Source organism: Sceloporus occidentalis, unplaced genomic scaffold (genome assembly GCF_023333645.1).
Source record: "Sceloporus occidentalis isolate IW3139 unplaced genomic scaffold, rSceOcc1.0.p SCAF_5, whole genome shotgun sequence".
In the NCBI taxonomy this organism is placed as follows: Eukaryota; Metazoa; Chordata; class Lepidosauria; order Squamata; family Phrynosomatidae; genus Sceloporus; species Sceloporus occidentalis.
In genome coordinates this window covers 173,325,937-173,398,025 of record NW_028316985.1, presented here as the reverse complement: position 1 = coordinate 173,398,025, position 72,089 = coordinate 173,325,937, and the positions used below count along the sequence as shown (strand labels likewise).

Genomic DNA, 72,089 nt, shown 5'->3' with positions numbered 1-72,089 from the left:
GAATCCAGTAGCTCCAGTGAATCCATTGACTCAAATGATTCTACTGACTCAAAGGATTCATCTGAATCCAGTAGCTCCACTGAATCAAGTGACTCAAATGACTCTAGTGACTCAAAGGATTTGTCTGAATCCAGCAACTCAAGTGATTTGGGTGACTTGAGTGAGTCTAGTGATTCTTCAACCTCCAACAGTTCCAGTGAGTCCAGCAATTCAAGTGTTTCTAACAATTCTTCTAAATCAAGTGATTCCAGTGACTCTAGCATATCTTCAAATTCTAGCAGCTCCAATTGTTCCAGTGATTCCCTCATTAATTCCAGCCATCAGAGTGATTCTAATGTCTCCAGCGATTCTAGTAATCATTCTAATAACTCTTACAGCTCTAATAATTCTAGCAGTTCCAAATAAACAGTCTGCAAAGTAATTGAAACAGTACTTGAAACAGTTGCCTGAGTGCAGAGGGGCGGGATATAAATAAATTTCTTATTATTATTATTATGATTATTATTATTATTACTGAGAATGTCAATAGAGATAGGCATGAAGCAAAAAAACTAACAGCCTGTGACCATAGTTGGTAAAAAATTAAAGAATGGTGGACCAAATTGTGATAGTGAATCAGAGAGACAAAGACAGATGCATATGTAATTGCAGTATTCAGGTGACATTTGTGTAGTGTTCCAAAATACATTTAATGTTTGCTTCCTTGGAGTCTTTAATTTTAATTGTGCTATTGACTTAACTGCATCCCAATTAAAAAAAAAAAGGATAGGAGTCTCTAAGAACTTTATCATAAAAGGTTAAAAAGCATGATTTTAACACGATAAAAGTGTATTTGGCTGATACTTAACACATGATGTCATGTCCGTCCTGCTGCCTTGCATTCCATTTGTTACTGTAGTGCATCTTTTCACTGATGGGCAAAACCCATCAATAGGCTCTCACTCTCACTGCTATTCCATTACTGCCTTCCTGCGATAAATCCCTTCCACTGAAGTTACACTTCTCAGGCATTCTCCTGGGGTGAGAGGACATGATTCTGCTCCTCTCCCCCACTCCTTGCCTCTTACAGCAATCGTGGCAGCAGCATCTTCCTGAACTTGGCTGTACATTCACACAACAGCCAGCTTCAGGAAGGAGGAAGCATCTGTGATCGCTCTTGTCCCCCTTCCTTCTGGAAGGTGATGTTGGGTAGTGTGAAAAAGAGGCCACAAAACCATGAAACACCAAAGTGCTATCATGGGGGAAAGTGTGATAAAAATGGTGCCAAACTGGTATGCTCCCAGTCTTAAACTAGTATGATTGTGGCGAGATAGCAAGCTGGTATGATAAAGTCCTAACAAAGAATCTTCAACAACTTTGCAAAACTATATTTCCTAAGATTCTCCTACTGATTCCCAAGACTTTTTGAAAATCCTAGGATAATTACAATTAATCTCAAAACAGTTTACAAATGTAGTATAAATTTACTGAACTTTTATAATAATTTCTAGTTGTCACATCCCTCTGAGAATTGTAGTTCAGGGTGCATCTGTGCATGTGTGTTTGTGTTTTCCCATAATTCTTTGGGGCACACGATGACATTGTACAAGCACAGAGCATTTTAAGCCACCAGAATCTGGTTCTGTCGCAGAGTTCACATAGAATTAAACTTACAATGTAGACATTCTATGGGATTGTCACCTGCAGAGTTGTAAAAAAATATCACCAAGCCTCAGCTACTTGTCTTGTACAGTGGTCCCTCTGCATTCACTGGGGTTCTGACCTTGGCTTCTCGGGCTCCGTTCTCAATTGGTTTAAATCTTACCTGTCAGTTAGATCTTTTGCAGTGGTCTCGGGCAGCCACAAGTCATCCTCTGTTCCCCTATCTGTTGGAGTTCTTCAGGGTTCTGTTTTGGGTCCCCTCTTCTTCTCTCTATACACACTGTCTCTTAGTAAACTTATCAGCTCTTTCGGTTTCTCTTATCATCTGTACGCCGATAACACCCAGCTGTATCTTTCCACCCCTGACCTTTCGCCAGGGCTTGAGCAGCAAGTTTCATCTTGTCTGACAGCTGTCTCTCACTGGATGTGCCATCGGCGTTTGAAGCTCAACATGTCTAAGACGGAGCTTCTTGTCTTCCCTCCTAAACCCACCCTTCAATATCCCTTTTCTATCTCTGTAAACAACATTCAGCCGGTTCAGGAAGCCCGCAGTCTTGGTTTCACTTTCGACTCCTCTCTGTCATTTATCCCTCAGATTCAGGCCACAGTCAAGGTCTGTAGATTTTTCCTCTATAATATCTCCAAAATCCATCCATATCTCTCTGCTTCTACTGCAAAGACTTTGGTCCATGCCCTAGTGGTCTCTCGACTTGACTACTGCAACCTTCTCTTGGCAGGGCTTCCTCTCTCTCACCTTCACCAATGATTTCTGTTCAGCACTCAGCTGCTCGTATTATCTTACTCGCTCACCGGTAAGACCATGTCTCCCCCCTGTTGTCATCCTTTCACTGGCTCCCCTTTCCCTTCCGCATTCAGTACAAGCTTCTCCTGCTCACCTTTAAAGCCCTGCATGGGTTGGCCCCTCCCTATCTCTCCAAACTTCTTTCTCCCTACACCCCCTCTCATTCCCTCCATTCTGGTAGCCAAGGTCTCCTGTCCCAGCCCAGGATTTCCACAGCCCCGTCCCGGATTCGTCCCTTCTCGCTTGCTGCCCCTCACTCCTGGAACCTCCTCCCCTTACAAGCATGACTCAACATGTCTCTAACCAGCTTCAAAGCCAAGTTAAAGACCATATTGTTTAGGGAAGCGTTCCCAGGGAGTCTGTGATTGTGTTCTGGTTGTTCAGATGCTTGACTCAGTAGTGGATTATTGCTGTTTTAACTTGTTTCTTATGATGTTTTAATTTGTTATTTTAACTTTTAGATTGTGTGCCATAGGCAGGTTTTTTATATATTCTTGATTTTACTTGGTTTTGTACAACACCGTGTACATTTATGGTGCTTTATAAATAATAATAATAATAATAATAATAATAGTGGAAAAAAACACACCAAAAACCCCAGTTTTGTAAAACTAGAGAGGATACCTCTCTAGGAATCTCTAGGTACCCCAGTGCAACACTGTGGTCAACTTCTGCTGGAAGCTGAAGATAGAATTGTGCTGGAGGACCACCAGATGCCTAGAGAAGTGTTCTTTCTAGGAGGCTCTAGGTCCTCCAGTGTGACCTCTGGTGAACATTGGCCATAGAGTCATGCTGGAGGACCAAGAAATTCTGAGAGAGAACATATTAATCAAATCTGTAAATAATGAAATTGCAAAAGTCAAAGCCGTAAATGTGAAGGGGCAACTGTATGGTTTACACATACACATGTGCATGCACACACACACAGCCTAGGTCACTACAAACTGTCTGAACAAATCTATTTATTTTCCTGTTGGGGTATTTTTATGTATTGCATAAAGTGGAAGAAAGTAGGAAAAGAGGAGGACGACATTAGAGGCAGGAAGCCACAACCCTGGGTTTGCAGGACCTGACCAGAGTTGTTGGTAACAGGAAAATTTAGAGGTCTCTCATTTGTAGTTTCACCAAAAGATGAAATTGATTTGACATCAAACACCAGTAACACATACTGGGATAATAAATGCCCTATGACATTTCCCAGCAATTCACTGAAGCAGAAATAAGTTCTCTTTATCATTTCTTTCATTACGAGGATACTGAAATTCTCTGGAGTCAAGTAAAATCAAACAATGCAATAAATACCCCACTACACAATTTCTTTAATTGGTTTTATTTTACTGTGTTTTCTGACTCTGGGTGGTTGGGAGGAACACATTTGGTTTGGTGCACACAAACATTCATTTGAACATGGAGCTTTTACATAACCTGCAATGCCATGGAGTTCTTATTGAGGACAAAAAATCCCCTACAGCTCATAGAATGAAAGTTATTTTACCTTAATGAATGAGGGTTAATACATGCTTTGGACGGCCACATGCTAAAGAAAGAAGGAAAGGCATCCACAGTCCTTTTAATGGTAACGATAGACAAATCCTTCTCTCTTGTATTCTCTGTGGGGCTTTTTGGCATTTGTTTTCTTTACTTATTTTGGGAATTGTGGCTTCCTTTTTAAAGCTAGGGTGTGGAAACATGACAACTCAACAAAGCGAGTGTACTGAAGCTGTCAAGAGGACAACCCCCGGCTGTGCTGTAAATATCCTAGCAGAACAAGGCAAACATCACTTTCAATATGCTTAGGAAAATAAATATTTTTTAAAAACCCTATGGTCCAGATTGCAAAAATGTATCATCAACAACGACCTTCTGTAGACTCAGTCAAAACTGCAAGCAATTAGATCAAATAGTATCCTGTCAAATATATGGCCAAGTCCATGGATTCCTAGCATTAACTAGCCCAGTTAACAGCCCTGGTAATAATTTTCAACCATCTTTTTAATCAGGAAGCAGTGAGATTCCAGATAGATGAGATGCCAGTAAATGTAGCATCCAAACATTGCAAATGGGCTGGATTACAACCAATGAATGGAAATTGCAGGGAAACAACATTCAGGTAAGCATTAAAAGAAAAGCTGTAACAGTAAGAGCTGTTCAGCAGTGAACAAAAGCAAAGAAGGTGGTAGTCAAGCCAATTCCTTTACTATTGACCTCCCCGTTTCAAAGAGCACAACATCATTCCTAGCATGGTATACTTTAATATTATTTCTAGTTTCATTTTTTGGCTTGAAAATCCCTTCCTTCCTTCCTTCCCTCCTTCCTTCCTTCCTTCCTTCCTTCCTCTCACTCTGGGAGATTGTTTGGAGACAAAAAGCCAAAGCTCCCACATTTTTATGGTGATGGGGGGCATATTTTGGCAGAAAAATCAGATGAACCTTTTTTTTTAATGGAGCCTAGGGAGTTAGGGGCTCTCTTAAAGGCCACATGCAGCCATTTCTCTACACTTTCACCACTCCTAGACTGTGGAAATGGTGGATTCTCCTTTACTGGAGGTATTTAAAGATAGACTGGTTGGCCATTTCTGAAGGATGGAGGGAGGTTCATCTAAAATTGTAGAACCTGCATTAAGCACTGGATTAGATTAATCCTGTAAAACAATATATAAAAAATCATCTGATGATACATTGTTGTGGGGGCTACAGTCCAAAACATCTAAAGAATTGAGGGTTCTCCAGCCTTGGACTAGATGAACTCCAAGGTCCTTTCCCAGTCCATAATTCTAAGGAAAACTTTGAAGATGGAACTACAAGATGTAAAGAACACAGAGGTGGATTAATGGCCACCATAGAACCATAAGATTAATTTATCCTGGGAATGTAGAGAAGTGGGTCCAGTTTAGGGAGGGGGTGATACAGGTTTATAAATTATGAGGTTAGGCAAAGTTGAGAGAGTTTTCACCCTGTCACAATACTAGAAATTTTGATAATTCAATCAAATGGATTAGAGGTAGATTCAAAACAGAAAAAGAAAGTTGAATTAATTCAACATAGATTCATTGAAAAAGGCATGAGACATAGTCACCGAGGGAAGATGTGCTACTTATGATCAGTCTTGACCAATGTTTGGATGAGTTACTTTTTTTATTTCAAACAACTCACAGAATCTCCCAGCCGGCGTGGCCACAACAACTAAATAAACCTCCCCAGATCCAAAGGCTCTCTACCACTGCATACCACTTGTTGGGTGTAACAGCAGTAGATATCATGTACTGGCTAACTTCAGAAACACAATCTCCATCAGTTCAAAAAACTTTATTCAGCACAACACAAAGCCCATTTTACCTTCTCTCACATCTGCTCATTAGCTGGCTTCAAGAAAGATAAACAATCTTTCTACCCATCATCACCACTTATGCTATTTATGTAGCATAACCCATCATCCAATATTACAATATGGTCCAATATGGCCTTTTTTGGAAGCAGGATATAGAATGAGATTGACCCTGCAGCACTGCAATCCTTATAACTCATAATTCTGCCCTGAGCAACACAGCTCCCTTTTTCATCGTGAAAGCTTGATTTTTGGCAGTCGCAGAATTCCTGATCCTGACATCTCAGGTACAGAAAAAAGTAACTTTTCTATATTCCAGATTTTGGAAAACATTTGATTTCTTCTCAGAGGCAACCCTGAAGCTTCACATGAGAATAAAACCTGTCATCCCTACATTTTTCTTTCCCTCCCTCATTTTCTCACCAAAATGCTTACTGACTTCAGCAAAAAAACTATTTATAGACAAGGATTGGGATAAGGGGAAAGCAGCAGAAAAGTGTAGCTTGGGTTTATAAACTGGTTATTGAAAGAAGTCATATATAATTTAAGGAGTCCTCTCTTTACTTTGCCATAGTTGTAGAAGGTGGTAAAAGCCATCATGGTTACTTGGTAAAGTTTTCCAGAACTATGCTGTGTTGCTTTCACATGAATCATCACCAAAGCGTGCTTTAATATAACCATACCTAGTAAAAATTACTTCTTGGTGTAACGTTTTTGTTATAGTGGCCCAGGTAGCATGGCTGCTATAGCCACATTGTAATTTTTCCATGCTCTGAATGTAACAGTAGTTTAAAGATCAAGAAGTGTTGCTGCTAACAGATGACTCCAATGAGTCTTCACTGTGATGCTCACAGGATAGGACAAACAGGCTCCAAAACACATATGAAGGGAAGATTTGCCCAAGATATTCAATATTGGTTTTGAGCTTATGGAGGACATTGGGCAAAGAATTTCCTGTTAGCCCTCTGCCTCTGTCAGTGGCTGCATTCCAATCAAGACTCGGCAAATGTGCTTTCCCATCTTTTAAATTTTCTACCATGCAAAATTAAAAGGTGTCTAGAGCTTGCTTGCTGACAATGCTGACAATATCGTCAGGGTGTCACTAGAGGTATGTGAGGATACATACTGCCTGGGATGACATCTCAGAGGGAGGTGTCACCCAATGTGCTGGTGAGAAATCACTGACTTCTGGGTGTGATAGCTCTACTAGACCCAGAAAAGTAGGAGCAGTCCAGTCCCAACCACGGTCACTGATGAGACTGGGTTGCCTTCCAGGTCTGGCAGCTCTGCTGGCGAAGTGGCAAAGGAAGTTGCCTCCCTTGCCCATCTGGCTAGCAGCTCCACCAGGCCCAGAAAAGGCTGTCAAAGAGATAAGGGGTATTAAAAAATGACCTGCACCAGATGTTAAATATACTAGGTAGAGTATATACATAATATATACTAGGGGCAGGGGAGAAAATTAAAATGAGTCACTTCAAGGATCAGTGGGCTCTGTCCATATGTTGGGTTCTCAGCGGCTATCAGGAAATTATTGCACAGCTTTTCCTGCCGATCTGGGCAAAGGCTGAAACCATGTATAAATGGACATTATTGCACAGATCTGTGCCCAGATCAGAGGCATCCCATACCCGATTGGGACTTCTCCCATGCTTTGCAATGAATGAAAAAGTACCAGTTTTTGCTAAGTACTGGAGAAGTCCTGATTGGATATGAGAGCTGTGCGACAACATCAATTTATACATGGTCTCAGCCTGTGCCCAGATTGGGGGAAAACAGCTGGTACGATAATCTTCAGAGGACATAGGACAACAGGTTTCAGGACCCCTCCAAAGAACTCTGTCTTTCCTCCAGATACACTGTGCTATCCAAAGAGAAAATTCCATTTCACATTTTGAGAGCAGAGGATCAAGAACAGTGAGGCAATTTTTAGCCATTATTCCTATGTACCTTGAAATCTGCAGTTTCTAGACTTTTGCAGCTGTAATATACATCAGGCTTTGTTCTCTATGAATGGCACTGGAACTTGTTTAGAAAGCAAAACAATGCCTGTCCTTTTATTCCTTTTTGTGTTTCCACTTTCCCGTACCTTGGCATCAAACATTCAGAACAAGCACTCATAAAGTAATCTTATTGTAGATTGCATGTACATTAACAGGAGGGATGAGTGAAAATATATTTTATTTTTCTGGTTTTTTTTTAAAAATATGAAAATTACCAGCGTTTGCAGATTTTACCATAAATGGGATGGACATAATCTGATACTCTTAAAAACTGATTTCAGTCTCTAATCAACACCCAGTTGATTGATCACAACTTTGCACATTTGATGAATTCTACTTCCTCCTCTCCCCATCTCTAAGGCAGAAGGGCAATAATAATATTATTATAACACAATAAAGTGTGTTAGGGAATCTGTCTTCAACAATAGGATTCTTTTTTATCTCCTGAGGAGAAAAACATGGATATTGTGGTATTTCTTACTATTTCCAAACAGTAACAGTATTTGCAGGCAATGAAGGTGAAAAGATGTGTCTGGGTGTTTGTTTATTTTTAAATTAACACAAAGATCTCTTTTAAACCACATTTATAATATGAATATCTTTTTTCAATTTGTGGGGTTTTAAATTCTTTTTTTCTTTTTTTTTAAAAATTATTACACAATCCATAATACAAATTGTACAATCCATATTACATATTACACTTTTCTCCCCTCTCCCCCTGTCAAATCGTTTAAAGGATTTCAGACAATATTGTCCATAATCCTTTGTAAAATGGATTGTATTATCTCTGCTTAACACCAAATGCCAAAGTAATTTTAAGAGAAACATCAAATTAAGCTTAAAAAAAGCCAGCGTTAGCCAAGATCCTGCACTGAGGAGACAAAATATAATTGGTTGTGGTTGAGCAACATGGACTTGTTAGTGGATTGTGACACTGAAATCAGAAGAAGACTAGGAATGGGAAGGGCAGCCATGAAAGAGCTAGAAAAGATGCTAAAGAGTAAAGATATACAACTGAACATGAAAGTTAGAATAATCCAAGCCATTGTGTTCCTCATCACTATGTATGATTGCAAGAGCTGGACAGTGAAGAAAGCAGATAGGGAGAAAATCAATACATTTGAGATGTGGTGCTGGAAAAGAGCGCTGAGAATACCATGGATGACCAAAAAGACAAACAAAATGGGTCCTTGAACAGATCAAGCCTGAAATCTCCATGGAAGCCAAGATGATTAGAGTGAGGCTGTTGTACTTTGGCCACGTCAGGAGAAGTCACAAGCCCTTAGAAAAGACAATAATCCTAGGAAAGTTGGAGGGATGTAGAAAGTGAGGAAGACCACAAGCTAGACTGATGTACTCAATTAGGGAGCTCACAAGAATGAATTTACAGGACTTAAGCAAAGCAGTGGAGGACAGGGTGGCATGGGGAGGTCGGGGTTGACTGAAAGGCACTTAACAAAAACAATCAATCAAATGAGCAACCAAATGTTCTTGTGTAGCTGAATAACAATGCATAGTCATGCACAGTGAGTGGTGCTTATCCATGCACAATGTGCATCTACATATAATGCACTACATCTACAACTCTGCTTCTGCAACCTTCTGAATAGACCCTTTCCTTCCGTAGGAGAAGTTACATATGCCATCAACAAGATACTGGCCAGATTTTCCAAAAGAACAGCACAATTTATCACAGAAGTTCTGCGCATGTTGCAGTTGCTAATTTTGTAGAAAGTGCAACCTTTTGAGGTTCCTACTTGACAGTAACATCCAATACATTTTTAGGAAGACCAAGGTGTTTTTATAGTAAGAGCATCAGAATTTCGTAGAGGGTTTTGCTTCTTCAAATGAGTGCAACTTCCAAATATTTGCATTAACCAGCTGTAATGTGCAGCAGGCATTGTACTCTCAAGAATGGGGCTGTATTTTGTGTAGAAATACCAAAGAATGATCAGTCTGTCCTATAAGCAAAATGTATTGGAGACTGATTAATAAACAGAACCAAAAAATATAAAACGAATAAAACATTTTGGCTTCTTCATTTGCTAAAGATGAAACTGAGCTGCACCCCACATGGCAGTTTAGTGTTTTCAACATTCTTCAGTGGATGATGGTATTATCCTCCAGACCAAGGCCATGCAGTGTTAAGATCTTAAATCTGTGAATCTGGATATTCTGTCTTTTGTCCAACAGTCACAAATAAGATGACACCTCAGTATCAAACAGAGACAAATCAGAAAGTCAGTGATGTCCCAAGTTGAAATGCATAGCTACTGGTTGCTCCACCTTCCTGATCAGGATTGCAGAGTTGTGGTTCCAGAAATGTGTACATAAGTTTGTGAGTGTTTTCTCCACTTACTACAGATGACATCATGTATGCCTACATTCAGTCACATAAATGAGATTTATTACAGGGCTAGCAGGTGATGTGTTATTTAATATTGTAGATCCTACCAATTACTGTGCTCCTAAAAGTGGCAGTCACCTTAAGATGCTTACTGGTAACGCAACCCCTTGAATCACAAGGGTGTTACCCTGGACTGCTGACCAGTGTTTTCAGGACAGCTTTTACCAGCAGTCTCTGTTGCTTTGATGGTTGGCACAAATCTACAACTGGAAACTGGTGGCTCTAGCAAGATGTTCAGAATTTGTTGATTTGTTTCTTTTTATATATAAAATTTATATCCTGCCTTTCTCCCACACAAGAATTAAAATGAAATACAGCTAGAAAACTTTTCATACATTTTTTAAAAATGAAGTATAATTCTATTAAAACACAAGGTCTGGACAGTTTTAAAAACATTTAAAACATACTAAAATGGTTTTAAAAGCACAGCAGAGCCATTGAAAAGTTATTTCAGCCACAAGTTAAGAGTTTAAAGGCCATTTTTTGTCCTCTGTATTCTGTGTCTTTTGTTTTAAATGTTTTATGCCTTTTGATGAGCTCTTTTTGTCATGGCCTTTGACTAGTACAATAAACGTTAACTTGAATACTAAGAACTTTATTGCACCTGTTTTTTTCAGCGTTACGGGTACGGGAAGAGGACTCTCGTGTGCATGCACGACCAGCCAAAAATGGATTTTACCACACAGCAAAGCATCCCCCAAAAGGGCCCCTTCTGTTCCATTCCATTGCGCCAAGCCTTCCTCGTTCAGTGCTGAGGCACTTGAAATGTTCTGGTCAGAAGTCTTCCAACCAAGCAAAATGGCGCCCGTCAGCACTGAACGAGGACGGCTTGGTGCAACGGAGCGGAACGGGGCCTTTTGGGGGATGCTTTGCTGTGCGGTAAAATCCATTTTTGGTCGGTCTCATGCGCACACGAGCGTCCTCTTCCCGTACTCATAACGCTGAAAAAAACAGGTGCAATAAAGTCCTATGAGCTAAAGGCCTGTCTAAATAAAATGGTCTTTGCCTGCCAGTGGATAGAGAACAGAGAGTGGCCCAACCAAATCTCCCACAGGAAGGAATTCCTCAATCTGGGAAGAGCCACCATAGCAGCTAAGAAAAGATTATATCCATGCATCATTCCCATAATGCTGCACATGTCTTTTGCTGTGGTTGATAGTCCTGTTTCTCTCAGTATCTCATAACTGCAATCTTAAAATTGTTCCTTTCCATTTTCACATCAGTATGTGGACCTTTTTAGTCTGCATGAAACTGTACTGTATGCATTTTCATGCACATTTTTCTAAATGTAAGATTTCTAGATTTCCACTAACAGGGCCCATTATCCAATAATACTTTTAAAAAATATATAATATATGTTTGTACATTGGCTGGCAGTTCATAACCTGCAGTTACAACTCCATACCTGCTCTGTATTTGGTTATACTGTGTAGTTAAGATTGATGCCTTATCCTAAATGTCTCCAGGACCCACCTTAATAGCCAGCTTCTGAACTGAGTAAAGGAGGTCTGTTCATTTGGTGAATGAACTGCAAGCAAGAGGATATTTACAGCCCTCTCTTGCCAGCCAGCAAGATGCAGCAATCAGAATAGCACCACATAACAAATCTTCTTTGCAGCCCACTTGCTGGTAGGAGGGGGCCAAAAATGTCATCCATCTTGTACTTCAGTTGCCATATGGACAGACTTGTTTCACTCAGTGTGGCACCTGGTGGTTAAGCTGGGTTTTGAGAAGAGGGTCAGGCCAGGAGATATTACATAGTTACAGATTTCTAACCAGGTAAGTGATGTAGCATATTGGCGATTGTTTTCAGTAATACAGGCAGTTCTCTTCATTCTTTTACCCAATATATATATATTTTATATAGATTAGTTTTAATTTGAGAATTGCTTTGCAAAAAAAGAAAGAAAGAAAGAGAAAAGAAAAAAGAAAAGGAGAAAACTAATGGATAAGTGCCCTTACTTTTTGAGTGACATAGGATATATGCCCTTCAATTTGTGTATTAGTACAGGAAGTGCTAATGAAGTGGAGTTGTATTTATAATGCTAACTAAACAGGTCTCCCTTTGCAATGGAAGTGCTGAATTGGCAGCAGCGGATCCGTCTGACCAGAGGTGCATTTTCCCACATTAGAATGCAGCTACATGCAAGAAGGCTCCTTATCAGCTAAGAATGATCTGACTTCTCAGAATGATGTTTCAGCAATGGCACAGTGGTTTGGCATCTCTTTTTGAGTTAAAGGATATTTTTGTACCATCCCATTTTACAAACACCCTTGCTGAATTTTTGTTAATAGGTCTCTTCCCCAAGTACCTTCTCTGCTCTATACTTCAAAGACAAATATTAGTGTCTTTTAATCTTCCACATTAACCACTTTACTTATGAGTAAACATATTTATTTAAATGGCTTCAAGGCAGTGATGTTTAGGAAAGAAACCTCATGCTGCAGTCATAAGCTTGTTCACATGAAGGTAAAGCCCAGTAAGCTCAGTTAGATTCCTTCTGAGTAACTGTGGCTAGGAACTGGATGGTAGTGCTTATTAAAACAATCAGTTCCCTATTTTCTGCCAGAGTAAAGTAAACTGGTGAGAATTTACATTAAACGTACATGATTGCAATACTAGGGGAGCTAGTAAAATGTCCAGCCTGATCCTATAGTAAGTTAAATTTCCCTGGGACTTATCCTACAACACACAGATACAGGATAGATATATTAGGCCATGAACCACAGTCCTGTCAAATAAAGATACATTTGTTTTCCACATATTTCTAAGATAAGTTTAACAGACCTTCAGAGCAAGCCTGTGCATATAATGGGATTTGCTTTTCAGTAAATGCATTTAAAACTGCAAGTTAGTATTTGCTTAACTGATTTAAGATTAATGCATGGAACTGCAAATCATCCCAAAGTATTTTTGTTTCAGGATCTGTTAATTCTACTGTGCATTTAACTTACTTTAGTTTTATCTTGTAATATAAAAATAAATAAATACATTTAGAGTGGTATTTCATGTTAATGAATAAGATAGCTAACATTTTCTCTTGTGAACAACAAAGATTCAACTACCAGGATTATTATTTACACTGTCTGGCATGATTTCTGAAGCTCATGGGATGTTTCTGCTTGCAGTCAACTGTGCAGTGATGAACGTTACAGACTGGTGGACTACAGGTAAAAAAGTAGAAATGATTCACATTTTTAAGAGCAGCTGTTATGGCGACAATTAAGTGCTGGAGCCCCCCCCCCCAAAAAAAAAAAAAGCAATCCATGCATATACACCTCTCTACCTCTGCACCTTCATTGTGTCAGAAAAAGAAAGAAGGAAGATACCAGCAATGAGAACTTTCTCTCTCAGCAGGCAAGGACTCCCAGAGTTCCTGCCATATTTCTCATTCTCCCTCTTTGTCATTCCATGTCAAGAACTTGAGGGCTAATTTTCAGGCAGATTCTGGACGCCATAACCAGCTGCTGACCCATGGGCCTGGCCCTTCACAGCCACCCTATCTGAGTAGCTGCTTTCATATACTGAAGCTAAATGGGCTTCTTTTTTTTTAACTGAACTAACAAAGTGGTCCAGGCATCCATCAGCTTAATATGTTTGTTCACCGCTCACAAAATGTGGAAGTTTGAGCTTCAGTCTTTTCTTTTCTCCATTCCAAGTGTGCTGAGTTGGCATCAGATGACAGTGTCTACTTTAGATTCTGTGGGATATTTTTGGCCTGGAGCTTCAATCGAAACCCAAACTGAGCTTGAGATGTTCCTTGTAATTAAAGCTCACTGCAATAGCACAATGGACCTCAGCTTGGCTTTGAAGTCCATGCCTCAGTAAACCAAGTGGTTTAACTTTATGTCACTGTCAACACTAGCGTGACACAGTCATTTTGGCAGCAAACTACAACCATGCCTGGGGTTATGAACATTGTAAAAAAGCAATCCTAACCATTGGAATGGTTAAGGATTTTATGTTTTTGATCAAACAATGAAGCATTGAGAGAAGAGCAAAAACTCTGGGGAAGCTCCAAAGCTGATTAATGCAAGGAAATAAAACTACTTCCAAATGGAAGCTTTTGCTGGAATAGAGATATTTATCCTGGGGTGCCTTAGACCAAAATGAAACTAATATCTTCCTGCTACTAACTGGAAACTCCAAAGAGGACAAACATGAATTGCAGAAACTAGCCACTTCCATCCTCTTAAAAAGGCACTTCATTAACAACATAGATTATTTTAGAAGAGCAGCATTTTCTCCTGCGGTAGCAAAAACAGTAAGGAATCGGGTGACCTCTTAAAAGACTAACAAATGTATTGTGGTATGCCTACTTTCCGTCATTTCATAAATAAAAATAGAGGCATGTTTGTCACACCCCAGTTCTCATACCAAATACTACTTGCTCACACAAATCACTGAAACCCCCCTCCCTTTCTGTATAGGTTCGTTCATTTATTTTGCTGTTGCCTGCCTTAAACAACTCATTCAAAAGTAATTTTAAATATTTCTGGATTAAAGAAAGAAATATAATTATTCAGCGCTATGTTCTCAATGTGTTGCCTGTTTGCCTGCCCTTTTCTACCCCCGACCCCCCACACTCTGCAGGTCTTTATTTGTCACATCTTCCTCTGAACCAAAATGCAGTGTGACACAGGCTTCATCTTCCTGTTCTTCCCTTCCTGTCTCCTGTTCTTCTTTCTGTTGTGTTTCACCACAGAGTAAAGACACAAAAAGCATCAAGGGGAAAAGGGCAATGCAGCAAATGAAAATGCTGTGTCCCAGAAAAATAAATAGTGGGCAGGGGGTAATACAAATTGTAGTTTCTTTTTTTTAAAAAAAAATAAATACTTTAAAATAATTTATATCAATGCCTTAGTTGAAATTTCTGATATTAAATAAATCAATAGGTAAAATATCTAATCCTTACAATCTTCATGAAATGCCCTCTTCCAGATGTAGCTGCCAAATTGAACAGACTGCAAGGGGAATACGAAAGAGTAGCTTTTGGTCTTAGCCCCCAACTGTGAAATGCCCTCTCCAAAAAGCTGTGCCTGGTGCCTATGCCTTTTCCGTACCAAGTGAGGGCATTTTTCATCCCAAACATTTTAAGAACTCTTTTTAGTTCTTCAGCACTTTCACAACTGTCAGTTAAAGAACAACTTTACTTTGCTGATATTATGCAATGCTTGGCTTTGTTTTGGTTCTATTATGTGCCGCTTTCATCATCATTTATTGTTGTGTATTTCATGGTTTCAATTTACCTGTATGCTACCTAGAGAATTTCAGTGACTGATCATCATAAACAAATGAACAAACCACCTAATATATCCTCTGTTCACAGATGAAAACTGGGACACAGGTGGCCAAGCAACATCAGTGTGGTCAAGATGGAAAAGAACAGACTTGTTAGGAAAGGATGTAGCAGTTTGCTTTTTCCTGAACCTATTAAGAAAGCTCATTATTCTGCCTCCTCTTCTCCTCTCCTCTTTGCTGGGTTAACTGAATTTGCAGCCATGGGAGTATGTTAAGGACAAAGGGGGAAAGTGGGAGGAAGAGAGGAAAACTGGGACATTTTAAAAGCAGCTGTAAAAGTGAGAGGTCAGAAGATTAATGGGACACTCTCTTTCCCAAATACAGACAGTTGGAGGGTGTGCTCTCATGCTGACATTTTCCTGACCTTACTGCAGATGGTAGACTTGAAAGATATACACATTAGGACATCAGTTCTGCTTCATCTTGTAAAAATGCTATTTGACTACACTGGGAAATCTGCCAAATCATCTTGGCAATACTGTATTTGTTGAATAATTAATCCACTGAAAGACTTTGAAAACAGCTTTCCCTAGCAGTCCTCCTGATTGTGAATATAACAAAGTAGCTGGAAGTTGAAGGTATAGTTAGTAAGTCATCTTAAGTCAACACTAATCAGCCTTTTCTTAACATGGGTAGAAAAGAGCCCCAAAATTACTCGTGTGTGTGTGTGTGTGTGTGTGTTGCTTTTTTCTGTTTCATCAATAAAAGCAACCCTACACTCCTGCAGTCTTATGGGGAAAAATTGGAGTACAGAGGATCACTGATTAGAGGCAAATCGCATTTATGAATGAACCATGCATCACAGAATGCTTTGTATGTTAAGGAGTCATGGTGAGATTGTATCCATATTGCACTTATGATGAGATTTACTTATTAATTTCCATTGTGTTTGCAGCAGTAGATCATATTAAACACTCACAGGGAAGAGATGTGTGGGAAGAGATAGACGTAAATTCAGTTGGTGAGAGAGGTATAGATTTGCTGGTCAGAATGTAATGGAGAGGAAAAGGTTGCAGTCACTAGAATTTATCAGCCTAAACAATGGCTGCAGGCTTCTAGTAATTCTGAATCAATGCAGAGATGGACAACATTGATAGATCTGAGGACCTGTTGACTTCAAAGAACTACTGCAGACCATACCTCCTTCCAATAAGGTGGCTTGAGTTCCAGACTTTCCCAGCTTGGTGTCTTCCATATTGACCAAGTAACAATACTCAGCATTTAGAGAATTAAAAATGTCTTCTAAAGAACAGCAGTGATCTAGTTAAGTAGCTTTTAGTGACTCACAGTCTAACCCTCTCCAATTGTCCTGATTTTGCAGAGGCAGGGCTAATTAATTCATGGTCATCTCATTTTTCCAACTACTTTTAAAATGTCCTGATTTCTCTCTTCTTCCCCACTTCCCCCCTTTGTCCTCAGGTTACTTCAGTTTCTGCAAACTGGGTTTAAAGTGCAAAAATAATTTGCATTCAGTAAACTCAGCAGGGAGAAAGGAGAGAAGGAGGAAAGACTCTTGCCCTTCCCAGTCAGCTCAGGCAAAAGCAAATTGCTGTAGCCTCTCCTAGCTTGTCTATTCTTCTTCATTAATGCCTTTTGTTATCTTGATCAGCCATGTCCCACTTTTTATTTGTGAAATGATGGTAAGTATGAAAGTCTAATCTTTTATCATCCTATCCAAATCTATTGGATATAAACTGATACTCTTAGAGATCTGTCCACCTCTTCCCTTCCGACCCTCTTATTATCTCACTTGTACCAAAAGTGAAACTGGTTTTGTGTTACCTTAGCATCCTCAAGCAGGTCCTCTTTAACAGAGTTCTTACAATAAAGCCTTAGTTCATCTCTTTAGCCATTGATGTCATTACTAATTAATCAAAATTGCTACTTGTTGTGTACATGCAACTGCCCAATATTCCAGAAATTAACATCTTATTTCCTGCAAAGCAGGAGTTAAAATTAAAAGAGGCTTTAAATATTCTCAGTGACATCAATGATTCTTAAGCTGTCCTTGGAAAAGAACTGAAATTACTGTGTTAGCCCCTGAGCTAAAGTTGGTTAGTACATTGCATTAATTCAATCCAGGATCATTCTTCAAGCTAGTACAGGCCACACTAATGAGAGCAGATTACACAAAGTCCCTTTATCAGAAAGTGGAAACAGAAAGTCCTTAGAAAACATTTTAAAAGAATGTGTGGGAAAGAAAAAGATTTATTATGTCTCTGCAAACTTCCAAAAGGTAGATAAATTGCAAATGAAGTTGATTCCCAATTGGGAAGGGGGTGTCAAGTCTTTATTATGTCTTTATTATACTTTTAAAATATTTATCATCAAATAAAATATTATAAATAATACAAATAATTAAAAGGGGGTTTTTTTGTTCTTCAGAATTTCTTTAGACTGCATGTTAAAATGCATCTTTTGAAAAATGAACAGAGATGCATGATATGAAGTTGAAGGATTTCATGGCCGGCATCCATACTCACACAGTATATATAGACCTACTTTTTCCAGGCAAGCATTCTCTGAAGATGCCAGCCACAGATGCTGGCAAAACATCAGGAAGAAAATCTTCTAGAACAAGGCCACATAGCCCAAAAACCCACAAAAAACCAGAGATGTGTGATATTTTGGAGTGGGGTGTAATATTTGCCACCCAAATCAACTGTTTGTGTCACATTTAAGGACGTTTTTTAAACCACTCACCCTAGTTATAGGCCAGTGCTTCCCAAACCTTTTCAGGCTACTGCCCCCCTTTCCTCTTGGGCGACAACCCTAGCACTCCCTGCACACCTATTTCTTGATATTAGTCTACTTCTGTACTCCACATTCAAAACAACGAATCTTGGTCCCTGCTCCCTTTGCACCTGGTCACCTTGTGAGCAACAACAAAGTAGCTGACTGAGCAGCGACTGAGAAGCCTCTCACCTATGCCACCCTTCAGCAAAGGCCAATGCAGACAAGAGGGTTCTTGATCACAGTTCAGCCAGCTGCTCAGTTGCTGCTCCCAAGATGACTGGGTTCAAAGGTAGCAGCAACCAATTAGGTGGCTGAGCAGCAAACAAGAAGCCTCTCATACATAATGGCCTTGTGGCAAAGGCTGGCACGGGTGAGAAGTATCTTGATCACTCTCGACCCACTGCTTGGTCTCTACTCACTTTGCACCTAGTACCTTATTGCACGCATTTTTAAAAAACATTCTAGGTATGGGTAGGGGCCACTCAGGGCCATGCACAACTGAGGAAAAACAGATTTTACTGCACAGCGTCCTCAAAATGGCTCCATTCCATCACCCGGCACCAAGCTGTTCCCATTCAGTGCTGAGGCGTGTCCTTTGCCACATCCTCTACCTCCTCACTCCAGTCTGTCAGTCTGACCCTAAATGGTGCCACCCTTTCATGCAACCCTCATTCCCACCATGGTCCTAAAGACTGCTGGTTCCTTGGTCTTTCTTATCATCATGTATTATTACTACCCTTTATTTATATAGCACCATCCATGTACATGGCACTTTACAAATAGTTGCAGAATAAAATATTTATATATTATTCAGTAATATTAAATACTAAAATGGAATATTAAAATACAATGGAAAAAGCCCAAACCCCCATCCACAGACATAATGCAAAAGAAAACAAAATGAACAGTATTAATGTAGATTGTTTTAATGTAGTTGTAAATTTTAATGTAATCGTAATAATTGCTTTTCTGTTGATGTTTTATAATGTTGTACACCACCCTGATTATATAGAAGGGCGGTATAGAAATAAAATTTTTATTATTATTATTATTATTAGATAATCAAATCTACTAAAGATATAAAACATTAATCCAAAATTCCAAAAGTTTTACAAAACAAATAGGTTTTCATATTGGATTTAAAAACAGCAAGGCAAGGAACAGTCCTCAAGTTTACAGGGAGGTGATTCCAGGAATAAGGGACAGCAAGAGAAAAAAGATGAAGCCAAGCCAAGGAAGAGGAAACCCTTGGCTGGGTGAGGAGCCCAGTATTCCCAGAGTACAGATTTCTAACAACCTGATAGGAAGAGATAAGAGCTGCAAAATAAGGAGGTGATAGGTTATGCAGAGCCTTGAATGTCAGAACAAGCAGCTTATACTGAATCCTAGGAGTTTATCACATGGAGGATGAATTGGTAAAATCCCGTGCAGAAACGGGATTTTAAAATCCAGGTGTTGTTTTTCAGATGAGTTGGCATGAAAGAGAAATAATGCAAAAATAATCTGAATAGAATGCTCCTTTGTACTTTAGTGAAAGTAAAAAGGATCTGGTTTTGATGACTTTGCATTCAGGTTATTGTCGCGTTATTTCTCTTTCACACAAATGTTGTCTGAAAAACATCCAGCAAATGCAGGTTTTTTTCAACTTGATGTAGGTTTTTTCAGTTTAAATTTAGATTCTGCACAGGATTCATCCCATGTGATAAACCCCCTTAAACAGCCAATGAAGGGATGGCAAGAGTCACGTAACAAGGTCAAAGCAATGGGCGAAAAACATAATCTTTCTTGCATGCCAAACTGAAGGCCCCCCTGCTGCTCCCTTTTCCCTCACCACCTCCCTGGGCCTTTACACACACACACACACACACACACACACACACACACACACACACACACAGGCTAGTAGTATCACCCACTTGGGAATCACTGAACTAAAGCAATGTATTCTACTAACACAAGCAAAGCCAATGGCCATGTTCCAAAGTATTCATCTCCATTTTTATATCCAAATGCAGGATTCCTAGCCAGGTGTTTACAAAACATTCCTCTAGAGTTTTTAAAAAATGAAGTGACAGAACCTTGGTTTTCCTGTCCTACTGAGTTTTCCAGTTTGATTTGGACACAGAACAGTCAGTCTCATTCTTCAGTTCTGTAGTTATTTTTTAACTGATAGGTCATCTCAACCCTCCTCCCCTCCTGTTTGCTTTGCTAGTTTTAAGAATTCCACTCATAAAGTCATCACTGTGGGATTCCTCAGTTATTAACATGGTCTATCCTGGAGCGTTTAAAGATTTCCCTTAATTGTCAGCCACATAGATGCAATAACTAAATAAATTCATAGTTATTGACAACTTGTCCATACTTCAGCACCGGCTTTTGCAGAAACCAGATAAAATTCTTGTTTCCACCAGGAAAATGCTAGATTCATTATGATATGACATAACTGTTCTGGAGAACATATAATAAGTATATTCATCTCCCCCTCCCCCACCTCACCTCTGTCTTACAATCTATCCTTTGACTTGGTTGTTTCTTGTGTAGCTTTTTATTCATTTGCTCCATTTCATAGGACAGTAAAGCATTTGGCTCTATTCCCCATCTCCTGTTAAAATGCACACAGATCAGGAATGGATCCAATAAATTTTGCAACCAATTCCACGTGTTTTAAAAGATCTTTGAGTATATGTTTCCCTAACAGCAGCTTCCTCAGACTAAATTGCAAACCATTTTTGTTTATTCATTTGTTTATTAGATTTTTATGTTCCACTCTAATAAGTGAGTTCAGAGTTAGGTTCCTCCTTCTGTCCCCGTTGTTGTTGCACCAGAGTTTATCTTCTGCTCTGCCCTGCCCTGCATCCACCTTCTGGCTAAAAGCAACTGTTGCTGTGTACCTTTAAGTTGTTTCTGACTTATGGCGACCCTAAGGGGGATCTGTCATGGGGTTTCTTGGCAAATTTCATCAGAGGGGGTTTGCCATTGCCATCCTTTGAGGCTGAGAGAGTGTGATATCCCCAAGGTCACCCAGTGTGTTTACATGCCTAAGCTGGGATTCAAACCCTGGTTTCCAGAGTCAGAGTCTAATGCTCAAACCACTACACCACACTGGCTCTCAGAAACAACTAGGCTAGGTTCTGTGGCTCATTACAGATGGGCAAAATGTGGCATGGTGGTGACGGTACTAGAGTTAGGGAGCGCACACCATGCAGACACTCCCTAACCCTAGTACATACTCCATACGTCAAAATGGTGGCGCCCTGTACACACAGGTGCTGCCATTTTTGACGTGATGGACGCTTAGCGTCCACATGCCATAGCGCACTTGTGACATCACAAGTGCATCATTGGCGCACTCGGGCATCAGAAGTGCACCACAAAAAGAACCCGCTTTTTGTGGATTTTGTTTTTGCCGGCGGGAAACCGCATGATTTATCCACTGCGGCTTCCCGCCGGCGAAAAAGGAGGCACCAGCAGGCTGCCCTTTTAGGTCTGCTCCGCGCCAGTGTCTCTTATCCTATCTCCCTGTCAGTAAAAGGAATAAAATAATTTAACATTTATCTAGGGGCAGCATCTTTAGTTAAGATTTCTCTCTTAACTTCCTAACAGTAAAATAGGTGTTCTCTCTCTCTCTCTCTCTCTCTCTCTCTCTCTCTCTCTCTGTGTGTGTGTGTGTGTGTCAGTGACAAACTGTGAACAAATGTGGTTGGTGCTTAATGAATAATGCTGGATGCTATCATCAGGGTTGTTCCTAGGTCTCAGGTTTTGGCCTAGAAATCTCAGGGACTGGGACAATCCAGTGACGCATTGGGGATTGCAGGGGTATGGCTCACACTGGGTGACACTCCAGAAGAGAGTCTGCCCCCCCTCACCTTGGCTCTGTTGCTTTGTTCTCCTCATGAGAAGAATGAAGTAGCAGCACTGAGGGAGCCAAAAGCTGCCGCCACCTTGGTACCAGTGGCGTCGCATGAGGCACTGAGGGAGTGTGCCCAGCCCCCTCCCTGCAATGTGCTGTTCTACTCACAAGTAGAGTGGCATACAGCAACAAAGTGGGTGGTGCCCCTTTGGCCCCACTCCAGACACCCTGACTGGAAATCCTACCCACCCCCAGCATCAGATGACACCCCTGGCAGTGACACCACTTAGACAGTCCTGAACTGACAAGCCTATGATACACAGTGCTTGTGTGGGTAATTCGGTCCAGTGTCCAAACAATGTTGTCCAAGCCAGACCATGTTTATCAGAGAAAGGAAAAAGCAGAGAACATTTTCCTGTATTTATCAGTGGTACAATCATCACAATAACAGCTTTTTGTGATGAACAATTCAACAAGCTGCTATCTCTGCTATGATAATACTAACTAGTAAGGACCTGAGAGGAATGGGGACAATAAAGAGTAAAATAACTGGTTCCATTTTAAAAAGTAACATTTCAAGCTCTGCTGTGCATCCTCCCTGTCTGTCTTCTGCTCTCTGACCCCAAAAGTGTGGGGTGACTTCAAGATGTCTTCCCCTGGGCTTTAATTGAGGCATGGTGCAATGATGAAAGATACAACGAAATATAGGGTTGCCCCTCCCACATAAACAAAGGAAACCACAAAACTAATGTAAACCCCAAACTCCCAATGGTACCCATGAGAATTTCTCTGAGACATTCTTCTCCTTTGAACATTTTGAAAGCAATTTCTTTCTTTCTTTCGTTTTTAAATTTTACATTAAACGAGAATGGTGGGGGGAAATGTGGAAGAAATATCTGGCCTAGTGCTAGCAGAAATGGGATAATACCGGTAACTTTTGCGGCATTCTCTAACTTGTATTCATTTTTATTCTGGGTTCAAAGCAGAACACCCAAGACTGGCACTTTTATGAATGATCCCCTTACAAAAATCTTCTTTATTCCAACCAGACACTAGATCCCAGAAGAAAGAGAAAGATTCCTATTTTCAGCATAGCTTACAATTACTTTCCATCATAGTGAGCTTGCTATAAAAATGTAACTAGTGTCTACGGGAATTATGTTGGCAGGAATCAACCTTGCCATCTGGATTTTGCAGACAGGTAGCATTCTAGACTCTGAGGTTTGCAATTCTCTTTGTTTTAACACTAGAAATATATACTTTATATTGTTCTACCCAAAACGTCCAGATGCTTCTGTTCATGTTAGTATGTACATAATGCAAACATTTTCCAGGCCATTTATAGTTCATTTGCTAGTGCCCACGCAAAACCCAGCCTGAAATGAGCCAACTGCCTGTCTCTAGTAGTCCAGCCAAGTGTCAGACCACCAAGAAGTTTAATGGTTGTCCTGAACTTAGGTGGCCATTTTTTGTCTCAGTCAGCAAGCAGTTGCCAACCCTAGAATTGTCTTGGAAGGACACAGCTTCAGAATGAAAGCCAAAAAATCAAATGTCCCCATCTCTTGTGGCTAAATGTAGTTCTTCAAGATCAGACTTATTAACCTCACTGTCTTAACCAAACATCCAATTTCGTATCTACAGTCTGATTTGCTAATTTAAGTCAATGCTACTGCTCCGTCCACATGCATAAAATATCTGGTACCTTTTGGTCTCAGTGGTTCTTGTATAATGCATTATTGGGTGGAATTAAATCATATTTTGCTGACTCTAGTTGTGCCATGAGCAAAACTTACCAAGCTACCCTCGAACATCTCTAGTACTCCCCAATGATGCCTGTTTTCTTTATTCATACTAGAAAATCATATCAGAATTTTGACTACACCATCCTTTTGCCCTATCAGTAGGCTAAATAAGATAACTGGCTCTGGTATCAAATGCGGGGAGGGGAAGCAGATGCTGCCCCAACAGTTCTAAATAAAGACTCATCAGCCTATCTAGAGGGTTTTTCTACATGTGATGGGTCCCATCCTTTGGCTCAGGCAACAAAATACCTTGGGCCAACCCTGTTTGAAGCATATTTGAAGATTCCAATCAGTGATGCATGGAATCCTTACTGAATCCACTCCTGATTCCAGTCTGAACAGTGAAGGAGCTATTCAAAGTGTCCAGCCTATTAGGGGTTTGGGAATAACATCTGGAACAACTTCTTTAAAGTTAAGATGAAACCCAGTGGATTCAGTGCCCCACTTACATGAAAATCAAGACCCCAGTGATTCCAACTAAGATGAAACAAGACATGGAAAGTAAATAATGCTGTGCTAATTTGTAAATTAATTTCAAAATAAAAAAATAAGAGTACTGAAAAGTTACTTTGACAAGACTACTGCAAGTAAAGGCACAGAGGTCTGAATCCTATTGCTAGTCCCAGCAAGATTAAACACGTAGAATCTACTGGATTTACTTATATGATGAATCATTATTTAATAATTGATTCAAAGGATCTGATCTAATTGGGACTAACTAACAGGATTCTAGTTAGGAAAAACAGAAAAAAGAGCTGGAAACCTGTTGATGTTTTGCATATATGTAACTACTTCAGCAAAAATGGTTGGACGTGTTTGTTCAATCCAGAGTGTCTGTATTCAGTTCAAAATTGTTGTACGTGTAGAGCTATTGTGCATGGTTGTCCATTGTGCATGCCTGCACATATACATTGCATGCAAGGGTTGCCATAATTGTCCACTATTACCAGAGACAAAATGTAGGACAAATTAGAGACCAAACTGTAGGACAACTGCAGGACAAAACTCAGCCCAAAATGTAGGACATTTAAGGTCCTCCATTTTTCTCAAATGTCCTACATTTTGGGCTGAGTTTTGTCCTGCAGTTGTCCTACAGTTTGGTCTAGAATTTGTTCCACATTTTGTCCCTGGTAATAGTGGACAATTATGGCAATCCCGGGGCGGCGGGAATGCACATTTATGTGCCTGTGCATTACACACATGCACATGCAGATGTACTGTACATGCAGATGTTCATTCTGATTTTGTTGCAATTTTGGTTGCACAACGTTGCAGCTCACTATGGCAACATGGTGATTACCATGTGACTATTTAAGCACAAAGTTACACTTCACATCCTTGATACAGGTTCTTGGCCACCATTTGTTGGTCAGACTGTAGAGTGTGGGTGGAACAGGGATGTAAACCCCCAAATATTTCATCTTTGACTGTGAGAACAAATAATTATGATACTTTTCTTCCTGTTCTAGGTGAAAACCAATATTCCTCTACAGTATATTTCATGTGTTCAGAGGATTATTCTGATGAGTAAAAAAACACAAAGGATTTTTGTACCACCACACCATTTTCTGTGTATGGGTTTCCTGTATCAAGAGAAAACTGTGCAAAAATCTAAATGGTCTATTATTCCCAGCTATTGGAAAACAGAAAGTGAGACATCATTTCTTGCTCTGCCTCAGGCATCAAAATGGCTTAGGCCCAGGACAGACTGCCCCAAAAGGGTGGGCTGGCGGCAGCCTGTTTCCCTCTGGAGGGACGCCGCAGCCACCCAACCAAGTGGCGTCCTTCCGGAGTAAAAAGAACCCAGAAAAAATTAGGGTTTTTTTCGGTTGCCGGGCAGACATCACGAGAGAGCCAATATATGTTGTGCATCTCTTATGTCAAGATGGCAGCGCCTGTGTGGATGGGACATGCTGCCGCTACTGTGGCATACTAGAGTTAGCGACTGTGTGGTTGGTGCGCAGTTCCTAACCCTAGAATCGGCAGCAGCACAAAACTTCTTGGAGATATGTACTGGGCCTTAGAATACCTTGTGATCGGCCGAAGCATGCTTTTCTGGCCTTAACTTTCTATATATGTAGTGTGGTGTTTCCCACAGTCAGAATGAAGCCCACCATGTAAATGCTTAATGTGCTATTAACTACCATGCGAGAAAATCATAGCTGAAGCAGTTTCATGTAGGAAAAATATAATGTGAAAAGTTGTCCTTTCAGCACCTGAATCCACTTCAACTCACTTTTACATCAGTTAAATCTGAGTCATTTCACTTGCTTGCATACAGTTCCACAGCAGAAAAGTGAAGCAGTTACTCTCTACACACTAATGGTTCTACCTCCCTCCCACAAAAGAAAAACCTTTTTACAAAAAAGATCTCTGTGTTTCCCAATATTTAGTTTAATTTAAATCTAGACCATTATTATACAGCTCAGTGACCAAACCTATTCATCTTCGGCTCAACCCTTCAATTAAGTGGAATGATCCAAAACCCTGGGCACTAAAATGACACTTTATGTTTATAAATGAAAATCTGGGACTAGAAAAATGTTGAAGTTAGGAGATTTTCTGGTAAGAGTCCACTTTCTGACATCATGCTAGGAAAGCGGTGATTGGCTGGTGGAGGGTAAAAATAGTGCTTATATCCCAGCAGGATGACCAAGAACAAACAGATGAACTGTTAAATCTCTGTCCCCCGAGTCCTTTGAGACTAGCCTGTATACTTCAGGACTACAAGGACTGCAAACTGGTAAGTCACTGCCAACCGTATTTGGTTCTTTGCAAGCAACAACATTTTAACCTTACTTTCAGCCCATGGATTTCTGGTATTCTGATTCTACTTTAAGGTAATCTATATTTCGCATGGTAAGTGTGAGCTTCTCAAGGGCATGACATCTGTTATTTAATTCAGAACATTTTACTAGGTAGCCGTACCATAGTTGCTTTTATCTCACTATAATTAAAAATAATAAAAAGGAACTTGTACAAGCTAGGAGAAAGCATTTCTTAGCTGTTTTGTTTCAAGCATTGTTGACTGGGCTTCATTTTATAGCACTACCTGTAGCAATGGTGAGGACAAGGAAAAATCCACTGTTACTATTATTTTTTATTTCCTACTTCTATATGATAAAACTGTAAGAATAAAGGTAGTAACCACTTTTAGCATTCAATCGGTGTTCTGTATATGTTTGAAGCACTCCACATGCATTATCTTAGTAATCCTTGCAACAACCCTATCAGGTAGGTTACTGCTATTGTCTCTTATATGGAAGAGAGGGCTCAGGCTGGCACATGATATCTCTCCTACAGCAGGCTTGCTGGACATGTGGCCCTCCAAATATTTTTAGATTGCAACTTCCATTAGCTCTAGCAAGCAGACTATTATGAGAGATTTGGATGCATTTATTACTCACCCTTGTCCTAGAGGTTACCTAGGAAGTTCAGATGCCATCTTGGCCATGAACAGCTTGCCTTAAGCATGGCCATGGCTTAAATCCTCTCATTAGTCGTCACACATGGAATCAATTGGATTTATATGTGTGCTGACCCACCATTCAACAATTGATGCAATTGGTCTACTCTAGGTAAGACTGACCAACAGGATGCTGGCCATTATCTGTCAGTCTCAGCTCTGTCTGATTTTGGGATATAATACAAATAGGTACATACTTATTGGCTAACAGTTCCTGTTGTGGAGACCAATGGATAATATCAGTTAATTTAAATATGCTGCTTATTTTAGGCCCTGGATTATTCTAAAGGAGAAATGAATGCATACAAAGCTTTACCAATTGTCGTTCATTACAGAATATCCATAACTCATTTGTACAACTTGCTGAATGATTAATTTGGTCTTAAGGATTGGCAGGCCATACCTCATAATTATTAATATTGTAACATCAGTGGTTTAGGAATGGGTTGGCACATCAGTGCATTGAAAGAGCATGTTCTACCTGTTTGTAAGATCATGTTATCATCTTCTGTCAGTTTTCCCTAAGGTTGGATGTGGGCTCACTTCAGCTACTGTTCTGAGGTTTGAGGCTTACAGACCTGGGTCACCAACCACATTTAATTGACTTTGGATTATACCCTGTTCATGTAAAATCAGCACAGCTGCTTCAGTGCAGCTTCACTGTCAGGCTGCCAAATTCAAGCAACAACAACAAAAAAGCCCACACCAAATACAGATAGTTTGGCATGAAGTGTTGCTCAGATAAGAAGAGCCTACTGTGTAACATGAGATCATGATGTTCAAGAATAAGGAGCTGCTTTTTAGTTTAGGGCAAAGTTTGGCAGCTATCCCCTAAAACAACAACACACTGATTCCATCTTGACAGCTGCTGTGCCTTCCAGTACAATATTTTTCATTTTTGTTTACCTTAGGTTTCTCCTGGAACACAGAAAAATGTAACTTCTCTGTACAAAATAGTACTTGTCTTTATCACAGGTATAAAACTGGAAGGCATACTGATCATGTCAAATCCTGACCAAGATAGGAGGATCAATAGATAACAGGAATAGGGCTAAAACCTTGTTATATATCAGTGTGATGCTGGTAGCATCACTTTACAAGCCCATACCCTCCAACTGTTTTAATTTGGCAGGGACACCCCTGATTAATCCTCTGCTGTCCCACTTTTTCAGGTACTTTTAGAATTTTAGAGTTTCTCTCTCCTCCTCCCATTTTCCCATTTCCTCCTCAGCTCACTTCCATTAATGTAACATGAGTTAAAGTTCAAAAGATGTTTGCACTCTATTAGCTCAGCAGGGAGCAAAGAAGGGGAGGTTGAATCTTGCCCTTCCCACTAGGTTCAGGTAAAAGCAAACAGATGCAGCCTCTCCGACCTAGCTTGTGTGTTCTTCACCTTTGCCATCTAGGCCACATGTGTCCTGATTTTTAATCTGTGAAATGTTGGATGATATGCAAGCCTGGCATTGGCAGTTAGTATATGTGGGCAGTGGGTGAAGGCCTGCCACTGCTGAAATGTTGGCCTCATGCAATAAATGCTGGGAAGCTGCTATTGATTGTCCACAACACCTGGTGCACAACTACTTCACTGTAGTGTGTTGTGGGGAATTTCAGTACTGCAAGGAGTAACACCAGAGAGGTACCATCAGAGGCACCACTACTATGTTTGCCCTGCTCTTCCAGGAGAACCACCCATCTGCTGTTATGTCTAGGAAAAAATATGGCTTGTTGGGTTACTCTATGGCTGTGTTGGTGAACGCATGGCATGTGTGCCAGAGATGGCACAAGAAGCCACTTTCCTTGGCATGTATAGAAGGAGCTGAAAGCCTGGGAAGGTGCAGGGGGGTGGAGGGGAAAGAAGTCTCGCCCTGGATGTCCCATGCCCAGAGGGCAGAAGTTCCACCCCATAAATCTTATTCCCCCAAAAGTCCCACCTCTGGCATGGGGTAGAATCTAGTGCCAGAAGGTCATTTAGTTTGGGCACCCACTGCCTAAAAAGTTTCACCATTACTGCTCTATGGGCTTGCCCACCTTTTAAACAAGTGTTCATCTCAAGTGCATGGATCTGGTGTCATAACTAGGGGAAGGGCTTGGAACACTGATTTTTGCATTCCCTCTTGTACTCCCATGCTCCCCTACCAATATTTGGTGTGATGCAACAGAGGACTAGTGGCCAAGCACAGAGTAGGAGGAATACAAGGAATCCATTTTTCATGCTATTTTTATTGGTTTCTTGACCTTCTGCTCAACTTACACATACAACCAGATATAGCATTGTGGCCAAATGAAATTGCTGCTCATATTCCACCTTCCACTGGCAAAGAAAACTTGCAGAACATCTTGAAAGACTGAGATGTTTCCCTACCCATAGTTATGTAGTGTTTGACCACAAAGACCTGGAGATTTTGAACAGGGAATTGAAACAAGCTGTGGTTCTATATGTACAACATTGTGAAAATGCCTCAATCCTTCCTGTCTAGATGATTTCTCGTGTATATTCTTTTCTTTTTTCCAGAAATCTGAAAAATGAGGACAGCTCTCATCTTGCTCTGCCTTCTGGGAATAGCCTGTGCTTTCTCAGTGAGTAAAAAACAACAACCCAATGCTCTCTATCTATTGTAGGATGCACTGTGAGCATATAATCAAATGTCATGGACAGGCCTGCTGTTTAGTTGATCAATGATAATTCTTTGTTTGTTTTTGTTGGCCTTGTATTTTAATAGTTAACAATTGTTTTCTGTACTGAAAAAACAGCATTACAGGTGGATGGATTCATCCACTTCGCAATACATAATCATAGTGCTATAATTCCCCTTAAACTGCCATAGTTCACTCTATGGAATCTTGGGATTTGTCATTTGACACTAGAGCTCTCTGTCTGAGAATTCTAAATATCTCTTATACTGAGAATTTTAAATATCCCTTCCTAAACCAAATCCTAAGATTCCATAGAGCATTGCCATGATAGTTCAAGTAGAATCATAGTGCTACAATCATAGTGTGAAAGGGCCCCAGGTAATTTGTTTTAGCTCAGGTTCTGGCAGGTAAGTGTCTTTTCTGCCTCTGAAAACAGGACTAGATATACTGGGAGAGTAAACGACTTCAAGGCACACAACAGGAACAACAAATAAGGGAGGGCTGAAGACTAATGTTAGAATCATTCAAGTCACTGTATTCCCCATCACCATGTATGGATGAGAGATTTGGACAGTGAAGAAAATAAATAGAAAGAAAATCAAGGCATTCAAGATGTGGTACTGGAGGAAAATGCTGAGGATACCATGGGCTGCCAAAAAGACAAACAAATGAGTCTTAGAATAGATCAAGAAAGAACTCCCCCTGGAAGCCAAGATGATTAAATAGAGGCTGTCCAACCACATCATGAAAAGGCATGACTCATTAGAAAAGACAATAATGCTAGGAAAAGTAGAAAGCAATAGAAAGAGAGAAAGACCACATGCCAGATGGCAAGACTCAATCAGGAAGGTCACAGGCCTGAACCTACAGGACCTGAGCAGAGAGGCTGAGAATAGGGGGTCTTGGGGATGTCTCATTCACAGGGTCATCATGAGCTGAGGTTGAATCAAAAGTAGGATTTTATCACACTGAGGCAAACTGCCCAAATCAAGTGCAGAAACAGCATTTAAAACTCAGGAAAAAAATGCACTTCAGGGTTAATGAGCATTAATGTGACGTTAAACCAGACAGAAAGTCAACAAAACATGCTGCTTTTTTACTTTCTGGATTTTCTGAAAGTAAAAAGTAGTGTGTTTTGTCAACTTTCCATCCGGGTTAATGTCATGCTAATTTTCATTAACCCCGACGTCATCTCAAAAACAACCTGCTTTTGCAGAATTTTTTTCAGTTTAAATCCAATTTTTGCACAGGATCCCACCTGTGTGATAAACTTCTCAGTTAATAACAAGATTTAGACTACTAAGCCAGACAGCCCTAGTGCCTCCCAAACTACAAACCCCAGGATCCCATCAGGTGCAGCCATGGCAGTTAAAATGGAATCATAATGCTACAACTGTACAGTGTGATGGGCCCCAGGTGACCTATGTGCCTGCTCAGTCTGCTGTCTAGGTGCTCATTGCTGACGTGCAACTTCAGGACCCCTGCTGCTTTCCCTTCTAAGTTTATTTATCTTTATACTGAACTTGGACTGGACAGCCCTTCAAATAAAGCATCCTTTGTAACAGAGAACTATCCTCTTTAAATTAAGACAGTAGCTACTCTAGGAGTGGTAGTTACTCAGAACTTTAAAAAACCCTCAATCTTATGCACATGCCTTGAAGCTAAAACAGAAAGCAGCTGTTTGCAAGTGCTACTAGCCCCTTCATTCTCAGTTTTGTACTCAGAACTTGAATTTTGCTACTCATTGGCTCTACCAGCTTGTGGGAAATTGAAATGCTAAAAGAAAAAAAGTATGCATATTGGCAGCACATCCCTATCTGGTTAGGTCGCATAGTCATGATGATGCGCAAGTGGTACTAGTAGGAGTGAACAGGAGGGAACCACTGATCTGGTTGCCTTAGCCATAGCCTCCAACCATGACAGTCATGGATGGGGAAGAAAAAGATATGCCATGCAAAATACCGCTGGAGATGACCAGAGACTTCCATTTAGCATTCAAGGAACAAGAGCATGACAACTATTTCTTGTAGGTGGCAAAACTAGTGACAGAAAAAAGCCTTAGGATTTGTAGCCATCACTTATGCCAGAGTTTGGAAACATTACTTCCTTAAACAGCAGCATAACCTTTAATGAATTTCAGCCAGCATGAAACTTCCTACTCTACTTACAGTTCAATGTCATCTGGATAAAGGCAGTGAAATGAGTCATTTTGGGTAAATACCATGATTGGCAACAGCTCTCCCTATTGCACTGAAATGTTTCCTTTCCCTGAGATCCTTTTGAATTCAGATGTTAATAACTAAACATGAGTCATTATGCATCCAAAGTATGTACTGTTTATCCACTGAGAATTCCTCCTCCTTTTAATCACCATCACTAGCATATTTATTACACACGTTTAGAATGAGTTTACAGAATGAGAGCCCCACATTAGTTTGTGTTCCACATGGAGGTTTGAAAATTTGTTCATTCATAGGAAAGAAAATCACACCTTGTGCAGTGTGGAATAATCTTTTTCTCTCTCTTGTCACAATATCCGGATAAGTGGCAGGAAAAAAACGAAACATATCCCAAAGTAGTGTATGATTGATTAGTTCCACTTAAAGAGTATCCTTCCACCTCCTTCCTAGATGGGAGAGGGAGCACAGGGCCTTTATGCTAGAATAGTACAATACTGTACCTTTGTTTTATACATGCTTATTCAGGTCTCCAGAGTCAATAGAAACTGAGTAGACACAAAAGAGATCCGATGGTGGGCTAATTGTCTAGAGTAATAAGGAATTTGAACATTTATTGGTCAAATTCCATACTCAGTTTCCTTGATCCCCCTCCTTTCCCTCTTGAATCCATGTGGATTCAAAAGTAGCATCCAAGAAATCCCAACCAATAATAAACAAAATTTTCAGATGTCAGAGAGCTCACTTCTTTGCAGTAGTCTGTTTTCCCCCTTGGAGGACCTTTCTGCTCTGCAAGGCCAATGTTCTAATCTGTCACTAGGTGGCACTTCGCTGCTGTTTAGCTTTTGTGGCATGGGGCGGATTGTTTTAGTGAAATTTGGGGGCAAAAAAACTCAAGTAGTACATCACAGCAATATTCAGAACATTAACCAAAAACAATGTATAGGAAACATCTATGTTCTCCTTATTCAGGAAGGATGAATGCTTCAGCTAGCAATCGGTGTGGTCTGCACCCAAACCCAAAGCATCCAGAGAAAGAAAATCACACACATCCTAAGTAACCTCCTCTTTCCTTGTAGGTAAAAAACTTCCGAAGAAGATTTAAGGCTGAGGATTCAGAAGAGAATGCAGTATGTTGTCATCTTGACTTATGTTTTTAACATTAATATGTTGGTATTATTCTTAAATTCTGCAACTATAAATGCTTTCCCTCTTTCTGACAGGTATTCAAGAACAGACATAGGTATTTTCTTTACAGATATCCTTACCTCTACCCACCTATGAAAAGAATCCAGGTAAATACAATTTTTTTGTGTAAACATTTTAATATATTCTAAACCCAAATCTCTTAAATTTTGACTACTGATTTTGGAAACATGATATAATAAAACGAAATTTGGGGGCTTTTTAGCCCCAAGTAATGTTTGTATAATAGTACTGAAGAATACAGTATATTTTGTAAAATCGAAGGCTTTCATGGCCGGCATCCATAGTTTTTGGTGGGTTTTTCGGGCTTTGTGGCCATGTTCTAGAAGAGTTTATTCCTGACATTTTGCCAGCATCTGTGGGGCATCTATGCCAGCCACAGATGCTGGCAAAACATCAGGAATAAACTCTTCTAGAACATGGCCACATAGCCCGAAAAACCCACCAAAAACTACAGTATATTTTATCTATGTTTAGCCATCTAAAAATGGCATCACTACAGTTCACACAACCATCAAAGGTATGAAGCCCATGAGAAATTCTTCCTGCAGGTACAGATCCATTCCATACTATGAAAACTGATGCAAAGCCTCGATGTATACTAAAAGTGTGTGTGTGTGTGTGTGTGTGTGTGTGATGGCAGTTGTATGTATGAACAACCAATTAAACAAAGAGACAGAGGAAATGAGGCAGCAAATTTAGGAATGTCAAGACTTCTAACCCCCCCCCCCATTCCCATTACTGCTAGTCCAGCAGTGATGACCCATAGAGACAGTGGAAAAGATTACATGGGGGGGGGGGAGGGGGGAGAGTATGCTCTGGAAACAGCCATTCTATTTTCTTACAACATTACCTCTGTCTGCAAATATAAATTAAGGCAACACAGCCTTTACATATAGTTTTAATACATGTTGCAGTTCCTTATGGATGAGTTGTGATCACTATCTCTGTGTTGTGAGAGAGCAAGACAAGGGGCTGTTAATTGCATGTTTTCAAGGTTGGCTCATGTAACAAACTAAAAACTGTCTTGCTTCTGGGAAGGATGCCTGAGCAGAATGGTGGTTTGGCACGTCTCGGCTACAGAGATATTTTTGTACTGATCCATGACTTTGCAGTGTCAGAAAAGAACATAAATCCCCATCTCTCTTGCTTGTCTCCTAATTACAAAAATAAAGACAATATGGACACACAGCCCAAATATGTTTAGACTTATGGCTTATTCAACCCGAATACTCAGTACTGGATAACATTTCCTCAGCCAATGCTATACGATATTCCTGTTTTACATGTAGGGCACAGTAGATATTGACATTATTCAAAGTGCCCCATTGAAAGTATTGCCAAAATGTCATTTGATACTGTATATGAACTAGGAGATGTGGCCCAGCCCATGTCATTAAAAGAAGAGTCTGGACACATAAGATTTGATAGAACGTATGTGCAGCGATTCTCATTAAGGTGCAAAGACACCAATGGGTTGGAGAAAGAAACCAAAGTTTTTATTATATGAACTTCATTCTAAGATAGAAAAATTAGTCAGGGTGCTACTGTAATCTAGCTTCATTCTAGGGAATGTAAATGAAAGGGGATTGGCAGGAAGAGAAGAGGTAGAAAATCACATGAGAAAAGAAAGCCAAAATGGAGCAAGAAAGTAGTGGCCTTCTCCATGCCACTCTGCATGCTATTGCGGTATTTCCGTTCTCTTCCTGTGGAAAATGTTTGTACAGTGGGCCCTCCCCTTATGTGAGGATCTGTTCTGGATCCCTTCACGTAAGGGGAAATCAGAGTATGCTTGAGCCCCATAGGAAGTAATGGGGCTCGCACCCGCGGTTCACAAAACCACAACGGTGCATGCTTGCCATGTTCACGCATCCCATTAGTTCTTCTGGGGTGCGCAACGCGCTCTTCCGGCATATGCTAAAAACTGTGTATGGCACGCCCATGTAAAACGCAGGTGCTCTGTAAAAGAATGTCTTTTGTTGCACTTGAAAAATCTGTTTAGCAAAAGGCATGCTTTTACAACCATATTCAGAGGCAGTGTGGTGTAATTATTTGAGCATTGGACTATGTCTCTGGAGCCCAGGTTCAAATCCCTGCTCAGCCATGCAACTCCACTGGGTGAGCTTGGGCAAGTCACAATCTCTCATCCTCAAAGGATGGCAATGCCAAACCCCTCTGAGGAAATTTGTCAAGGAAAGCTATGAGAGGTTCACTTTAGGGTTGCCATAAGTCAGAAACTACTTGAAGACACACAATAACAACAACAGGAATGAGAATGAGGACATGCATCATGTGATATCACTCTAAGAGTATCAGTTTATATCACAGAGGGGTCAGGATAGATAAGACAAGAAAGGAAAAGACTGGGTCACTCAGACTCTCTCTCTGAAGCATTTTTAACTCTTCAGCAGCAAGCATTGCTGAACCTCTAACACTGGTTAGCTAGAAAGTTGTCTTTTCCCAAGGCACACCATTAGTCCACCTGATTCAGTATGTGTGCCAGAAAAAAATTGGGCCTTCTTAGAGATGTCCCTCTGTTTTTCAAAATAAAAAAGGAATGAACAATGGGGGGGTGTAATACGTTTTTCATGCCTATTACAGAGATAAAAACACTTGTTGAACTGTAAGTCCCATCAGACTACTGGAATTGACATTTCTGTAAGGTCATACTGTATATTCTCCATCCCAGGAATTTGATCTCCTAGAGTCCCAGCTGGCCTAAATGACCTAAAAGTACCAGGTCCTGTCTGATATTGGAAACTAATCCAGGCCAGCCCTGGTTAGTACTTGGATGGGGGCTGCCAATTCATGCCAGGTGCTGTGGGTTATATTTCAGAGGAAGGAACTGGTGAAACCACCTCTGAGTATTCCTTGTCTTAAAAAACAAACCTATAAAATTCATGGGATCACCATAAATCGACAGGCAACTTGAAGGCAAACACACATTTTCAGAGTCCTAATCCAACAGTCAAACCAAGAAAATGCTTTTCTTGGCAAGAATTTTTTTCAGAGGAGGCTTGCCATGCCCATCCTCTGAGGCTGAAAAGTGTGACTCGCTTAAGATCATACAAAGAGTTTGCATGGCTGTATAGGACTTTGAACCCTAATATCCCAGGGTCCTAGTCCAACATTCAAACCACTATAGCAAACTGGTTCTTTTGCATCAGCAGACCACAGAACAAAATGAGATCATTTCTGGTTTTAAACTGTGGTCCTGAAGCCCTATACATAACAAGTATTTGGCTCTCAACAAGTGCAGAGCTTTCCCTTATTACTCTTTATCTACTTATTTATGGGAGTCCTCTGTGATTTGAAGGCTTATTTTAATTGATTATGCAATTTGCTGTTCCTCGGCAGATCACAGCAGTATACTGAGGATGGAGTTGACATGTCGATCCCATTTTATTTTTACAACATTAGTCTGAGAGGAGGTGGTTACTGATGAAGAGTCAGTGATGGCTGAAGAATGATTTTGAACACAGGCTATGCAGTGGTTCTCAGCTTTTGGTCTTCCAGATGTTTTGGATGTCCCAGCCATTAACCATACTGACTGGTGCTTTGGGGAACTGAAATCTAAAACCTCTGGAAAACCAAAGGCTGAGAACTATGGCACTATACCACATTGGCTGTGTATCATTTGTAAGTGGGTGGAAGGGTTTTAAAAAAACAAGACAAAACAAAACCAAAAACTGCAGCTGCTGCTTATCTTTGGAAACAAATTATCTTGTTAGTTACTCTGTTTCCTGACTTATATATTTCATTTCTCCTGAGAACATTAAGGGAACAGTTAATGACAGGGTGTTGAAACACTGTGTCGCCTACATTGACTTCATTGGGAATAACATGCAGGTTTTCAAGAAGACCATTGATGACTTTTGTGTGTATAGGCATTTATTGTTATTTTGTGGTAGATGTATGGGGAAAGCATCATGATTTTCTCTCCTTTTAGTTTAATAGCGACTCATCTGAAGAAGGATATGGTGGGGACAGTTCAGAAGAGGAAGAGGAAGGAGAAGACGAAGGGGTAAGAGACATGCTTGGCTCTGATCAAAATAAACCAAAGAGCATAAGAAAATAACCAGGATTGTTTTTACAGACTGCAAGTGGCCGTGGTGAGGATTACTAACTGCCCACAAGTTTCCATTCTGGTTGGCTGCAGTGTTTTTTACATCCCAAAGTCATCTAAACAAGAAGTAACCCTTGGAGACATAGCGAAAGCTTTTCGAAGCCAGAGGTTTAAAAACAGATAGGACTGTTGTCCATTTATACAAATATAACTTCTGTGGTTCTGAGGAAAAACATTTTTAAAAATTGTAGCACTTATAAGCAATTAGTTACTAGTAATCAATTATTGTCTCCCAACAAAAAATGTATATAACTAGATTACATTGTAACTGAAAGAGGGACAATTGTACTTTCTTAATGCAACTGAAACTTTTACTTGAATATTTACAGCAGGGGTGGCCAAAGTGTGGCCCATGGGCTGCATGCATTCCATAGTACCCCCACCCAGAAGCCCCTCAAAACTACCAGACCCCCCCCCCCATTTAATTTCTTTCAGACTAATTTTGGGGCAATTTTTTACCCCCAAACTATCACGTCTCCAAAACTAGCATAAAAAGGCAATGGTTTGCTCCCCATATGCCTCAGTCCTGCAAACGTCCCCAAAACAGACCAAAAAAGGAAAAGAAAGGAAAGGAAAGGAACTTGGTCAAAATGGTGACCAGAAGGGACATCATGTCATTTCAGGCACACTGTACTACTACTGTGGTTTGCAAGTGGGCTCTGTTTGCCCTGTTTGCAGTTGCCCACCTTTGACTTTCAAGGATGTGACCTCACTAAATGGCATAGAAGGAATATCACAACAATCAAGTGGTGATTCATGTTGTGTTCATGTTATTGCCTCATGCTGTGTTGCAGGTACTGGGGAGGATGATGAGGTGGCCACCAGGAGAATGTAGTTTGTACCACAGACAGGTGTCCCGTAGCATTCAGATTTTTTTAGAGCCGTTAAAAGGGCATGTGTTTTAGCTACTTTTCAGAAACAGAAAAGTAAAGTGTTGCTTTTATATTGTGTAACTCTATGGAATATGGTGGCTTAGTTGTTAAGATGCCAATTCTAACAATCAGAAGGTTGGAAGGTTGGGGTGAGCTCCTGTCACTAGTCCCAACTTCTGCCAACCTAGCAGTTTGAAAGCATGCAAATGCAAGTAGATAAATAGGTACCAACCCAGCACTTCCAGGGATGGCACGGCGGCACTTCTTAATGGCAGACTGCTGAGGCCCTGAGTCTTGTAATAGAGCTAGGTTCAACCTACCATTCTCCCTTGGCATGCTTTCCTCCCCCTCTGAGCCCAAACCTGGAGGAAATTGTTATCAGTTATCCTCAGTTGCATTATAATAGGCAGGACCTATGCATTAAGATTGACAATGTCTTACTTTTTTTTAACTGAGCCCAAAAAGTCAGCTACAGCAACACTTACCTCAGTAAACAGAATATAAGCCCATCAACATCAAAAAAGTGATTTTCTGTCCAGAAAGAGTGATGACATTGGCAGCTAGAGGGAAGCAAGTAGATGATGTAGGGTAGGAGCTGACAGATCACATGGTGGAATCTGGTGGTGTGGGAGCATAGCCTACAAGTGAAGTTTTGTGTTATGAATTAAGTATGGTGGTATGGTTGTGTTCTTTGCAGAAGCACATGCCCTTCAAATGTTCCTATTTTATAGGGGCAGTCCTAATTAATCTTCTGCCATCTCATTCTTTAATCTACTTTTAAAATGTCTTCATTTTCAATGCTAGGGAATTCTGGAAACTGTAGTTTTGTGAGACATTTAGCCTTCTCTGTCAGAGAGCTCTGGTGCCACAACAAACTACAGTTTCCAGAAATCCCTAGCACTGATCCAGACAGTTAAAGCGGTCTCAGACTGGATTATTTCTCCAGTGTCTTTTGATCCATAGTCACTGCCAGAAACACCTGCTATGTAGACAGCTGGGGGCTTCTTATTCAAAGTTTCAGTGTATTCAGAATCAGCATGTCACTCAAAAACATTCAAAAAGTGCAATTGTCTTCCTCAGATCCTTTTCAATGGTTTTACTCCTGGCTATGACCACCTTCAACATAAGCAAAACCTCTGCAACTTTTAAATAAATGAAACCGTAACTGCCTTTTTATAGAGGTCATGATGTCCTCTGATGGCTATCCAAATAGCCAACAACACCACGCAATTTTGCAAGCTCTCTCAATAGAGAGGAAAATAACTTTGGTTTTTACTGGCATTGAATTACAACTTATTTTAAGTGCTTTAACTACCTGATGTGAAGAAGTGCAACACCAGCATGTAAGTACTTAGCCTAGTCTGACCAACAGTGGTGCCAGAGTAGTGCTGCAAAACATGAGATTATGCCAGCATGGTGGGCAGCTGTGCCAGTGCAAATGTTGTGAAACCAGGGTTCATCCAAGACTTTAGATTCACTTTCTTGTTTCATTCTTCAAATATCAGTTAGTGGGTTTATTGTCTCTTACTACAGCTAATTGAAATAAAGTAAATTTGTTAGGTATTCAAAATCTGGGGGGAAAATGGAAATCTTGCCCATTAAAATCATCCCTCTAGCAGAAACAAATCAAAGTGAAGGTTAATGCAACTGAAGCTAACACCTCAGGTGGATGCGACGGTCAGGAGTGCTTGCTATCAGCTCCGGCTGATACGCCAGCTGCGCCCTTACCTGGACCGTAGGAACCTTGAAACTGTTGTACATGCTTTAGTAACCTCTCGATTGGATTTCTGCAATGCGCTCTACATGGGGCAACCCTTGTACCAAACCCGGAAGCTGCAAATTGTACAGAATATGGCAGCTAGACTGGTCGCTGGTATTTCCAGGTCGGACCATATAACACCTATTTTAAAAGATCTTCACTGGCTGCCTATTCGCTTCCGAGCTCAATACAAGGTGTTGGTTTTAACCTATAAAGCCCTAAATGGCTTGGGCCCAGGGTACTTGGAGGACCGCCTCTCCCCACATAATCCGCCCCGCACACTTAGATCATCCGGGACAAACCTGTTAGAGGTTCCTAGAGCACATCTTGTAAGGACCTCACAGAGGGCTTTTACCATCGTTGCCCCATCTTCCTGGAATAAGCTCCCCTTAGAGCTTCGCTCTGCCGCCTCATTAGATTCTTTTAAGAAGAATTTAAAAACATACTTATTTAGATTGGCCTTCCCTCTTTAGTTTAATTGATTTTTCTCTGCCCTTGTTTTCTTCCTTTGACTCCGAAATATTTGTGATTGATTGTTTGTACCCTGATATGTGTATTTTTTGACTCCTGTTCCTATTCTTTGTAGTAATGTTTTAACTTTTATATTGTAATTTAATTTGTATTGTAAATCCTATTGTAACTGTTTTTAACATTTGTAAGCCGCCTTGATCATTTTTTTGGAAAGGCGGGGTATAAATAAAATTTATTATTATTATTATTATTATTATTATTATTATTATTATTATTATTATACTGTAATGTATAAAATCCTACACAGCGCAGCTCAAGGTTATTCGGAAAACTGTACCTCTCAATAAGAATCTGTTTGAGCTTTTTGGGAAAGACCCTTCTCTTATGTCTCTATGCTCATTTGAAATGATGCATCCGCACTGCAGAAATAATCGGTTTGACACAACTTTAACTGCCACAGCTCAGTGCTATGCAATTCTGGGAATTGCAATTTGTTGTGGCACCAGAGCTCTGCTTTTTCAACTTTTAGTTGAAATGGTTTTTCTATAGATGAATGAATGATAGATAGATAGATAGATAGATAGATAGATAGATAGATAGATAGATAGATCTGATAATTTTGTACAGTATTTAATATCTATTGGTTTTCATAACTTGTAAATTACCTTGAATCCTTTGAGTAAAAAATCAAAATCCATGAATGTTCAAGTCCCATTATGTACAATGGCATAGTAAAAGGGTGTCCCTTATATAAAATGGCAAAATCAAGGCTTGCATTTTGGACTATTTAAAAAAACAAAACCCTATATTTTCAATCTGTGAAGTGTTTGACTCTGAGGATGCAGAACCTGTGGATATGGAGGGCTGATTGTAGTTATTGTTCAAAAAACCTGTGTTTACTCCACTGTATCTATAGAAATCTAAAATGACATTTAAAATGGAGTTGATTAATTTTCCTGCAGGGTCAGTCAAATGAGGAAAATGAAGGTGGAAAGGAGAACGAGGAGGCCACTGAGGCTCCTAGTGGGCCACCAACATTAGATAAGAAGGGTGTTAGTGATGCCAAACCACCTAAGCAGGTAAGATATGTGGACTTCTAAAACATCTTCAATAAAGTGAAAGCCATAGATGTTATTATCCCCCTGAAAGGTCAACTCAGCCTTCCATCCTTTTGTAGGTCTGTTAAATGAGTATCCAGCTTGTTGGAGGCAATTGGCTTACATGTTGTAAACCACTTAGAGTGCTTAAGTCAGTACAAAGTGGTATAGAAATATAAATGCTATTGCTATTGCTATTCCAATTAGTTTCTAAAAGCTTGAGAGCATAAAACTGTCTTAGCTTGCTGTTGAATGAGAGCAAGGATGGGGCCAATCTGGCCTCCCTGGGGCAGGAATTCCAAAGTCTGGGAGCACCCACAGAGAAGGCGTTCCTCTTTGTTCCCACCAAACAAGTCTGAGAGGTGGTCAGACAGAGAGAAAGGCCTCTCCAGACAATTTTAGAGCACTAATGGTCACCAAGGAGATACAGTCCTTCAAATAGTCTGGAACCAAGTCATCTAGGGCTTTATAGGTCGTCACCAACAATTGTGCCTGGAAATGGACCAGCAGCCAGCAGAGCTATTGTAGCAAGACAGCTGTGTACTTCTAGCTAGCCCCAATTAACAGTCTGGCTCCAGCTCTTTGGGCCAGCTGAAGCATCTAAGCACTTTTTAAAGACAGCCCCATCTAGAGAGCACTATAGTAATCCAAATGGGATGTAATAAAGGCATGTGTTATAATGCCCAAATCCAACTTCTCCAGGAATAGACACAGTTGGCCTACTAGCTTTAACTGTGCAAAGACACTCCTGGTCACCAATGAAACCTGGGCTTCCTGGCACAGGGCTGAATCCAGGAGTACCCCCCAAACTGCAGATTACATTTTAGCATGACATATTCATTTGTTTCTAAAGTTCTCCAATTTGAGAATGTTACTTATTTGGACTACAACTCCCAGAATCCCCAACAAACATGGCCATTGAGAGTTATCATCCAAAATAAAATTTCCAAGCTCTGTCTCAGTATCAGTTCCTTGATCATAAATTTTAGATTTGCTTCTTGATTTGTAACTCCAGAAAAACTTTCTCCCTCCCTATTTTAAATGTTTCAATGCAGGTGCCAGTAAGAAAAGAGCCTCTTGGGAAACCAGGTAAAGGAGGAGATGCTAAAAAGGCCGAGAAAGACCAAGCTCCAGAAAAGGGTGGGAAAAAGGAAGAAGACAGTGATGAAAATGAGGAGGAAGAAAATGAGGAAGAGGAGGAAGAACAGGAGAAAGTAGATGAGAATGAAAGTGGTGTCAATGGTACAAGCACTAACAGCACTGCAGAAGAGAATGGAAATGGTGGCAATGGAGAGGAGGAGGAAGAGGAAGAAGGAGAAGAGAATGCAGCAACCACCATTGTTCCAACCACCCTGTTCACCACTGTAGTTCCCACCACAGAGTACCAGGATCAATATGAAACTACCACAGAAGAACAATGGCATGCTGAGACCACCCCTGAAGATCAGTGGCAATATGACACTACTACCGAAGACCCATGGGCTTATGATACCACCACCACCACCGGTTATGAAAATGGCTATGAAACTCAAACAGATTACTATGGGAGTGAGAATGGATACCCACGGGGGGATACCTTCAGAACATATGAAGATGAATATAGCTACTACAAAGGGCATGGGTATGATGTTTATGGCCAAGATTACTACTACAATCAGTGAAGAAAATAAGTCATCTCTTGGCACAGTTTATAAAAACGTTTTGCATAGCAATTGTTCACATTGTCTACTCAGGAAGAAGCATCCCAATATAACATGGTGCTTGTCGAGAAAGATAGACTATTAATGTCTGGCATTATCTCTAAATATGAAAATATTTTCTTTTTATCTGACTGTCAAACATGTGCTTTTGACCAGTATTCATTTATCCTTTGTGGACTTTTGTAGAGTTTGCAGATCTTGTTTTTAAAAAAATCATGGTGCAAATGAATATGATACGTCTAATGGAATTACTGTTCAAATGGAGGTTTGTTGTATGCTGTGTATGCTCTATCTCTGTGTTTATATTAAAGCCAAGATGAGTTTTGAAACAGTGTACAAATTGGACTGGCTTTGAGTTTTAAAAAATAAATAAAAGAAGGATTACACTGAGACAATTTCATTTTCTCCTGTATTGCCTTTGGGAATATCAGAGTAGCTTCCATGGGTCACCTGGATAGAATCTCCAGCTAAAATGTGCTGTGCTTTAACAGTGATCAAATTAGAGGGATGGGATGAAAATTGGTAATTCCACTGAGGTAGTAATACCTCACCCCAAGGCAGATCACATTTCACACAGTCCTTGCATTCATAGATGATGTGGGCCGTGACCACCTTTCTGGTGATGAGCCTTTCTGTATTTAGCTAAGCTGGGTATTGTACATCATCACAATCATAACCCACCAGGGTTGTAGCTTGGGGTGGAGGCAGAAGGACAAAATTAGGGCCCTGCCCCCCCCCCCCCAAACAAGAGTTCTACCCTTCCCAAAATGAAACTGTCCTTCAGTTCTCACACTTCTAGCATTACACTATCTTGAAACGTCAGTGAGCTTTTAGAAATATAGCTTAGACATCCAAAGAAAAGGGACAGACAATATTTCCAAAGGAATGCAAACACAGCAAATAGAAGAGTTCTAGGTATGAACAATTTTCAGTGTCTTACTTCCATGCTAGAAATGTGGGAACTGAAGGCAACTTTCATTGAAGGGAGCAAGATTGTTATAGAGAAGGTGAAGCCATAATTTCTCCCCCCCCCCCCCCCCCCGACACACACACACACAGCTACAAACCTGGAGTATAATCCATCATAGAAACCATACTTTTGCTACTTTGGTGGAACCTGCCAAAGCTTGTTCTCTACTGGCATAATAGTGCAAGCCCAGGATCACCTCCACACCCTGATAAGCTTGTAGAGCAGGACATTGTGATGAATGTCTCCAAATGAATTATTTTAAAAAGTAACAAGGAATACATCACCTAAAGTGTGGTGGTATATTGCCACCTTATGATTCAAGCAAACTCTCTATGCCTTGGCTTAAAAATTCACAAACATATCCTGATACAATATAGCTATTGATGTGCCTGGAGTCACAGACAAAAATTGTATCATTTGTATTCCTGCAGAGGTTCTGAAACCATATACCTGGATTAAATCAAAATGTCATTTTAAACCAACGATACATAAAGTGGTCTTAGTGGTAGTTCTCATGCCACTGGATGGTGTTCCATGGTGAGTTTCCAGGAAAGTATGTGAATGAAATAATAATTTGGCACAAATGTGATACCAGACCCTGGCACACCGAAGAGAGTGGGAGAGTGGCAGACATTGCTGGCTCATGATATCAGATATTTGAGAGGCATGGTTCTAAAAAAGAAAGTACTCCATAAAATCATAGAATCATAGAGTTGGAAGAGACCGCACAGGACATCCAGTCCAACCCCCTGCCATGCAGGAAATCCAAATCAAAGCATCCCCCACAGATTACTGTCTAGCCTCTGCTTAAAGACCTCCAAGGAAGGAGACTCCACTACACTCCGAGGGAGTGTGTTCCACTGTCCAACAGCCCTTACTGTCAGGAAGTTCTTCATAATGTTGAGGTGGAATCTCTTTTCCTGTAGTTTGCATCCATTGTTCTGGGTCCTGTTCTCTGAAGCAGCAGAAAACAAGCTTGCTCACTCCTCAATATGACATCCTTTCAAATATTTAAACAGGGCTATCATATCACCTCTTAACCTTCTCTTGGCATAACTTACACAATTAATGAAATGTTTATTAAAAACACAAAGTTCAGATTGTGATCAAGTATGGTGCCATGTTCATTTTGAATGGAGAAAAGACTGCTGGGGGAGGGCGATTCATACCAAGAAGCTCTTGGACACTTGCTAAATGTAAATGCATGAAACAAAAGTCTGTGGTGAGATCATGTTAGGTTCCTCCACTGGCATAACTCTGCTAGCAGGGAAGTGATGGTGGTTAGACAAAAAAGGCCACCAGAACAGGTACAGAGGAAAATGTTGTCATCATCAGGGGTGAGAAGAGAAGGCTGCCAGAACAGAGCCTCCTATTCTTCCAGACCATTGCCACTGGGGGGAAAGAGAGACCTAAGAGGCATGGTCTTTTGGACATCAGGGGCAGGCAACTGGCTAGGCCAGCCTTCCTAGAGTATCTTGTCTCCAAGGACTGCCTCCCCACCAACACCCTGGAAGCCATGCACTGAGGGAGGAGATTGCTTGGGATTGTCAGCCTTCTTGTTTTGTCTCTGATAACAACACTCTCCATGAGAATGGATGAAGTGCAACCACTTGTAATAATGGACAGTTTCACCAGCATAGTTCATTAGAAGGATTTAAGGCCTTCCTTGGACAATGGTGGCACCTCCTTCTTTGGAGGTTTTAAAACAGGCTGAATGGTCATCTGTCAGGAGTGCTTTGACCATGTATTCCTCCATGATAGGAGGTTGGACTGGATGCCTCTTATGGTCTCTTTCATTTCTAAGATTCTATGGTTCGAAGACCACCTTGATCAGATATGGGCCCCATACAGACAGGCCAAAATAAAGCTGCTTCGGGTCACTTTGGAGGTATGTTGTTTAAATGTTGCATGCTTCCTAAGACTCCGGAAGCCACGCCAAAGCCACAATCCAGTCCTAAGGACTGGAGCATAGCTTTGGCACAGCTTCTGGACTCTTAGGATGCATGCATCATTTAAACAGCATACCTCCAAAGTGACCTGAAGCAGCTTTATTTTGGCAGTCTGTATGGGGCCAGGGTGCCAGTTTTATAAGCTGGGAGTTATAAGAACCCAAGCTCTTGTGTTTTCCTGAAGAATATATGAAGCATAGGAGGGAAAATGCTCTCAGTTCTACCTAGAGACCTGTTTTCGGTCTCCTTGCTTCATACATAACATACTTTCCATTTCATTCTCTTCATTTACTGACATTCATTTACTAACTACACTGAAACTATCATATTTTGGACATATCACGAGACGTTATGACTATTTAGAAAAGACAATAATATTTGATAATGTAGAAAGCAGTAGGAAAAGAGGAAGATCCCATAACAGGTGGGTTGATTCAATCAAGTAAGCCACAGCCCTGAATCTCCAGGCCTGAGCAGAGCTGTTCATAACAGGGCCACTTGGAAGTCTCTTATTGACTCATTCACTGCAAGTTAAAGTCAACTTGACAGCAATTATTACCTTGCCTGGGAGCTGCCTTAGGTCCAACTCTCAGAGAAAGGTGGCATATAAATGAAGTAAATAAACAAAAGCACCCGTTTTCTTGGACATTAAGCAGAGTCAACACTGGTTAGTACCTGGATGGGAGACCACAATAAATACTAGATCACATTGTGTGCATCTTCACTGTAGAAATAAGGCAGTTTTACACCACTTTAGCTGCCATGGTTACAGCCTACAGAATCCCGGGATTTGGAGTTTTGTGAGGATCATACACTCTTTGGCAGGGAAGACTAAAGGCCATGAAAAACTACAAATCCCAAGATCCCATAGGTTGGAGCTATAGCACTTACAGTGGTGTCAAACTGAATTATTTCTATAGTGTGGATGCACCCATCGAGTTCTCCTACATAATGGTGGACCTTCTGTGTACCAGTTTGGTGCACTGAGAAAAAGTGAGTTGTAAGAAGTAAAATCTCTCTCTCTCTCTCTCTCTCTCAATGTAATATTTCTTTGAACTTGGTTTTAGAACCACCAAAATATATTGGTCTGAAAACAGCAAGAAATTCTTGCATCAATCAATTCAGCAAGATTGTGCATAGTTTTTCCTTGGCTGAGAATATATGGAATGAATAGAGATGAACTGGGAGGAAGATGGATTACAATGATGCCTGCATGTTAAAATTAATTAAAAACATTTTATATGATACATGCACATCATATTTCACTCCTTAGCTGCTGCTATAGCAATGATTTATGCCAACAAAACAATTCCACATCATGGTTAATGATCTTAATCTTAATGAAGGTACCAAAATGCAAAACTAGAATCACTTAGCAAAATTAGACTTTTTCAACAAATCTAACAGCATCCTTTTAAACTGAGATTTATAGACAAATCTCTTGCTTTAAGAACAATTTTATTTCATTATCCTAGTTGCTCTCATTCTGCAATTTATTTTAGTGTCCAGCAAACATTTTGGTTTTCATGTATTTACCGTGGTACTTCACTAGAAATCAAACAGTGAGATACAGTCTTTACCCTTTCTTTCTTTTATTTCTGCAATGATCCGTCTTATTCTTCAGCTTCATTCTGCTTAACCCTTCTCTTTCAAACCAGCTTGATACAGCTGACAAAGAGGGTTGCCTATGGATACTCAAGGAAAACAGACTAATTAGCATCTCAAGTTTCCACGCAACAGTTACTTTGGGTTTATTCAATAAAAATAGCAATTACAGCCAATCAACAAAACTGCCTTCCAGGTAGCCAAAATGAAGGCCATAATAGCTCTTCTGACTCACACAAAGTGGTCCTCCTGTTAACTCAACCACCTTCCATTTAACACCCACGATAAAATAGTCTGGAATGTACAAAACCACACTCACACTAAAACAATGCATTGCAAAGAATACATTCCTCCACACAAAATGATGGCTTCACATCATGTTCCCTTAACCCTCTGAAGGTCCTTGATGGTGCCAATAAAGTGGCATGTCCACCCCTGTCCTGGCCAGAAAAAAAGATCTAATTAAAGGCAGAATTTGAGGACATTACTTTTGTAGACTTAACACTTCAGAATCCATACGCTCAAATATTTCACAGATGAAAACCAGGACGCATATGGACAAGCGACATCAGAGTATGGGATATGTTCCAGATCTTTACTTTTACCTGAACCTCCAGGGAAGGGCAAGATCTCACTCTCTCCTCATCTCTCTGAACTCATTTTGCAGCAATTGAAGTAAGCTGTGGACAAAGGAGGAAGAGGAGAAAGAAATTAGGACATTTTAAAAGCCACTCGAAAAGTGGGACGAGAGAGGTTTAATTGGGACTGTCTTTGCTAAATTGGAACGGTTGAAATTATAAGAGCCTCTCAGCTAGCAAGCCCATGGGCCATACTGACTGGGGATTCTGGCATTTGTAGTCAAAACAGTAACTGTTTCCAAAGATCAGATTTTGGGGCAATGTAATCCTAATTCTATCAGGAGAGAAAGTGAATTAAATGAGTTGTTGGAGTGGATGAGTGACATGGGACTGCCATTTTTAGCAGTAGCCCCGTGTACTATTCTCGTAAACATAAAATTTTGCCCATGTTATTAACTGCAGAACTGGAAGTCCCTATTGTAAAATGCCATTCTTACTACCAAACACATTAAGTTGTCCCACAGGTATTTATAACTTGCATGTTGTTTATTCGTCTAGAATGGAAGATTAGATGGCTGACTTCCACCACAAGAAGTCCCTATTGTAAAATGCCATTCTTACTATCAAACACCTTAAGCTGTCCCCATAGATATTTATAATGTACATGTTGTTTATTCATCTAGAATGGAACATTACACTTCCACCACAAGAACTTTTTTAGATTAAAACAGACCCTCCTCTGGTTATCTTGTGGGCAAGTGCTAAAAACAGCCAGAGTTGATTGGCCCTTGCTATTGTCATAAACCTTAAACTTCAGACAGGTGTGCAAAAAGCCTGCAAGGAATTGTTGGACCTGGAGATACCTTGCCTTCAAGGAAACACAAGGTAACCTCCTTAGTTTCCTCTATCCTGGAGCAGTATAACTTTTCCTTTGATTCAGCTAAACATAATAGCCTTGCTTCCATCCTCTACATTTGCAAATCTGTCCTGCTAAGGCTAAATGCTGACAGTTTGAAAACTGAACTGAGGATCAAATGCTGAACTCACTTATTTTAGCAGGAAGAGCTTGCCTAAGATTGTAAAACTTATGACCATTTGAATATAAGGTTTTTAACCTTTGCTTTAGAGGGGGCATACATTTAAACCATTGAGGTAAACTATTATGATATGTACATGTGCATTATAGGGTATTGTGTTATTTAAGAGTCAAGTAATTTGTCCTTTCTCTTCTGACTTGGAAGATAAAATTTATTTGTTGAATTTCTTTAGGTTGAGTTGTTTTCCTTTTTTCCTTTTTGAGAGCATTCTTTCAGATCTGTCATGGATTGTTTCTTTTTATTGTCCTTGTTGGTTTATGTGTGATGACCACTGCTTTGATTTTATTTACTGTTTTGGTGTTTTGTTGAGGTTTTGCTAAACCAAGTGATTGCAACCACAGCAGAGAGGCAGTATACATAATTTAAAAATAAAATAAAATAAATAAGAAGTTTATGGATGTGGCCTTAATGTGTGGAGGCTTTGTTTAGTTAGCTGAACAGTTCACTTATTTCTTGGATTATAGGCACAGGATTGAAGCCTATGTGGTTTTGGATGTTCCTTTCCCCAGTACAATTTTCTGGACTTGAATAATCTGCAGAAATATGTCTGCATAATTAACTTCAGGTATTTCACATATCTTGCCTTGCAGAAAGAAAACTGATTAAGGGATTACAGGCATAATGTCCTCCATTTTTCCAAAAACTTCCAGGGAATTTAGCTTGTTATGTTATGTGTGCATCTGTCAGAGAGAAAGGACTTATGGAATATCCTTAGCCGTGAGTGTGTGTATGTGCCTTCAAGTCACTTCTTGATTTATGGACAATCCCATGAATTTTATAGGGTTTTCTTAGGCAAGGAATACTCAGATGTTTTCCCAGTTCCTTCCTCTGAAATATAGCCTTCATCACCTGATATTCATTGGGGATCTCCTATCCGAGTATTAACAGGGCTGACCCTGGTTAGATTCTAAGGTCAAATAGGATCTGGTATTGTGGGAGCATTTAAGACTGGGATAAATGATTACAATCATTTTTATTTATGTTTATGTTTTTGTTACATGTATATTTAGCCTTTTCTCCAGTGGGTTCAAGGTAGTCTATATGGTTCTCCTCGTTCTTGCTTTATTCCCACAACTGCCCAGTCAGGTAAGTCAGGCTGCAAGAGAAAGTTGCAGGTTACCTGCAAGGTTGCCAAGCAAATTTATGGCTCAATGAGAATTAGAAATGGGATCTTTCAGTTCTCATTCTAACCACTACTATACCACTCTGGATTTCTGTATATTTTTGGATCCATTATAGAGTAATGTCCATGCTATATAAAATAGTCTTAGTTTATTGGCATGAGTGCATATGCAAAAACCATAAAATTCCCCCTGGCTTTGATCCTGCCTAAGGTTAAATCCTATACATCCTGATCCTGAAAAAGGTGTGTAGCTACATTGGGGGGGGGGGGCATTGCCCTTCAAATGTCCCTAAATTTCTGACATTTCAGAGGCAGTAAAAATAGCTCACACCTAGAAGTCTTCTATTTGCTGTGTTCTCTTTCCCCTGAGAACTTTGACTGTCTCTTTTCTTTGGTTACCTAAACTGTATTTCTAAATGTTCAACTGACGTTTTAAGTTACTGCAGTGCTAGAAATTTGGGGACTTAATGGAAAACCTCATTGATGGACAGAATTCTTATCTGTTAGAGGATTCCTTTGAAATAAGTGGGGAAAGCCAGTCATGATCTAAGGCTGCAGCCGTACTGCAGAAATAATCCAGTTTCAAACTGCTTTAACTGCCATTGCTCAATGCTATGGAATTTTGGGAATTGTCAGAGCTCTCTGACAGAGAAGGCTAAATGTTTCACAAAACTAAGATTACAAATGCTATGTAACCTGCATGGGGAACTAATTCCTATTGAGTTCAGTGGAGTTACTTCTGAGTAGACATGTCTAAATTTACTTGCTTTATCTTCATCTCATATTGATTTGGCAGGATTTTGCACAGACATAGTTCCATTTATGGACACAAAGCTTCTTCATATGCACTCAGCTTTAAGAAAATTCCTGCTATATCTGTATTGTTTTACAGCTCTTTAACTTCTTGCCATATCTCTAATTTTATGTACCAAAGAGCATATTTTTTTCATATTTACTTTGAATGTACAGGTGTTCAGCATAGGCTGAAGACTGGAATTATTCATAGTAATTATTCATAGCAGATGGATTAGCATATTAAAAAGATTTTGAATCTGTGCCTAGTTAATTAACTCACTGATTAATACTTTGTACTTGTATTCTTAGTGGTAAGAAGACCAACAGATTTCCCAAAGGGTCCTGTGTGGAGTAATGTTTTGGGCTAATAAGAATTGTTCCCTTGGCAAAGCACACAAAATTGTGACTGGATCATTTTAAAGCAGACAGCCAGTGTGGTGTAGTGGTCTGAGTGTTGGACTAGTACTCTAGGAGACCTGGCTTCAAATCTTCCCTTAGCCATGGAAATCCACTGGGTGACCTTGGGCAAGTCACGTTCTCTCAGCCTCAGAGGAAGGCAAAAGCTAACCCTCTCTGAACACATCTTGCCAAGAAATTCCTGTGATACATTAGGGTCACCACAATTTTGAAATGACTTGAAGGCACATATCATTTTAAAGCAGTAGAAAAGCAACATGACAGATATCCAAATGGGCCATCCTGTTGCCACCTTTAAGAAACCTAAAACTCTTCCTACACATTTCAAGATTTTGTGGCCATAAGGAAATCACAGTAGTCTAGATCTGAGGTGTCATAATATAGTTGTAAATAATAATAATAATAATAATAATAATAATATAGTTTATTTATGTTTTCCCACCTCTCCCAGATGGTTCGAGGAGGGATTACAGTCCACTAAAATACATACATAAATACTTAAAATACATATAAAAACACATCAATAAAATTAATAAATTAATCCTAAAAACTAACTCTTCAGATAGTGGCAATGCAATAGAGTTACAGTGGATCCTTGTTATACACTGGGGTTTGGTTCCAAGATCCCCCGTGTATAACAAAATCCGTGTACGCTCAAGTCCCATTAAATATAATGACATAGCAAAATGGTGTCCCTTATAAAAAATGGAACATCAAGGTAAATTTATACTTTTTTGGGACATTTTCAAACCGTGTATGCTTGAATCCGTGTATAAAAAATCCGTGTATAAGAAGGGCCGACTGTATACAGTAGTCAGAGGGTGTTTCTTACATAAGGTCAGGTGGGTAAGCTCGCTGGAAGAGATCCGTCTTAAGTGCCTGCTTAAATGCCTCCAAGGAAGTTATAATACGGATCTCTTCTGGAAGGCCATTCCACAATTTCAGAGCAGCAGCAGTAAAGACTTTCTGAGAGTTTGATATGTCTGTTTGATTGGTGTTCTAGCACATTCTTATCAGTTATTCTGAGAGTGCGGGGCGGATTGTGTAGGGGAGGCATTCCCGCAAGTAACTCGGGCCCAAGCCATATCAGGCTTTAAAGGTAATAACCAACACCTTGTATTGTGCCCGGAAGCTAATCTGCAGCCAGTGAAGAGATTTTAAAACAGGTGTTATGTGATCAAACCTGAACAAACCAGTGACCAATCTGGCTGCTGCATTTTGAACCAACTGAAGCTTCCGAACCTGGTACAAGGGAAGCCCAATGTAGAGAACATTACAAAAATCAAGACGAGAGTTTACCAGTGCATGCACTGCACTTCAAGGTCCTTTTGGTCCAGGTAGGGACGCAGTTGGCATGTCCACCGAAGTTGATACCAAGCACTCCTGGCCATCGCATCTATTTGAGATGACAATTGTAACGACGAATCCAGGAGTTCTTTGGGCAACCACTATTTGTCAAGCTATCCATCTAAGAGTGGTGTTGTGAGGATAAAAAGCGGGAAGAAACTGTGTCTCCCTCTGTAAAAGACAGTGGGGAACAATGATGTCATAAACAAACACGTATTGGAGTGGACCCCATGTCTTGCACATTAATATTAGGCATACTGAATTATCCTTTCATCTTTTCATCTGATTCTCAAAGGAAGAAGTGATTTGTTTATGATATTTAAGTAGGAAAAACAATGATGCTGTGTAGACTATGATCATCAACATTGTAGCCTAAATAACATTTCTGTCATTCTATTGCTCTATCCATAGACTTCTTTGAAGATGAAAGCTGCTCTCCTGTACTTGTGTCTCTGTAGCCTAGTCTGGGCTGAGTCAGTGAGTATTAATTACCACCTTTCAACTATAAACCTCTACACACACAGTGGGGAGTAAGCCCCACTAAACCCAATAAGACTTACTGTGAGTAAAAATGTGGAAAATCTGTCCGTTTCTATTTCTCTTGTGGTCTCTTAAAAATAATAATAATTCAGGATTTTTACATACCAAATACTGCATTTTATTTGCAGATTTTGGTAAATTCATCAAAAAATTAAGGAGACATGTTTCTTCTTATTTCCACCAGCCAAATTCAGTAAGTTCAGTGATCCCCACGTGGGGAGGATCAAGTTTTACTTGTCTGACATTAATGATGATGATTCTGTGGGTGGGAAGGGGAAGATGTGACAACAACCTTCATTCAAAGCTAAGATGATTGAAACCACAGTTCAGACTTTTAAGAGCTAAATACCTAATACTCCCAGTCTGGATGGACAAATCTCTCACAGTCCTATGACACAAGAAAGAAAAATGGAAACAGAGCTGGAGAGTAGTGGCTTTCTCTGTGCCTTACTGCATGATGCTGTAGCACTTCAATTCTCTTCATGCGGGAGATGGTTGTAAAAACCCATCTTTTGTCTAGCTGGAAAAAAAATTCATTCAACAAAAGGCACACTTTTAAAAGTCTCTCCTGGGAGAAGAAAACTGAAGCATTATGACGTTCATTTATTTCTCCTTCCTAAGTCAGTAGACTTGAATTGTGGTCATGACTGAATGTTTTGATTTGCACCTATTTAGTAATAGCTAAACAGTGGTAGAACGATGCCAAGAAAATTCACTCTCTTTCTGGATCGCTTTTAACCTGCAGCCATTTTTTCTCTTCTCTCTCTTTCTTCCATTAGACCATGTGTTTGATTATACATATCTTTTGTAAGTAAAGCCACTTTATAAGTTTCACAAAGAAGACTAAGGAGCTGGGGATAGCCATCAGGTCCGTGGCACTAAAAGAAGCCACAAAAAGAAGCTTCTTCTTGTGCCGCAAAAAGGGCGCCATAGCTGCCCCTGCGGTTCTTCCGCAGCTCTTTCATGCAGTGCATCTACACACTGTGCCAAAGATATGGCATGACACTGTCCGTCATGCAGTGGGGTGCACAGCATGATGCCGACATGGGGGTGGGCAGCATATAGTCACCATGCCCCCACTCTGTCCTCAAGCTGGCGTTCCTTGCTGATCTGTGTAGGGCCTATGTTCATTTCTTCCCTCTACTGGGTGCGGTGTACGGGTGGAGATAACAACATGTTGTTGTTCAATTTCTAGCTTCTCAGGTTCTTTACTCTGCTATGATGATCCACTACTATCTCTCAAATTTCCCAGCATTCTCTTCATTTCAACATCTTCTCAAAATCCAAACTGGTAGAAGAAATTAGAAGGAACTGTGTCTGGTCGCTGAAGACAGATGGTGTATATAGATCAGTATGAAGAGCAAGATGAAAGTTAGGTATTGTCAAGTTAAACCCAAGAGTCCCAACCTCCATCCAAAGCATGGTAGCCATCCCTGTAGCAGAACATAGGAAGTAAACAAATTCAGAAATGAATAATTCATTTTTGATGTTCTATTTCCCCTCCCATTTTCCTCCAGGAGCTTCAACCCCATTACAGGAAAGCGAAGCAGAAATGTGTGGGAGAACACCAGGTAAATTGGACAAATATTCTGGTCAAAAATGACGACTTTCAGTTTCTGTTAGTTGGGAAATGCTATGTTTGTACAGATCAATGAGAATAAATCTCACATTCCCACTCTAAATTTTTAAAAGATTTGTTTTTCTAATCATTTTCATTAACAAATCTAAATTTCCAGTGTCAGAACAGGGTGGGGGATTTATTTTTCCATCATGAAGTCTTGAGTCTGTGGAACCAGCTTCCTTCTATGTCTCCATCTTACCAACTTTGTAGGCATGGAGGAAATGATCCCAGGGCTTCCTGTGTGATCACGTTTTGGCTGATGTGGTGCAGGTGAGGGATGCTGAAATGTTTAACAATTTGTCAGTTTTCAATTAGTTTGAACACAACATTTAGAATGCTTTCTAGGATGGTGCATTTATTACTGTGTTTTATATTTTGCTTTATAATTTACTTAGAGTGCATTTTTACAGAATGGCATTACCTTTAAAGTGGAGTAACCCTGTGCAGAATGCTCACAGTTGGGATTGACTTCTGTTTGGAACAGTATGCTCACCAACATTTCACAGATGACAATTGGGATGGCTGTGGCCAAGCAATGTTAATGGAAGACAAGCTACTTCTGCACTTTGAACTCAGTTTGCAGCAACTGGAATAAGCCAGGGACAAAGCATGAGGAGGAGGAGAAAGAAATGGGGACAATTAAAAAGGACCTGGAAAACTGGGATGTTGTTGAGTGCCTTCAAGTCAGACATATGGTGACACTAAGGCAATCTTGTCATGGAGTCTTCTTGACATGCTTTGTTCAAAGGGGGGTTGCCATTGCCTTCCTCTGAGACTGAGAGAATGTGGAACGACAGACAATTAACTAGGACCATCCCAGCCAATTTAAAACAGTTGAAGGGTATGTAATAATAATACACCTCTTCAGGATTCATTATTCTTTAAAGAAATGAGTGGGAAGAAATAAATGGAATAATAATAAGAAGATCAGCAACAGCTTGTAGAAACTCATATGTTTTCATCTGAATTCAATGTCCTCAACGTTATGGAAGGTGAATGGGAAAATTCTTTTAAATGACTACTTTAAAAATACTCCCACATTAGAAAGGAAAAATAAAAAGTGCTGTATGACATCAAAGAATAATAGATCAATTGTAGATATACAGGGGATAAATTTCACAAACTGTTCACATTTTAAAGTGCCACAATGGCTTATTTTTCTGAAGCAGACTAAGCTTGGTGGGATCTGGAAGGAAGATCAAGCATGCCCTCTGGTGGTTGCAACAATTTCCAGAGGCATGATTGTGCAGAGTGTGTATATGCCTTAATGTGGCATGTCAACTTATGGTGATCCCATGGATTTCATAAGGTTTTATTTGATGAGGAATACTCAGAGGTGTGTTTTCCCATTCCTTACTCTAAAATATATCCTACAGCACCTGGTATTGGTTGGTCATTTCCTATCCAAGTACAAACTTAACCCTCCTTAGCTTCCAAGATCAGATGGGATCTGGTGCCTTTAGGGTCTGTTAATAGATATATAGAGAGAAAAACAAATTTTACATTCTAAAGCAAGGATTGGGAACTCTGGGGGCTGGAAGGCAAATTTAGCCCATGTTCTTGTGTACAGCCACTCCCAGGCCCACAAGAAATGATGCAGTATCACATCCAGCCACCATTTTACAGCATTTTCGGCCTCTTTATTGCTTCTTTTTCAGGATTTGGGTAATGTCAGGGGCTTCTGAGTGACAGCAATGAACCAGCATAAGTAATGAAGTCAGAGGGAAATTCAGCAGGGGGAGGGAAAGGAACATTTGTGTGAACATTACAACTGTTCCAGTTAATCCTCTCCTGTTCCACCTTCTCAGCCATTTTTTAAATGTCTTGGTTTCTCTCTCCTCCTCCCACTTTCCCCCTTCCCCCTGCCTTGCTTCAATGGCTTCAAACTGAATTCAGAGTGCAAAAGTAGGAGATTAGTGCACTCTCTTTAAGCTGACTTATCCCAGATGTGATAAAGTCAAATAGAAATTTAAAAGGAGCTCCTGTTTTTCAAAAGCCTCTGGATAAGTGCAGCTGGGCTCCAGGCTGTAGATGGGTTGCATTCACCTGGCCCCCAACTGGGTGCAATAACACCCACTTTTAAATTTCAATTCAACTTTATCCTGTTTTGGATAAATCAGTTTAAAGAGAGTGCACTAATCTCCATAGTCTGTACACAATTAACTCTGCAGGAGGTGGAATCCTGACCAGTCAACACATTTGGGTTTTTAATTTTTTACAGGCTCATAAATTCAGTACAGAAATTCCAGGGTTTCTCTGCTTTAAATAGTAGGTTGCATTTCCTCCTCATTAATAACTTTTGCTCTGTTGTTCTTGTTCTTGTTGTTTTATACCTCCAACTTATGACAACCCTAAGGTGAACCTGTCATGGGGTTTTCTTAACAAGATTTGTTCAGAGGTGGTATTGCCATTGCCTTCCTCTGAGGCTGAGAGTTTGTGACTTGCCCAAGGTCACTCAGTGGGTTTCCATGGCTGAGTGGGGATTCAAACCCTGGTCTTCAGAGTCATAGTCCAATGCTCAAACCACAACTGTCCTTAGTTTTTTGTGGGTTTTTCGGGCTATGTGGCCATGTTCTAGCAGAGTTTCTTTCTGACGTTTCACCAGCATCTGTGGCTGGCATCTTCAGAGAATGTTTGCCTGGGAAGATGCCAGCCACAGATGCTGGTGAAATGTCGGGAAGAAACTCTTCGAGAACATGGCCACATAGCCCAAAAAAACCCACAAAAAACTATGGTTGCCGTCCATGAAAGCCTTCGACATAAATCCTGGCTTTGGTGAAATTTGTCTATTTCTTTTCTAATTGAAGAATTAAGCCTAACTGTAATAAACGGGAATAACCAAGTACCTAAAAAGACTTTTATTGCCGCATGTATTTTTTTCCTCCTCAGATAATGGTCAAAGGCCGTCATTCCAAGCATGGGTTCTACATATTTAATTATGTGTACTCATCTTCAGTGCCAAACAATCAAACACAGATTGAGGTAACATTATATTTTCACTCATGTTCCTTATTTATTCTTTTTCTTTTGTTTTGGTTTCTGTAGCATTGAGACATAACATACTAGGATCAGAGCCTGGAAAAATGAGTTTTGGGGACTACCTCTTTTAGAATCCCCCAGCCAGCATGAACACTGGTCAGTGGATTGTGGGTGTTATAATCTAAAAGGCTATAGTTTCCAAGCCCTGAGCAGGTTACGTTATTTTACTCAATAAATTACTTGCCCTTGTCATTTCCAGCAATTGCAAGAAATTATTCTTGCCACAGCCCCAACCAAAAATAGTCTCAGAGCATTTTCCAAATTTCAGAAGGCATGGGAGGACACTGGAGAAACTTCCATGCATTCAGAGGAAATTGCCTCTCCCAGAATTATTCGAGGATGCTGGAGGGGAGCTGATGATTCCCTGACATTTAGGAAGGGTGCCAGGCTTTCACATGCATGCTTCTTAAACCTTTTAGCGGTGATTTAGCTGCATTTTACCAGCGCTGGTCTGAAAATCTCCATGACTGAAGCAGCAGTGTGTGGTCGATTGCTGTGTGTGTGTGGAGCTGTTAAGCAGACTTTGAAGCTGATTATAAGTCAGAGAGATGTATATATGCTATATTGTATTGTATATATATTTTAACTGAAGATAAAAGCTTCCAGGAACTTTCGACAAATCAACTGTCTGTGATTATTTCTTTTAAGTGTGAAAAGTGGTCCGTGCACTGCCAATACCAATAGCTAGGGGAGGGGTTGTTTTTATATTCTGCTGTGCACATTGCTTTTGTCTGTAGCTGGGTGATTTTTGCCCAGACTACACTGGGAGTTCGCCTTGTTTCAAATACATCACTAGCCAACAGATCATGGTCATGATGATGGCAGCAACATGGGACCGGAAACCTATTTTTTCTATCATAAACTGTATACCTGCCCCTACATTTCCTGATAGTTTTTATTCAGTATCTTCTTCTTCCTAATGTCACAATATGAGATTGTAATTCATGGCCCAGTGGGAGACATTGATTTTGTTGCAAAAGCCATCTTGTTCTTGCTATTCACATGTGCAAGTGACAATTGCAACATAATGTTGCTGTATAAGTGCTTCTAACGAAACTGCCAGTCAGCCAACCCCTCCAAGCTGTCCTCCAAGATAGTCCATTCCATATTTCCTCTTCCCCAGATACTATTTTTCTTATCAGTTGTCCGTCAGCACTTGTCATGAGTGGACCACGGAAACACCGCTGAAATGTTAACCATAATATTGTATATGCATGTTTAAAAATTCTCTTTACTATTTGGTATCATAGTGCAGGTTAGTACTCCCATTCGATTTAATCTGATAGATGTCTAAGGCCTGAAACAGATGGGATAAAAGCACCACCTTTGGGCTGCTCTGGGGGCATGGTGTTCAGATGATGCATGCCCCTGATAGGGTCAAACTTAAGTTGTGCCACGGCAGCCCAAATCTAAGTGGCCACTTGCATAAACTATGGGTTTAATTATCTATAGAGATATAAGCATAGATATCTGTAGATTTGTTTTCAGGCATTATATGGATAGCTTTTAAGCAGCTACCATATGACTCCCCATTGCCTCAAAACATTCTTAGTGAAAACACATGGAAAGATCCACTTCCCAGTGGCTTCTTCGCATTATAAAAATAATGAAGAGGGAGAAAGAGAGATAAACACAAGAAGGGGTTGATGACAGCACAGTGAGCACATTCTAATTCAGTATTTATTATTTTTATTAATTAGAATAATATATATTCCCACCTTTCCTCTTAACATAGTAGCACTCAAGGCACTAAACGCCTCCCAAGATACATCCACTGCTTTCAGTATTCCCACTGATAACTGAGGTCCATGCATTGTTTAGAATCTTTTAGTATTTTTAGGGTCTTGCTTTTTTGTAAAGATCCAACAGTGGAAGTAAAATAGTATCTGTATGCCGCATAGTTAAAATAGGATGTATCTGACTCTATATAGATTCTATATAGAGTCCCTACAATGTTAATTAAAAGGCTGGATGGCCATCTGTCAGGGATGCTTTGATTTGGATTTCCTGCATGGCAGGGGGTTGGACTGGATGGCCCTAGTGGTCTCTTCCAACTCTACGATTCTATGATTCTATGATTAAAAGCTTCCTACTTAATTCATTGTTTTCAGTTACTTCCCACTTGTTTTTATTTTATTTTATTTTTTGCAATATCAATGAACAGAAATAATAATTAGAGAAATAAAGTGTCCTCATATCCTGCTGCCGAACCCCCCAAAAACAACATTAAAGAGTAACATACTATTCAAGGTGCTATTTATTAGCAATTATGTTACCATACTCAACAGGAAATAATAAAGGAGCAGAAGTATACAGGAAGGTTTTAATAAAAGGAAAATAATCCTGAACATTTTAAGTAATACTTTGATAGTCCACAATGAGCAGAATGTTTTTCTGATCTTATAAATCAAAATAACTGCTGTACATTAAGTCTTTTGATTCAGAGGAAAATAGGAAAAACATTGAAATTTAACAGGCAGCCAGAGACATTTGCTAGATTATCTGTATAAAGTAAGTGAGCAAAAGATGGCAGAACAGACTGAATTGTAACAATGGAAGCAATTAAAACTAGCCCTTTCCTCATTCCATTAGCTTGGCTATTGGAATATAAATTTCCCTTGTTAAATGCTCCTACCAAGTAATGACACTCTCCTGTCAAATTAATCATTTTCTTTTACAAATGCAATTTAGAAAGAAGAAAACACAAAGAACATTTCCAGTGCCACTGATGGGCAGGAAAGTAAACCAAGCAAGCCTACTGACAAGCTCATTGACCATGTACAAGAGACAAGAAAGGGGCAAAAAGGAAAGGCGAATGAAAGAAAGCCTGAGGGCAGAACGACGTCTAAAGGCCGCCAGAGTTTGAATGAACATCATGGAAACCCTCAAAATTGGGATCTCCACCAGCATCACTTAAAGGTCATTGTGGACAAAGGAAGAAATGAAATTGACACAGAAGCTACCACCACTGATATAGATGGAAGTGGGGATGAAGGTTTGCCAGGGAAAGGTGACACACATCATGACCTCATTGTTAGCAAGGAGCCTCATGAACAAGGCAAAGACCAACACATCACAAGGGGCACTGACAATGTTAAATCTGAGAGGAAGGATAAAGATGGCAAATCTGGGATACCCACTAGTACTAAGCCATCCAAACATGGCTACATCAAAATTGGAGTGAAAGGCAATGATCCTTCTCTTTCTAGTGTATTCCAGGAAACCAACTCTGACCATTATATCCCTAAGAAAATGAAAGACCCACAGAGCAAAGATTATTCAAAGGTTTCTTTGAAAGGCAAAACTACTCCCACCATTAAGAAGTCAGATGGAAAAGAAGGGGGTAGTTACATAAATTTGTTAGGCAAAGAGGGTTATGTAACTGCTACATTACATAGTCATCTCAGTGGACAAGGCAATCTTGAGAGGAATATTCCAGGAAAAGCAGAACACAGAAATCAAAGCAAGTACACCAGCATTTCAGACACTGATGAACTTAAAATAGCTGATGAAAAAGGTACTCACAATGCTACAGAACATGAGAAAGATGAATATGAAGCTACTATGGCAGTTAGGAAACAGAATGAGAAGGACCAATCTGGAGTTGCCAAATCACACAAAAGAGAGGAAGTGAGAGGTGATATACTTATTAGCCATGTGGATGTAACTGATCAAGTCAAATTACCTAAAAAAGATGAAGCAAGAGAGGATATCTTTAAGGGGCAGTCTAAGAGCCATGCGGAAGCAGTTATCATTTCCAAAACACCTAAAAAGGGTAATGATTATATTGGTGCCACAGGAAAGTTTAACAGTGAACTGGAGGATCCTGTTTTCACTAAGCCAGATAAAATAAACCACAGTGAAATCATCCTGGATGGATTTGAAATTACTCAATCACATCCTAAAGGTGACATGGCTTTTCATGGAAGAATTTCTGGTAGCCAAATATCAGGTCCCCATAGTACACAGGAAGGCACAAAAGGGGTTAGTAGAGTTCGTAGCACTCGCAGAAAGTCAAGTACTGTTAAAGAAGATTTTAAACTGTCCAAACCTCATCGAAAAGAAGTTGGCAGTCATAATAAAATTAACAGGAAGGGTCATGAAAGCTCATTGGGTGATCGAGAGACCCATGAAAAAGGCAAAATTGGATTTGATGTTAAATTAGAAGAGGGCATTATAAAAATGAATACAAGTTACAATAAAGCTCCTGCAGCTGCTGCAGATATCAGGCAGAGTAGTATATATTCTTCTGATAGAAAGGCAAGCCATCAGAGTCAAAGGTCTATTCGGTTCAAAAGTGCACCATCTTTATCTCATGGGTCTCATAACAATGTTCAACATCCCTTTAATAGTCCAAAGCATAGCAGCCTTAAAAGTCGGGAGCATTCTTCAACCTCTGTGAAAAGTGTCAAGAAAGTTACAAAGCCTACCAAAGAGACAGCTAAGGTTAATACTGGATCATATGGAAGCAAGATAGCTAAGCAATACCATGGGTATTCAGGCACCTTGCGGAGAAAGAGCAGCCAACGTGATAGAATGCACCCATCTGTTAAAAGAAGCTACAAAAGTGATAGCAGCCAGTCATCTGAGAGTGATGAAAACAGTTTGCAGGATAGTCGCCGGTCATACGAAGACTATCAGAATGACCAGGCTGATAGTTTCCAGTCAGCTGAGAGTGCTGAAGAAGGCCTTTCTCTTGAAAGCAATGAAAGTGATGATCAGAGCCAAATGGAAAACCGAAAGTCCAGTTCTCAAGAACATTCTCAGGAACACAGAAGCAATGCTTAAATGGGGGGTGAGAGCAGATTGAAAAACAATGTACAGTGCACTCATGTATGTCTGCTTAAATGTAAGTTTTACCGAATTGAGCAGTGGGGCTTACTCCCGGGTAATTATTTATAGGATCTCAGCCTAAGACAGGGGTAGGCAACCTTTTTGAGCTGGGGGCCAGGTTGCTGTCTCTCAGACAACTGGGGGGGGCTGAAGCCCAAAAATAAATAATTAAATAATTTTTTAAAAAAATTAAATAAATAAATAAACCAGGACAAATTTTTCAAATGGAGGACACTTTTTTAAAAATTTGCTGATTTTTTTAAAAAAAAAGTTAATATAAATGCATGTTTCAGAGGCTTCTATAGACAATTGCCCCCCTTGCCCGCCGCTTGCCCCCCTTGCCTGCCACTTGCCCCCCCTTGCCAGCCTCCTCCTGATAGGCCAAAGGCCTCACGCAAGAGGCCAAAGGCTCCGGCGGCAATCGGCGGCAGGACCAGGCTGGGGCCAGTCCCAAGGCCTTGCCGGGCCGCATCCGGCCCGCGGGCCGCAGGTTGCCTACCCCTGCCCTAAGACTTAGAATTGAGTTGAAGTGGATCACAAATATTTTCAGCTTTGCATTCTTTACATAATGGCAAGGACAGGCTGTCAGAGGTTCCAAAGAATGTCTTCCTCATTTTATGTCTGGCTACAATGGCCATAGCCATGATACCTCTTTGACGCTCCCCACTCTCCAGTGGCCACTAAGCCATGGAGAAGGGCCCCCATGAAAAGTGTGTCTTGGGGGCTGATCATTGCTGGGCTGTCCGACAGTGGAACACACTCCTTCCTCGGAGTGTAGTGGAATCTCCCTCCTTGGATGTCTTTAAACAGAGGCTGGATGGCCATCTGTCAGGGATGCTTTGATTTGGATTTCCTGCATGGCAGGGCTTGGACTGGATGGCCCTTGCAGTCTCTTCCAACTCTATTATTCTATGATTCTAACAGAAAAAAGATATATGCAGCGGTTATCTGGACTTATGCCTGTCCATGTCACTAACACCATAATTTCTCATTGTTTCTAGCTTGTGTGTTTTTCCCCATTAATAACTTTTGTCATCTTGACCACAATTTGATGTTGCTTGGCCTCATGTGTCCCAGTTTTCCACCTATGAAATGTTGGAAGGTATGATGACTTACCATATCCCCACTGATTGAGTGGGTCTACTGTAGCTGCAACTTACAATTAGACTTAGGGCTAAGTATTTCAATTATCCCTAGAAGCCAAGATGACTAAACTGAGATTGTCGTACTTTGGATACATCATGAGAAGACATGACTCACTAGAAAAGACAATACTGCTTGGTAAGGTGGAAGGCAGTAGGAAAAGGGGAAGACTGCATTTTCGATGCATAGACTCAATCAAGGAAAACACAGCCCTGAATCTGCAAGACCTTAACAGGGCGACTGATGGCAGAGTGACTTGGAGGTCTCCCATTCATAGGGTTGCCATAAGTCAAAATTGACTTGAAGGCAGTTAACAACTACAAATTTCCTTTCTATCATGGCCCATGAGATAGAGCAGAAATGTAAAGGATAGTGCTATAAAATACTAAAGAAACCACAAAATTTATGGTATCTTAACAATTGCCAGCCCCAACTAGAACAGATACATTGACATGACACTATTTATGTTAACTGCTGACTTCTCATTCAGCAATTGATTGAGTGGACAGCAAGTCAGTTTAAGCTACTGTTCTTTCACAGGAACTTCCAGAGAATAAATCTGAGAATGTAATGGCACATTATTTAGATATAGGGCTGAATATATGTTTTATTGTATCAATTTTCTTTGGCTAAACATGTAATGAAGAAATAGGAACAGTATCTATAACATACAGTATGCACTGTACTAACTGATGCTGTGGTGATGTTGTATACCAATAAAGTCCAGCTTTTTAATCCAGCTTTTAGACAACTTGATTTAGAAAGAAAGAAAGAAAGAAAGAAAGAAAGAAAGAATCTTACAAAGGAATAGTTCTTGAAACTTTACCACTTCAGGTTTTTTCAACTTCAACTCCCAACAATAGCAACAGCCTCAGCCAGTTTAGCCTACGCTTAGGGATTCTGGAAGTCCAAAGTATTTAGAAGGCCAAAGGTTGAGAACCACTGTTTCAAAGCATCTTTGTGTAAATGAACCTTCAAGGTAGCCTTCCCAACCCTATGGATCTAAGAGGGAGGAGTTATGATTTCTACAGATTGAAAGAGAAACCTGATTTATGTTGGGGGAGGGCAAAAGATCCTTGCCCAAGTAGCTATACATCTGTTCTTTGACAAACAGAATTGACAACATGTTGCAGTATAAAGCACATATGTTCAAGGTCCCAACCAGCCAAGATTGACCTTCAGACAAGACACTCCATTGTATGCTCTCTCCCATCCTTTTTCATCTCCCAATCTGTGCAAGAATCAAAGGCATTATGTACTTACTGAGTTAGTTGAATCTTTATATAGCTATTTTGGAGATTTTCCCAATTATGGGAAAATGCTAAAGGAACACACACACACACAAACTGTTGGCCAGGGTTGGGGAGCCAAAATGGGACAGAGCCAGATTGCACCAGGAAGGCATGCCCATGCTCACTAATGTCATTGCACTTCTAGCCAAAGCCCCATATTACACTTTCCCACCTGACTTTGGTCCTGTGTCTTTTTTTCCTTGCAAAGGGTAGAGGGCAAGGCATCCAAACTTTCTTGCCTGGTGGCCCCAAGGTTGTGTTTTGCTCCTTTTGTGTATGAAGGAGCAGGGAACTGAAATGTTCTCAGCTGGTGCTTCAAGGAGTTTCTAGGTGCTGATCCTAAAAGACACAAGCAGCTTTACTTCCCCTACCACATCCTTGGGTAAATGGATGGGAATAAACTGCTCTCAACTGGCAATTCCAGAGCTGACAGTGTCCTGACAGGCAGAGATGGCTGGTGGGTGCAGCAGTGAATCCCCTCCTAATGTTAGACTGGGAACTATCCAAGATGCTGAATCCTAAACACACCCACCCAATGGATTCAGCTCTGTTTTATAAAATAAAACATAGCATGAACTCCCTGTCCCACTCACATTGGAACCACCAACTGATGGACTGAAAATCTTCCACTGAGAGTAAGATCATTGTGACTATAGTAACCTGGGACTCTATCCTACTCTTTGAGATAAAAAAGAAAGTGGCTGTAAAAGCCAAATTAAGCCTCTTTGCAGATTCTCTGCTCAACCATGAAACCCATTGGGTGACCTTGGGCAAGTCACATGCTCTCAGCCTCAGAGGAAGGAAATGGCAAACAACCTCTGAGCAAAGCATACCAAAAAAACCCATGATAGAGTTACTGTAAGTCAGAAATGACTTGAAGACATGTAACAACAACAAGCAGTAGGCTTGCCTTCTGCTTTCCCCCAACCCTTCTGACAGCTTCCCCAGTTGGTGGTGTTGGGGTGACATATGGATCCACACTTTAAGGACAAATTTACTGTGACTACAAAGGATTTCTGCTTTTTGCTGATGTGAAGAAAATCTGAAAGCAAGATTAGGGAAAAGAAACACAGTCTAAGCAGATGCTAAAGAAGGATGCTGCCACAGAATGGGTTGGAGAAATGAATCTAAAACTCATTAAATCACTAGGGTGAAAGAAAACAAGAACTATGTCAAGTCTGATTCCTCGTGAAAGATGGCATCTTCTGTATGTGTTAATCAATTAGCTCAGTTCATCCCGTGATCAATGTACCACAAAGAACAATGGCACAGACAATACAGGACGCTTTATACAAAGATCTGGGGAATGCTCTTTTTTTGACTACAGCTCCCAGAACCTCCCAATCAGGATGGCCACTGGGATTCTGGGAAATGTAATACCAAAACTTGATTTATTTTCTACCTAATTCAGAATTGTCTACACTAACAGAGTGAATAGCATTTCAGTCTTTCCCAGCCCAGTCTCAGGAAACCAAGAATTTCTGTTTTTATTTTTATCCCAACCATCTCCTAGGTTGAGGATACAAGGAGGCCTACGTCATATTAAAATATCTAGGAGGCCTACATCATATTAAAAACCACAACAAATTATAAAATTATACATTAATTGAATAATTAAACATTTCAATGCATTTTAAAGCACTACCTTAATAAGCACATTAAAAGTTCAGCATGTCCATTTGGATCAGTGATTCTTAACCCTTGGGAGAGGGATCACAGACTTTTTTGAGAATCAAGTGAGAGCTATAACATCCTTCCCAGAAAAATGCACTGAAATGCAATTTTCAAAGTAATAGGAATGAAACCATATGGGAATAAAAATCCTGGCTGAGATGCTGCAGCAGAGATATAGCCACAACTTTGCATCTATGCTCCACTGCCCAATCTAACCCACAAAATCTACTTTGTGGACTTCTGTGCTGGTGAACACAATGCTGAAGGATTACATTTCCAAACCCACCTTGCCACCAGCAATTGGTGGTGCACTGAGCAGAAGCAGTGATCCCTGCAGGGTCCTGTTACAACCTGTTATACTGATCAGAACCACAGACCTCCCTCCCTTGGTGTAACTGTCTAACGTTTAAGGTGAGCATCTGTGCCATTTATGCCTGTGGCAACAGTATCACAATCATAGATTGAATAGGACACAGTTACAAAATTATAAGTCTAACTTACGACATTGTGACTTCACCAACTCTCTGAAGAACATTCATGGACGCCCTGAGCCTGGGGATCATGGACCACAGGTTAAACATCTCTGATTTAGATCAAGAAGCCAGCATAGTCTAATGATTAGAATGTTGGACTACAACTCTGGAGACAAGGGTCCGATTCCTTGCTCAGCCATGAAACCCACTTGGACAAATCACATGCTCTCAGCCTCAGGGGAGGCAATGGGAAACCTCATCTGAATAAATCTTGCCAAGAAAAACCCATGATAGGTTCAACCTATGGTAACCATAAGTTGGAAGTGACTTGAAGGCACGCAACCACACACACACACCATGTGCACCAGACTAGTGATCTATGGCATTTCTAGGGATGAGTGAGAAAGGCAGTTGTACATTACTCCAGGAAAGTGAAAATTAACTAGATAATTCCAAAGAGAAAACACTGAAACATTAATGAATGTAGGCGCAGTATCTTGTGGCAGATACAAGTAAGGTGCTGAAACGGAAACCTCCACCAGAGGGAAGACATGTCCTGCATTTTGCAATCTATTTAAATATATTGGGCCTTAGTTTTCTAAAAAGTATACATTTCGTAAGGCAGGAAAAAGAAATGAAAGAAGCCATTTGCAGCCAATACATCTTGATATCATTTCCCTTGAAACAGTTGATATCTAGATATAGATAGATATATTAAAATAGTTGATCTAATTTCATACTTCATGCCAATAGGAGTCTCAGAGTGGCTTGTCAGACAGTACAATTATTTATACCAGAACTATTGGTTATAGTGTAGCAATACTGCAAACTTGCAGTGCATGTGTGCATGTGCACAGACAGAGATAAACCAGATTTTTCAAATGTAACAAATTCTGGCCAATCTTCCTGACTTTGGTCAATTCAAGAGCATCAGATTCCACAGTTAGCAAACATGGATGCTGTTCCTGACATCCTACATAACATTTGCATAGTGTAAATCCACACTCATATAGATACATTGTGGTTGGGCTATGCCATCCTTCTGCTGAATACCAACATTGTGCAACTGATTGTATATCTGCCAATGTGCCAGCTCATTGTCTCATTGTGCAGTGAGGGCTGCATAGGAGGTGTTTCTACAACCTCAGAGAAAAAGGTGGTCTGTGAAGGCATTGATGAATAGTTATGCACTATCCAAGAAACAGCAACTGCTCAATTGGAATGCTGTTGGCCATTTCTATCTAGAGTAGATGCACTGAATCAATATTCAATATGAGTCACAAGCAAATAGGTTAAACAAGGGCCATTTTATTGACCTATAACCTATTTAAGTGATTGGACCTGGGGATGAGCAAAGAGACAGTGAGCAACCTGATGTGGGTTCAGCTGAGGCCCAGGTGTCAACCTGTGACCACCTCCCCAGCCTTCCCTTGGGTGAAACATCTGACCTCATGGGCAATAACTACTGGTTGCTACCTGGACAGCTGTTTACTGGAACGCAAACCCAAGGGGCTTCTCCCCAAGTTCCAGGACATTATCAGAGAGAGTAAACCCCAGGTCACTCCCAAGGGAATATTCTTTCCCCATCCCCCAGTTTCATGCCCCATGGAAGCATAAGTTCCAGAGCTCAGCCCTTCACCAAGAGGATGCACAGATCTTTTTCTGCCTATACTGAAGATAGCTTGGAAATCTGAGCTATTACAAAATCCAGGCATGGCCCATCCTTTTCATATATCTGCCTGCCTTTTTCTTTATTTAAAGTTTTTGCCACAATAAAAATATTTTCCACCTTCATAGAGTTGAGTGTCTTGTGCACCTGAAGCATTAACAATGCCATTTCTAACAACTTCAGTTTCCAAGTTGTATCACAACAAAATGTAGAAAAGTCTAAGTATACTGGAGGGGGGGGGTGTTGAATACTTCTGCAAAGTACTGTGGAAGTATTGGGGGGGGGGGGGTTGAATACTTTTGCAAAGTCACTCAGTGGGATAGAATCCTAAAATCACAGAGTTGATTCATAGATCATGTAAATAATTCTGCATTGTAAGCCACAATGGAAACTTTATGATGAGGGAGCTATGTTGCTGACATGAGATATGAGCATGCTAGTGAATTGCTCAAGATGTCCTGTTGCACAACATTGCTCCCATTGTGCAACAGGAAATGTGCATTGGGACATATTACAGAATGATGTGCAATGGAACATCTTCTACATCAGGACATGGTGTGCATCAGGACTGTTGTGCAACAGCAGAACTCTTGTATTGACAAAATGGTTCAGAGGAGATTTGCCATTGCCTTCCTCTTAGGCTGAGAGTGTCACTTGTTCAATGTCACTCAGTGAGTTTCCACAGCTAACCAAGGATACAGATCCTGGTCTCCCAGAATCCTAGTCCAACACAAACTACTAAACAAAGCTAACTCGTCCACTATCTGCATTGTTGTTGTGCTCCTTCAAGTCTTTTTTGACTTTTGACAGCCCTAAGGCGAATTTATCTTAGGGTTTTCTTGGCAAGATTTGTTCAGAGGTTTGCAATTGCCTTCCCCTGAGGCTGCGATCATGTGACTTGCCCAAGGTCATCCAGTGGGTTTCATGGCTAAGAGGGGATTTGAACCCTGGCCTCCAGAGTCAACACTCACACTACTCTGTCATGTTGGCTTTTTTCATACACCATGCCGATTTTCCATGCTACCCTCCCACAGTGTCTTTCCCTGAGGACCCCTCAATGCCAGGCATTCAAGAACTTTGTTGTAGATAACTCAGTAGCCACACCTGGAACCAAATGGGTTAAAATATGAATGTGAAGCTTTACCAGACACCTGAATTGAATGTGAGTCTAAAGAACATACTTTTACATATTTAAATCATACACAAAAACACAGACACTTTTTCATTCTTACTTTCTGTTTATGCCACCTGTCTGTACAGATTTGTTGTTTTGGAAAAAGACCTGAAATAACCTTTGCAAGCTTGTTGCAATGACCAGACTGGCTGTGACAGGTTTTGCCACTTGGATGTTTTCTAGAACTAAAGAGAAAATAACCTACTGTGTACCACTTGTTACTAACAAAAGAACTGATCACTTCTTTGTGTCCTGGAACTGATCAGCATTTTTCACAGAGTTGTAAAACTATATATGTATCCGTGCTGAATAATAGCATCCGGTCTGCATTTCTTTTTGGGGAGATTTTATTAGCATGAGGAAGAACTGATGGAGCAGAAGAATTCTCATCTGTCTAGATGCAGAAGAACATTGGCAGACCTTTTCCAAGCCAGGATGGGGGGTGGCGGTATAGCATTTGTCTGTGTACTGACAGCAGGGCACTCAGTTCAAGAGAGAGACCAATTATATAGCGAAGACAACAACATTGGTTGACAAGTATGTCTAAACAAACATTGCCAGCATGCACTTGGACCAATTCCCATCAAAACAAGTCTGCAACGCTTTCATGTGCAGCTTTTCCCCCCTTCCAATTTAATTTCTTCTCACACCAGAAAGTGGGGATATGTCTGTGTTTTAGTATATAATGCATCAATGAAAGTGCTTTCTGTTGTGTGACTATATCTAATATTTTCTAGGATGGGAAGGGTCTGTGTCTCTCCAAATGGCATTATGCTACTACGAACATGGTCAACAATTAGGGGCAATGATGTTTCAACTCAACAGCAACTGGAGAGCCACATATTTCTCATCCCTGCTCTAGAGGCACAATACACATTTGCCGTTTATAGACAACTATGACTGTATCCTTCAGTCTTCAAGGGATAAATCAAGTCATGCCCTAGGTTTGTGAAGGAAGGAAGGAAGGAAGGAAGGAAGGAAGGAAGGAAGGAAGGAAGAGCCTGACTACATTTTTTTTAAGGTTTTCCTTTCTGGTTCTTGCATTTCATTGTGCAAGCACCAAAATCAAGGGTGCAATGCCAGAGACTCATTTAAGCATTTGTTTCTTTGGATACCAAGTGTGCACAGATATAGGACCACTGGTTCACCTTCCATGAGCTACTTAATTCGCTGAATTTAGAATGTTTTTTCAACAACATAGGGGACTTCAGATTCAGAAATCTGCAGGTTTTGTTCCTGCACAAACTGGTTTTATTTTTGATACTCATAAGTTTTCCTCGTTCTGAAATATTTCCTGAGAGCTCCAGGCATTACCAAAGATTTTTCATTTCCTGACAGCTTTTTACCATCTCAGAAGCAGTAAGGATGGACACTGCCA

The 72,089-nt window shown here is 40.3% G+C and overlaps 3 protein-coding genes across 3 annotated transcripts in view; all 3 read left to right on the top strand.

The window, feature by feature from the left end:
* The window catches only part of LOC149313161 (uncharacterized), a 5,514-nt gene extending 1,666 nt beyond the window's left edge, over positions 1-3,848 (top strand). Inside the window, exon 2 of the mRNA XM_089526148.1 lies at positions 1-3,848. This exon is cut by the window's left edge and continues 1,161 nt beyond it. Coding sequence (XP_089382274.1) covers positions 1-405 — 405 coding nt within the window. The 3' untranslated portion in view covers positions 406-3,848.
* Positions 3,849-26,553: 22,705 nt separating this feature from the next.
* On the top strand, positions 26,554-43,716 carry IBSP (integrin binding sialoprotein). The gene is made up of 7 exons (XM_089527110.1): positions 26,554-26,607; positions 29,843-29,907; positions 33,221-33,271; positions 33,365-33,436; positions 37,297-37,371; positions 41,538-41,654; positions 42,728-43,716. The coding sequence occupies exons 2-7, from the start codon at positions 29,854-29,856 to the stop codon at positions 43,331-43,333; spliced, it is 975 nt and encodes a 324-aa protein (XP_089383236.1). The 5' UTR covers positions 26,554-26,607; positions 29,843-29,853; the 3' UTR covers positions 43,334-43,716.
* A 9,960-nt stretch (positions 43,717-53,676) lies between these two features.
* MEPE (matrix extracellular phosphoglycoprotein) lies at positions 53,677-63,241 on the top strand. Its single transcript, XM_089527109.1, has 4 exons — positions 53,677-53,730; positions 55,311-55,364; positions 58,304-58,396; positions 61,145-63,241. Exons 1-4 carry the CDS (start codon positions 53,677-53,679, stop codon positions 63,239-63,241), a joined length of 2,298 nt encoding a protein of 765 aa, XP_089383235.1.
* The last annotated feature ends 8,848 nt before the right edge of the window (positions 63,242-72,089 follow it).

Excerpts from the sequence above, each read along its gene's own strand:
- IBSP (XM_089527110.1), top strand. The coding sequence starts at position 29,854 with ATGAGGACAGCTCTCATCTTGCTCTGCCTTCTGGGAATAGCCTGTGCT. Across the intron at positions 29,908-33,220 it reads GAATAGCCTGTGCTTTCTCA|GTAAAAAACTTCCGAAGAAG; the intron begins GTGAGTAAAAAA and ends CTTTCCTTGTAG. Across the intron at positions 33,272-33,364 it reads AGGATTCAGAAGAGAATGCA|GTATTCAAGAACAGACATAG; the intron begins GTATGTTGTCAT and ends TCTTTCTGACAG.
- MEPE (XM_089527109.1), top strand. The coding sequence starts at position 53,677 with ATGAAAGCTGCTCTCCTGTACTTGTGTCTCTGTAGCCTAGTCTGGGCT. Across the intron at positions 53,731-55,310 it reads GCCTAGTCTGGGCTGAGTCA|GAGCTTCAACCCCATTACAG; the intron begins GTGAGTATTAAT and ends ATTTTCCTCCAG. Across the intron at positions 58,397-61,144 it reads ACAATCAAACACAGATTGAG|AAAGAAGAAAACACAAAGAA; the intron begins GTAACATTATAT and ends AATGCAATTTAG.